The following is a 72,089-nucleotide window of genomic DNA, read 5'->3' on the forward strand; positions in this document are numbered from 1 at the left end:
ATCTATGCCTGGGATATGAAAATCCTTAGTTTTTCGAAAGCAAGACCATTCGACGTCATAATCGAATTTTAACCAATAAAGAACTGAGATCAAGCGAACCACACTTTGATCATGTTGATAAAATCTTTTTCTTTATGAATGGTGCAGAAAGAAATAAATGACGAGAATGGGAGAAACACTTATAAACAACACCACCAAATGAGCACCAACAGGCTTCTGACGTACAACACGTACATGCGTGTAAACATGCAGCGGGTTTGAACGTATGAAATATTAGTTCATTGTATAAAATTGATAAACAAACACGCAAAACGGTAAATATACAAATTCTTATTAAATGCTTGATTTCCATTAAAAAAGGGTTGAACTTCAGCTTCTGACATTTATATTTTTTTATGGTAGCATGAATTCCAAACAGCAATATTAAATCAACCATTTGCGACCTTTTTTTCTATACCTCATGCAAAGTTGATGAATTGCATTTGTAAATGTTACCTTATGATGTACAAGAAAATGTCTGCACAAAAGGAAATGTAAAGTGATTTACTTGTATTGGGGAAGCAAAACGGTGCTATTGTTTTAATTTTTGTTACAATGGAATTGATGAAAGATGCAGTGTTAAAGCTAAGCTGACAAAAGGATGTCAAAATAAAAGAATGATAATAGTCGACTTCATTTGAGACAAGAATGTTGATTAACTTATCCATCTGTAAAACGTTAGTTCTCAATTTACAAATTTTGTATTTGTACTTAATCTTGAATTGTATCGCTCTCATTTGAAACTTAATATAGAGATTAATTGTTCCTTATTGTATTCTAATTCTTTTAGTTACGAACTTTTAATGGCGTTTCATTTTACTGCTTGGTACTCCAGTCTGGTAAAACATGTTGACTTGTTCGTTTTTCCTTGTATTTTTTTGTGTTTTTTTCCACGGCTTTGTTAGTTTTACATCTACATTTGACTATTGAATGTCAACTTATTATCCTCCATTCCTTTATTCCTTTTTATATGACTTTCAGCATGCAATATTTTCACGAATTCATGATAATGCATGCATTTACATTACAAAGTTCTCTCTTGCAGGAATCTGTCTTGAATGTTACTTTCACTGCAAAGGTTAATGCAGTCGATATTGTTGCATTTGGTCATAAATTGTATTTACTTATACTGATTGTGTGTAGAATTTACAGAAAACATTTACATTGTACTTTGTCAATAAACCCGTTTTACTTTTGTAACCACGCACATCGTTTCTATTAAGCTCGATCGGCGTTCTAATTTTCTAACAGAACAGATGTTTGCTTCTGTTACAAATGTATTGGTCATCAAGGAATATTTATTGTGTGTTTCATTGACTTCATTCTATCGTGAGTCAATGTTAATGTGCCGTATTTTGCAAATAAAAAAGACATACAATATCATTTGTTTTTTCGTCTTTGAGATGTTTGATTTATGAAAAGTCTATGCACATCCATGAAATCTTTAATTATTGTTAATTAACCTTTAGGTAGGTATATTATGGTAAAATATAAAAAAGAAGATGGGGTATGATTGCCAATGAGACAAATATCCACAAACAGGGATGGGGTAATCGTAATCTGTAATCGTAATCGATTGGTATTGATTACATTTTTTCAAGTAATCGACAGTAATCTGTAATTGACCATATTTTCGATTACATGTAATCCTAATTTAATCGATTACATATAATCATAATTTAATCGATTACATGTAATCATAATTTAATCGATTACATGTAATCATAATTTAATCGATTACATGTAATCATAATTTAATCGATTACAGCAAAATTATGATGTAATCATCGATTACGTTCGATTACATTTCGATTACTTAAGTAAATAAGTTTGATAAAATAAAACCTATAATTGAAACGAAAAAAAGACAACTGAATGTATTCATCAGTTTATAGTACTGATAAAATAGAGTTTATTAATATAATTTGAGAGTTTATAAGATTAACCAGATCTTCTTACAAAATTTACTATATTTCCTGCATTTGAAATAAAAAACTTTATATGTTTGTCAATACTTCTAGACCTTCTACATAATAAACAAAAAAAGTTAAAAATAAGAAAAATAAATTCAATATAGGAAAATACATGTAGTCGTAAGTTAAGTTATGTACTGCATTGAAGTAGTAAGTGTAATTGTTATAAAATTCCTTAAAGATTAATTTTCAATTAGAGTTACAATTTATCTTATTGCCACGATATAGCCTTTTTTTGCTAATGCCGCGAAAAGCAACCAACAATTAATCAATCAATTTATGTTAGAATAGATAACCATTGATTCGTCAAAATGGTATGACATTTTGAAAATAAATTAGTGTTTATACTTGAATTCGTATGAAGCTTCGGGATATTTGTAAGCTTTTATAGTATAGACAAATTTAAATAAACAGTCGATTGTTGTACAAATCAGTGTAGATCTTAAAGAAAGAATACAAAATCATTTTGATAACCAACCAATGCATTGCAATTTTTATTCAGTAATTAATAAATGTTTTCAAATTTTGCCACTAAAATCATATTGTTAATGATTTTGAAATCTTAAATTTTTTTTTGTTTTTACTAATCAGATGATCAAAGACTTCTAATCAAGGAGATACAGACTTTGTTTTGATATCAATTAAGTCTAATTAATTATAAGTGAGAGATTTATTCACTACATATGCCCCTAGATAATAAATTATTCTCCATTGACAGTTTTAGTAGGTGTAATTAGGGGGATTATCCAAACCAAGGGATGAATTCATTCATGTTATTATAAATTACCTTTTAACATGTTTAAATTTTTTTTTAAATTTCAAATATATTTTTTTTCAGAGGTAGGAAACCTCTCTCATTGCCAAGATTGAATTTTATTCAAATATATCTGATAATAATAAGTTATTATATCAAACTGAAGTCAGTGTAACAGAAAAACTTTGCAAACCATTGAGAAAATTAACTGCAATATTAAGAAGCAATTAATGCATGATCTCATGTTGATCCTCACTTACTTAAGATTTTTAAATAGTTTAAACCCTCTGAAAGAGCTTCCAGCTAGAAAAACAAACTGTCAAAATAAAATTTCATTAACCATGCTTTTTGTAATGTTCTAAATTTCCACTCTAAATAATTTGAGCAACATAGTTGTGTTTAAACTTTGTTCATTATTTTAAAGCGTGTAATCGACAGTAATCTTAAAGTAATGTAATTACTTTTGATAATCAATTACATACAAAAAAAAGTGTAATCAATTATTAATCAATTGCACAAAAATCCTTCATGTAATCGAAAATTAATCGATTTCATTTGTCAGTAATCGTGCCCATCCCTGTCCACAAAAGACCAAAATGACACGAACATTAACAACTATATGTTACCGTACGGCCTTCAACAATGAGCAAAGAAAGCCCATACCTCATAGTCAGCTATATAAGGCCCCGATAAGACAATGTAAAACAATATAAACGAGAAATCTAACGGCCTTATTTATGTAAAACAATGAACGAAAAACAAATATGTAACACATAAACAAACGACAACCACTGGATTACAGGCTCCTGACTTAGGACAGGCACATACATAAATAATGTGGCGGGGTTAAACATGTTAGCGGGATCCCAATCCTCCCCTAACCTGGGACAGTGGTATAACAGTACAGCATAAGAACGAACTATAAAAATCAGTTGAAAACGCTTGCAATTGTTACAGAGTTAACTGTCGAGAAAGTACTATATTTTTGTTATTGTTTGTAGGATTCGATTTAAATATGTACCAATGCTTTTAACCGACAATTGTTGGATTAATTAAAACTGGTACTTATATTTTCAACTGACAAACGGTGGCGTTGGCATTCTTTAAAACTTAAGACACTTTATGTATATAATTTGAATTGAAGTTAATTATTCTTATAAAGAAAAAAACAACATCAGCAGGTCACCAACAGGTCTTCAATGTAGCGAGAAATACCCGGAGGCGTCCTTCAGCTGGCCCTTAAACAAATATATACTAGATCAGTGATAACGAACGCCATACTAATTTCCAAATTGTACACAAGAAACCAAAATTTAAAATAATTATAGGCTAACAAAGGCCAGAGGCTCCTGAATTGGGACAGGCGCAAAAATGCGGCGGGGTTAAACATGTTTGTGAGATCTCAACCTTTCCCCTATACCTCTAGCCAATTTAGAAAAGTAAATGCATAACAATACGCACATTAAAATTCAGTTCAAGAGAAGTCTGAGTTTGATGTCGGAAGATGTAACCAAAGAAAATAAACAAAATGACAATAATACACAAATAACAACAGACTACTAGCAGTTAACTGACATACTAGCTCCAGACTTCAATAAAACTGACTGCATGAAAGATTATGATTTCATCATATGAACATCAGGCACAATTCTTCCCGTTAGTGGTTTAGTAGCATACCATCATAACATATATGAGAAGAACATAATTCGTGACATGCCAACAACTGTTTTTTTTTCAAAAATGTGTTTAGTTCCGGTGCAAAGACCCTATAAGTGAATCAATATTAACGCCAACATATGCAATCTTTAATGACCTGACAACAGTATCGTAATTATATCCTTTCCTAATAAGTCTATTCAACGGTTTTGTTAGTTTCTGAGGTGAATACTGACACCTTTGTGTTTAATAAGAATATTTCCATAAAAATTGCATTTTTTTATATTTAACACTCAATTACATGACAAATAAACTGTCTAGTAATTTTAAAGATTTAAAATTCCCACACGATTTATATAAATGCACTTTTATATAATGTAATTGTTGTTATTTTTAAATTTATAAAATTTGGAATGGGAGTAAGTCAAGCTTTTAGTACTATTTGAATACGGTAGAAGGTTAGCTTGGTTACGAATATGTCAACTTCAGGTGCAAAATGAATTTTTAAATATACAAATGACTTTTTTATACAAATTAAATCTGTTGTATGTTTGGAGACAATTGTATTTAAATTTTCACTTTTAGATTGATATTATATAACTTAGACGAATAACAATAGATAAACAACAACACTACTGACAACTGAATGCCTTCAATGGGTCTTCAATGCAGCGAGAAACTCGCTAAATATATATTTAATATTGTCAACTATATTTCAGGTAACATTCAGTGTAGTATATTCAAAAGTAAATAATGATATTTGCATAAAAAAACTCGCAATTATGTAATCAAGTAGTATGTTTATCAATGTAAACAACACGTTATAAATAACATTTATAGAAGTAATAAATTATTAGATCATTTTACATATTAATAACTCTTCATTATAAAATAATTCGTCACAAATATATTCTAACTGCTATCAAATTACACCGCTTTTATCATGAACACGTTTTATGATGTAAGTGAATTTAGTGCATATAATGAAACAATTGGTGAACGTCAAAACACCCTCTCAAGAGAAATAAAATTCTTAAATATAGACACAATATTCTTTGAATTCTGAAGGATGCAAAATAGCGTTAATAACTTATTGTTCTGTACTACTTGATACGTAGGTTTGATTAATATGATTTATATTTCATTAAAGCATTTTATTAGGCAGTCAAATCAAGCAAGAGATGAAAAAAATCATTTTAAACTTTGAAATAATTTTCCTCTGGAATTTATTATCAGACTTTGACCACAATTTAGTAATAGTTTTCGTTAATGATCTTTCACTAGAAAAAACATATTTAGAATGAAAAAAAACTAGATTTCTTTAATGTTATTATTCAAAACTGATGATTGTTTAATATAGCATATGCCAGTCAAGTGCCAGTCTGTAAAAGGGGCAACTAAATTCAATGACATGAATTTCATGAAAAAATACAGATTAAAGTAAAAATCTCGAAAACGCTCTAAGGGTTAAGCAATCACTAAATATACAGTTTCATTGACAAACGATACTTTTATTTTTCATTTGTTTCTAAAAGTTATTGAAAATTGATAACATTTTCCATGTATGATGGCTGTTTTAGATTTCCAAACAATCGTTCTATTATCTAGACGAAATACTGTTCTTTGGATTGCCATTGACGACAATACAGAAAAAATATTGCTTGTTTATTACGCGTTGTTTTATAATTCAGCTTTAAACAAAATTCTAATTTAAAGTGATCAAATCGGATTCGAAAAAAGAAAAGTGAAATAGATCGCATTTGACACAATTTTCACTGATGTTTGTTTTATTTTTTTCATTTTGAATGTCGTTATGCTATGAATAATTATAGATATCAAATTTATAAATGTTACTGTCTCCAATATGATATTTTTAGTATTTAATGAATCGCAATATATCAAAATATAATGCTGTCATTGTAGGAGAACAGATAAAAACTATAAATATTACGAATTTATGAAATGACAGTGGAACTATTGAATAATAAACGTATCTTTAAACCAATATCTTAGTGGTTGCATTAAATAAAACCTTAGTACAGTTATAGTAAGGATATAATTTCATATTTTTCTTTTATTAAAACCATCTTTAATGTAGATCCCGTATAACATAATTGAACACAAAGAAAAGGACATACCAGTTCATGTACAATATCACATCACTAGAAATGAATTAACCAACTCTTAAATGTAAGAACTGAATAGGTTAGAAAAGTTTGTATAAATAAGATGTGGAATGAGTGTCAATGAGACAAATCTCCATCCAAGTCACACTGTAGAACAACTTAACAATTGTGGGTCAATGTACGACTTTTAACACGGCGACTTGGGTCACACTGAAAAGGAAACCATAATGGGTTTTATTATGGCAAGTGTAAAAAAAATAATCGATCGAACCGTTATAATTTTTGATGGTAAGATGAATTTCAAACTGTATTATCAAATCAACCATTTGCGAAACTTTTCATATATACCCCATGAAAAGTCGATGGGTTGCATTTTTAAAAGGAGAGTTGATAAATTTTGCCTAACGATGTACAAAAAACGTAAAATCATTTAATTTTTTTGGAGAAGCCAAATGGTGCTACTGTTTCAGTTGTTGCTACAAAAGATTGGATGAAAATTCAAAAAGTTAAAAATGACACAAGTAGGTCAAAATAAGTCGAATGCTTAGAATCGACTTTATTTTAGACAAGAATGTTGGTAAACCTTTTTATTTCTGAAATGTAAGTTTTTAATCTACCAATCTTGTATTGAATATTTAATCGATCCCTCTCAGTCAAAAATTAATATAGAGAGTAATTGCTCCTAATTGTTTACAAATCCTTACAGTTTCGAAGCTTCAATGCCGTCTCATTAAATTGAATGGTTCTCCAGTCTGGGTAAGCATGTAGCTTTGTTCGACATTTTTTTGTTTTTTATCACGGCTTTGTCAGTTTTACTTCTATTGACTATTAAATGTCACTTAAGTATCCCCCATCCCCTTTAAATCACTTTTCGCTAGCAATATTTTTCATGAAGTCATGATAGTGCATTTAGATTAAAATGTGATGTCTTACAGGAATCTGTCTTGAATGGGTTTTTTTACTGCAAATGGTAATGCGCTCGATGTTGCTTCCAATTGGTCATACATTCTTTTTACTTATACTTAAACTCGGTGTAATTTCTAAGGATATCATTTACATTGTATTTTGTTAATAAACCCGTTTTACTTTTTTAAACAACGCACGCCATTGTTATACAGATTGTTAGGGTTGAATGTTTATGAAGTCGTTCCATTTTTGTAAAAGTACTGACGTATGTTTCTGTTATTCGTCATTAAGGGATATTAATTGTGTGTTTTATTGACTGCATTCTGTCGTGATTCAGTATTTATGTCTCCAATGTTGCAAATAAAACAGACATGCAATATTATTACTAATTTCGTCTTTGAGATGTTTTATTTCTGAAAGGTCTGTGCACATCCATGAAGGCGTTTATTATTGTATATTAATCTTTCTGTAGGTATACCATGCAAAATGTTTGAAATCGTTCAAGAAAGCACTATTTAGTTTTAAACGTTTATAAGATTCAATTTAAATCGGAAAATATGCATTCAACTGACAATTGTTGGATCTAATAAAAATCGAAAACAATCCTTTCGACTGACAAACGATGGTATTGGCATACTTTAAAACTACTTAACCTTTATTTATCTAAGTTAAATATCACTAAGGTTTTGTTTTCACTAAATGTTTCAAAATTGGGGACGATGATGAATATTTCCATCCTATTGAATCTAAGATAACGGGTATAATAGATGTAATAAAATCTGCCTCATATCTTGACTTTCATATAGAAATTTCATTGACCATTAAGGTTGATTGAATTAAAAACTGTACGACAAAAGTAATGATTTAAGCTTCCAATTGGTGAACTGTCAATTGCCATGTATCAACATTTCAGTGGTTTCTGCATACGTAGTATAAACCCCACATTGACAGAATTAGCCAACTCTTAAATGTAAGAACTGAATAAGTAAGAAAATAGTATAAATAAGACGTTGTAGAATGAATGTCAATGAGACAAATCTATATCCAAGTCATACAGTATAACAACTTAACAATTGTGGGTTAAAGTATGACTTTTAATAAGGCGCATTGGTCACACTGAAAAGCAAACCATGAAGGGTTTTATTATGGCAAGTGTAAAAACATAATCGAACAGTTATAATTTTTGATGGTAGCATACATTCCAAACAGTATTATCAAATCAAACGTTTTCAAAACTTTTCATATAAACCCCGAGAAAAGTCGATGGGTTGCATTTTTAAAAGGAGAGCTGGCAAATTTGGCTTAACGATGTACAAAAAAATGCAGTCATTTTTTTTTGGAGAAGCCAAACGGTGAACTGTTTCAGTTTTTGCTACAAAATATTGGATGAAAAATATGTACGAACATAATCAACACTATGCTTGCCACATGTGGAGCAGGATAATTTTTACCCTTTCAGAGCACCTGAGATAGCCCCCTGTTTTTAATGGAGTTAATGGTGCTCATTTGTTAGTCTTCTATGTTGTGTCATGTGTACTATGGTTTGTCTGTTGGTCGTTTCCTTTGAAGCTATTGCGTTGTCAGTTAATTTCGACTTAAGAGTTTAAATGTGCCACTGGTAACTTTTGCATCGTTTTACATCAAAAGAAGTGAAATAATTTACTTATAAAAAATAAATGCGTTTTCCATGCAGTCACTGAACCATGTATATTGGCATATGACAGGTGGAAAACTTGTATAACATTGTATAACATTATACAAAGTATTAAGTAGAAAGGTCTTTCGTAACATTAAAAACTATTTACCTGTAGTACGAAATTGACGACTGCATTTTATATGTTGTTGTTGGCCATTTTTTTACTTTTAAATTCCAATGTTGAGACTGTTTTGGTTCACTGTTTTATATCGAAGTATGGTCGGAAAATATGTAATAAATAATGTGGAATTTCAAATACTAATTGATCGAGTTTATTTGACACAACCTTATTCAACTTTTGATCTTCAGTGCTGTACAACTTTGTACTTTTTTTCACTTTCGATATTTTATATCTGGGCGTCACTGGTGAGTTTTGTGTGGACAAGGCGCGTTTTTGGCGTATTAAATTTTTAAACCTGATGCTTTTTGTTATCTTTTAATAATGTTTTTTTGTTTACTACGTTCTCCTATTTATTTGTATTGCAGTCCTGTAATATTATGTTGTCATTTAAATGTTACGTTCTCCTATTTATTTTTATTGTAGTCCTGTAATATTATATTGTCATTTCCATGTTTTATTTATTATTGCCATTAAAGTGCGAGGTTTGGCATGCCACAAAACCAGGTTCAACCCACCATTTTTATCCTTTTGAAAATGTCCTGTACCAAGTAAGGCATATGGCCATTGTTAAATTATTATTAGTTTCTGTGTGTGTTATATTTTAACGTTGCGTCGTTTTTATTTTCTCTTATTTTTGAGTGTAAATTCACATTGCAATAAGACATGTCACGGTACTTGTCTATCCCAAATTCATGTATTTGGTTTTGATGTTATATTTGATATTCTTGTGGGATTTTGTCTGATGTTGGTCCGTTTCTGTGTATGTTACATTTTAGTTTTGTGTCGTTGTTCTCCTCTTATATTTAATGCGTTTTCCTCGGTTTTAGTTTGTTACCCCGATTTTGATTTTTGTCCATGGATTTATGAGTTTGAACAGCGGTATACTACTATTGCCTTTATTTATCAACTTCGAACTGTCTTTGACCTTTTTAACCTGTTTTGATACGAGCGTCACTGGTAGATGAAAAAATGAAATACTTGTATCTATGATAAGCTTATTTACACATGCACATATGAACGGCAATAAAATAATTTATTCTTACACATTTTATTTAACAGTATTGATATAGTTGACAATTTTTAGACATACTGCATAGAGTTTTTTTGCAGTATTACTAAACATAAAATTAGGATTACATGAAATTTGTAAATACATACCTAAAGCTATACATAAAATATCAAAAGCTGTTAGACTAGTACGAGAATTTTAAAGTAGAAGACACATCAGTGAAAAATGGGGTGAAGGTTTTGTCTGTCATTTACAACTGTTCTGGATATCGAAAGCAATTCTGCACAACATTGTCTTATTTAATGTGAACGGTAACACATCTTATAGCGTAATTTTGATTTGATTTCATTTTCCTACGTCTAAAAATACACATTAAATTGGAGAAGCCATAAGTTATCAAAATTGAATTGTAAACTATTAATTCTTATAAAGAAATAACTGGCATTCAATTAATCACCATACCTCCAGTTTACAAAATTCTTGTTTACAATTATTCATCTAAGTTGTATGAAATTCTCAGGAAAAAATTAAATCAACTATTAATATCGTGATATCAAACAGATTAACAAAACGACAATACAAAAAAAAACCTCATTCTTGAAAAATGTTATGATTATGGTTTTATTAGGAATGTAGTGGCAGGTCATGACAAAACAAATCGCTTTAAAGCAGGAAATTATCAAAGGAATATTTTCACTTAACGAAACAAAATTTGTTTCAATGCAAAATTTAAAATATAATCCGTCGACAAACTTTACATCAAATAAACTTTTATACAGATCCCTGTTTCGCATTCAGGCATGCGCACAACAATTGCCTATTTTTTAACACCAAAAGGTCCACTTCGGCTATTGACAGAAACGAGTCCAAAACTTGGTCTCATCCTAGACATTCCGTATAAACGACTTCCCCAGAGACGGGTTGAGGCTGGACCCGGGCGACCACCATAATTAATACCGTCTCTATGCAAGTAGTATGGAATTACACCTTTATGCTTGGACAAATATCTGTTGAATCCTCTTCGATCGACAATAATCTGGTCTTCTTCTGGATTTATCAAATTACCGTTAACTTCTTCGGGTTCGGATTTTTCCAACCAGCTTGGATTATCAGCCAAACCAAAGCTTTCGTCGTCTAGATAATCTGCCATTACTGATATAACCAGAACTGAAAGACGAAATAAAAGTCTAAAGACAAACACGACTGTCCGAATTGCATGAACTCAAAAATGCTCCTTATCAGCGCATTGTCTTGTAACAATATTTTACTGATATGAAACAGATTTCAAATTGCACCGAATAATCAACGCATTTCAAAATTTGTAGATTTTGTCTTGCTTAGTAGCATATAATTGCATGTTTGTTATTTAAAGTATCTTATATTTTTTTCATAGTTTCCAAGATAATATCTACCTTAATTAACAAAGGACTACTAGCAGTTATTCACATGCTAGCTCCAGACCTCGAGCTCGGCATATTATCTCTGCATGAGATGAAAATCAGCCACAATACCTCTCCATATGGAATTAGTATGTTGCATATGATTATTCAAATATCGCTTTATTGAAGCATGCTTTTAGAAGTCGAAATTTTCTTCATTATATTTATGACTTTTAAAGTTTCTCGTGTCTCTTAAAGGCATGATCCTGGCCTTTTTTTGTTTAAAATCATTGCTGAAAATGATTACATAATTAACGAAATCAGTAGCATTTTGCAAGACATTTAGTAACTGATCAAACTGGTACATCGGTACACCAAATTGTACATTATATAGATAATAAGAAGCAATGAAATCAAAGCTTAAGACCCTTTACATTAATCATACATTTGTTTTTCATTGGATAAGGCAATTGTATGTTTGACTGTCTTTGCCTATTTTGTAATATTTTATATACTTACTGGAAAAAATAATAGTCCATATAATACTGCAGTAACAAATATTCACCATTTTGCTCTGAAGATTCTACAAAATACAAAGTACAAAATAACTTTTAAAACCATCATATTTCTTTTTTTTTTTTGGACTAAAACCAGGAACTATTCACTTCATAATTCTTTGTCTTCTCGTCATATGGCTATTGTTAAAAAAGATCTAAACAAGAAAACATAATTGTTTAGTAATGAGTTGTCCCGCTTTGTACACTGGAGATATTTTTAAAACTTAAGTCGCATCCTCTTACTTCTATAAAGTTTCACCTGACGAGTGATGATGTCAATAATGCAAACAGCCAAGGCTCCCTGTTGAAGGTCGTACCTTGACCTATAATGGTTTACTTTTGTAAATTGTGACTTGGGTAGAGAGTTGTCTCATTGACACTCATACCACATCTTCCTATATCTATAGCATACTACAATTCCAAACAACAACATCAAGCACACTGATATTGGTATGTACAAATTAAGTGTATATCATATGTGCGAGGGATGACAGGCCCAATATCTACGATTCTGAAAGCAGAAGCAATGTTTAGGTAATGGCGTGGGGTATAAATAAAAGCTACATTACATAAAAACTACCAAAACACAATTAACAAATCCCGTTTCCCTATATAAACATAATTAGCTATTTCGAAGGTAATTTTAGAAAAATGCATAGTTTTATGTTCATAAGTACCTGTTAGATAGGATTTTGTAAAATGCAAAAAAAATAAATGTTACAGACAATCAGTTATACTGATGAGACTGTTCATCGCTAGAACAACTTCCCCTGAAAACACTTTTTATTTCATCTCATGATAAGGTAATCAGTACGTATGAAAAAACTCAGTTTATTGGTACCAAACAAACACGTAAAATAACCCAATTAAAACGAATACAGTGAACACAAGGCACCAATGGATAGTACTCACAGTCACTAGTTAAAATTCGAATATGACTAAAATTATATTCTTCAAAGTATAAATCAGTTAAAATTCAACGGATATAGTTTAAAAATGCCATGAACAGTAAAGGAACCTTGTCCCATGCCAACATATAAGCTTTACACGTAAAAAAATAAATATTTATCAAGTTAAGAGTTTATGTTTTTAAAATCAAACAATGGTAGCACTTATTTATAACTGTCTTCATATAGACCAACATGAATAAAAATTCTATTTACCAAGCATTTTAAGTCTTAAATGCATAAAATTCCCTTTGGAGCCTTAAACTAACAATTCTTATAAATACCAGTTGATTAATGCGTAATTATCCATAACTAACTTTATGTTTAGTTATTTTTTTTTTATCGAAAACTGTTCTATAAATCAATAGTATATAAAGAAATAATGAACACGCTAAACAAATATGTAATGAGTAATGTTTACCTTGTTATGTTATTGATAATTAGGCTTCATGATCATGATTGGTGGCAGATATTATAATAATAATTGTAAACCTTAGTAAGATCTTTTTTTTAAATTTCCCATCTGTATAAATTTATACTATTCACATGTTGTTCGCCAAGTTATAATGCATAAGTTTTTAGATATCCATTTGCGTCCTTTAAACATTTAAATTGAATATTTGGCTAACTCTTCAGGGAATTTTCTGTCCTCATTGTTTGTCGAATGGTGGTGGGAAAATAACATACGATGACTGACAAACGCCAAGAACTGTGTGTGAGTATCTGCTGCAGGTAATAAAGCTTACAGTTTAATGAAACATGTCTGTTTATTTGCGGCTAATAGATATGGAGTGGTCATCACTGATAAAAAAAATAATGATCGAAGCTTTAGAAAAGAGCAAGAAATAAAATGCAGTCATTTCTGTGGATGCCCATGTTTTAGCTATTTTAATAAGCCTGTACATTGACATAATGACACTCAGTTGCTTGGATTCAAAACTACTTTCTCTTTTAACCTTTTCCGTTGCTGCATTCAATTATGAAGTCTTACACATGATTAAAACTAACAACGCAAGTAAAATGGAAGGCGAACATTGTTTAATCAACAAAATCTAATTTACCAGACGGCACATAATCACAACAAATTTAGTTAAGCCTTTAAAACTTAAAATTAATTGAAAGATTTATGATATGGAGGATCTTTCTAGAAAGTTTTATTTGCCAATAATACTTGAAGATCATCAACAGTCATGAATGAAGGTTTTAAATGTAATTAGAAACTTACAATGTAAATAACGTTTTTTTTTTTTAATATATTTTTTTGGAAATCCCACGCTAAAAAGAATGATAGCATTCTTCTGACAAGTATGCAAACGCTAAATTTTAACACCATCATCAATTATGTTAAAAATAGCAATTTATTTGACATAAAATGTGCTGAGTAATAAAATTTTACGTGTTCTACGTTATCACAGCACACACTTGGTCATTATACATGATTATTTTTATTGAAAATCCTGGAAAAATATTGTTTTTTAAATGAATTTTATTTTAAAACAGCTTACACGTGTCTATGGCTTATTGGATTGCACAAATGCAGATGTTACCACAGTAAACAGATTAAACCACCTACGCTAGATGGAAAAAGAAACACAAACTACTGAGATTGGTTCCCAAATGATTTAAGTTTAAGAGATAATCCGGACAAAGGCATAATAAAGACTCAAAAAGATTTGAACTTTGATAAATTAGATAAAGCCAAATCAAAACCTATTACCGATCTACAAACTCCTTCATACAGGTTATATATATATATATATATATACAACTCGTCTAAACATCAACCCAACAATGTTAGATCTGTAAATTTGCTTTCGCAAATTTTTGGTTCTTCCCTCGCCGGGATTCGAACCCATGCTACTGTGATATCGTGACACCAAATCGCCTACTGTTTGCTAAAGTATGAATTATTCGAAAAACTAAGGATACTCTTAACCCAGGCATGGATTACCTTAACTGAATTTGGCACAACGTTTTAGAATTTTGGAATCCGAATGCTTTTCAACTTTGTACCTGTTTGGCTTTCTTAACTATTTTGATCTGAGCGTCACTTGATCTTATATATACGAAATGCTCGTCTGGTGTATTAAATGATAAGCCTAGTAGATTTGGTAACTATTCACGCCACTAGGTCGATGCCACTGCTGTTGAACGTCTCGTTCTAGGGGGTATCACAAACCAAGTAGTCAGGACTTCAGTTTTGACTTGAATATCAATTAAAGGTTTATTTATTCTTTATAAATTTGCTGTTTGCTTGAGTCTGAATTATTTGAAAAACTTAGGATATTCTTATCTCAAACATAGATTACTATCTCCGCATTTGGCACATTTTTTTTTAATTTTAGGTCCTATGCTCTTCAACTTGTTTGAATATCTGTCTATTTTAACTAACCATCACTGATGGGTCTCATGTGGATGAAACACACGTCTAGAGCATTAACATAAGCTTGATACCTTTGATAAGTATAATGTCTTGAATTTAATTATCCCTAGACGTTAAAGGTGTGGTTAATGTTGTTTTTGTAATAATGTTAATAAATCTTTATTTGATTTATGATGGTTCGAAGGCAGGTTTACGTTATAACAAAACGCCTTCTCAATGCAATGCATTTTAAACAAAGGATGTTTGATTATCCAAGCTTAAGATAATGACAAGCGCAATATAAACAATATCAACAATCCCTGAAAAACAACCAATATTGGAACGTCAAAATAGCGGCCTTTAAACCGGGGGTTACATAACCAAAATAGATTATCGCCTTTAAATAACCAAGGAATTATTGATTGTGTGAAAAGGAATCAAAAGTTAAAACAAATGCTTGCATTTTTTTGGGGAGAAGTGATTCGATTTTGAACTTCAATTAATGAAATAATAATAGAAAATTGTTGACCAGAAATTGATTATACCATCATGCAGATTGGGTTTGTCGAGGCACAGTAAATATTGCCCGTTTGTTTTGCTAAATTATTTATATTCATGGATGCGATAAATTTCCTCTTTTTTTGGCTTAGTGGTGTGTATGTTCCCTTTTTTAAATAAGTCTCTTTTGTCGATCGCTTCACTGTATTAAATGCAGCAAATGACATCATTATTTAACCTTTGAAGGAATATCATTTATATCTGTAAATCTTGCAATACTGTTAACGTTATTTGGTCTAACTCTAGATTGATTACATGTAATAGCTTAACATATTATTTTCTAAATCTGTTGATATTGGAAACTGGCATATCGTTTCCGTATTTAAGACACTTGATCTTACTTAATCTTTTACTAATACATTAAGGAAATAATAGAAGAGCCTTTATAATTCATTCTGATTATTTTAATTTCTTCCTTGAAACATAGTATATCAGTGGAGGATTAAGTTTAGCATTTGGAGAAGACTCCCTTTGTCATCTCCAAAAGGATATAATTAGATACAGTCGATGTTTAACTGTAGGCATTACAATTTTAAAGCAAAACGTGTTTAATTGAAAGACTTCTTTTCCTTCCAAATATACTGCCGGTCAATTTTGTAAATCGACAGGACTGAAATTCAAGATGGCCTCCTGTGTCCCACTTGAATCAGACATCGTACAGTACCACGGGTTCTTGGTATAATTATTCTAAATATACAACATTTGTCAAAGGTGACAGGACGTATGGTAAGGTCAATTGATACTTTAGTAATACTTTCCGGGTCAGGCTATATCTAGCCTGAATTATTATTCAGTAATGAGCGTCTTCATAATTATATATGTAAAATTCCGTTGTGTATCATTTTCTTTTCAAGTTGTATCCTTTAAACAAATATACCTTATTAAATAATCATTATTAATTATCAAGATTACTTTTAACCATATAGTTCTTTTCATGTTCGTCTGACATGAAAACAGAACGGAGATACGAGTAAAACCGATGTCTAAGATTAGGAGGTTGAACGCTTCTTCGCGTAACAAAAGTTCCCTAACTGATTATGTATTGAAAAAGTGTGTTCTTACCCAGGAATAGATAACATCAGCTGTATTTTAAAAAAACTAAAATGCTCGTCAACTTCTTACTTTATATACTTAGTAGCTGTACATACAGATAAATTGTATGTGTAATACAATCATTGGTAAGCCTGCTGTTTAAGCCATCCGCGATGATATCGATACAAGCACGGTTACAAAGGCTTTATTACACCTTTAATATATATGACGTCACGCCATCGACTGCAGTCACAATTGCAAAGGCTTTGTTAACTCCCCAATCGTTATGACGTCATGTCAAACCTATAATATGATGAGTCTTTCTATTATCAAACAAGCGTCTGTTGGACAAATTATATATGATAACTTTTTAACAATGAGTCTAGCATGGCATACCATATTGATACATTGTTTGTGTTGATTATTTTTACGCTGTTGGCAACCCAAAATGCAAGCATATTGTCTTCAATAAATTTCTACAGTCATTAAAGAATTAAAAAAAAGTAATCAATTATTTCATTTTTATGTTTGTATAATGTAGGTTGTTGTTTAACTGCTTTTTGACAGCATTGTTATTGCAAATGCTTTTAGTTCTAGATCACCAATTATTCCCTCCAATGTAAAACGTTTGTGAAAGAAGCCCTATTCTGACTCAAAAAAGTGCTTTTTGAGTAAAAATTTATTTGTCTACGAGTTTCCATTGAAAAATTGAGGATTAATGCGCTTCATAGTATACTAATTTATGATTTCCAGAAACCAGTTTTTTTTTGGGGGGGTACCACTTTATGAAGGTCAGTTGTAAACTACAAAGGTTTTAACGGTTAGTTGAAAATTGGCATGCAGAAAGTTGATACATAGATATAGGAAGATGTGGTGTGAGTGCCAATGAGACAACTCTCCATCCAAATAACAATTTAAAAAAGTAAACCATTATAGGTTAAAGTACGGCCTTGTACATTTCAGGATATATCTGGTTTCTATCAAGTTGAAGGTAACATATTTAGAAAGCTGTGAAAATCGCAAAATTTGGTTGAACAGAGAGGGATACATTTGTATTTAGTTGGCGGTCTGACACCTTTACGGGCGCGAAATACCACAAAAAAAGATAATTGTCACAAAGTCGACAAGGCAGAAAAAATCATTTCAAAAAGTGTGTATATCACAAAGTGTACCATTATAGAAACATTCAACAGATTGATGTTGGTAGCATTGTATATAAAAGGAACAGTGAAAATGTTGTTTAAAAAAGTTCTTCGTTAACGCAGTACTTTAATCTCATATTGAAATGAGATATATAATTTTATGATACTATAAAATGTTATGCATGCTCAATCAGAATATTGTTCAAACCTTACCTTTTTTTTTACTACAGCTTACATTAACAGATCGTCAAATGTACAAATGGGTATCGTTACATTTTTGTTATAAAACTGAATAAATTTATATTTCCTATTCTAATTGTTTGTATAACCCTTAAAACCGGATTGTTTTATGTTTCTCGTTTTTCAAACAGAAAATTAATTGTAAAAATGGAACTACTTTTTATTGTTAATCAATATTATCGTACTATTGTTGCATATAATATTATATTCTTATTCATTACGAAGTAATATACAAATGTTAAAATAGCAAAGATACAAAATAGAACATAAAAAACCCAATTAATTGAAAAAGGCATACATCACCACGACCAAGAGAAATAAAGCTCGAAAAAATAAATGACAGTTTAAAATTCATTTTACAGAAGTCTTGTTGTATTCTGAAACTACAAATTTCGATGTCAACATCCTTATTACTCATTTAGTGTATTCAGATTTCCCTTAAATGATGTCTATGTGTCCTTGATCACAACTTATGCGATACACTTTATCAAATTTGATATTTGATTTACATTCAAAGATATGTACAATGATCTTTTGGTATCATTAATTAATAAATAAACAGTTTGTTCTATTTTTTGGATGTAATTACGTTACATGAATGTGTTGTGTATATAATATCATAAACTGTTTCTTGATATAATGTTCAATACAAAACACGGTATATTTTGTAAATCAACAACAAATGTGCTGAATCTAGCATTATTCTTTACTTACAACTACTTTTGTAACAGTACTGTAACTACAGCATTGTGAAAATGGGCACCAAAACAAAAAGACAGCAGAATTTCACACTAAACAAAGTTCTCATAAACTCGTACAATTTGTAACATTTAATTAGTACTTTCACTTACGTTACTTATAACTCGAGTGTTCTATATCATCATTTAATCTTTGCATCAATTCTATATACTAGACGAAAAAGGATGAATAGCAAAATAACCGAACTTCGAAGAAAATGGAAAATGGAAAGTCGCTAATCAAATTGCAAAATAAAAAAGATTAAACACATCAAACGCATTGATAACAAATAGTATGTTTATTTCTTGGTACAGGCATTTTTAAAGCAGAAAATGGTTGATAAAAACCAGGATTTGCATCTAGCTAAACCTCTCACTTGTATGACAGTCGCATGTAATTCCATTATATTGGTAAATTATATGCTTCATTTTGCCATAACAAAGAGGAATTGATGGGTTTGACTTATGACAATATTTACGTGTTATTCACATTTACAATTGTGGATTAGTAACAACAGATTAGGTTTAACTTTAATTTCATATTGTAATAATATTATATAATTTTATGATACTATAACCTGTTTTGAAAGTTGAATTATAAATCTCATCCTTTGTCTTTAGCTTGCATAAACAGATCGTGAAATATTTAAGTGGGAAGCGTTTAATTTTTGTAATGAAACTAAATACGTTTCTTTTTTTTTTATCTTATTGTTCGAAGAACTTGTAAAGTCGAAATGTTTAATGCATAGAAAAAGAAAATATCGAATATCAAGTAATTTAATTTTTCATTTTTTAACACATTTAATTCACAACTTCAAACATGGAGAACTCGAATATCGCGAAGCAAGATAACCATCCTTTGTTTCATGTTGTCTTTCTAATTATGTTATAATTTCCCGTGGTTATTTGGTAATAATAAATTTTTGAAAAAAAAGCGTTGGTAAATTAAAAGTATACACAACAAAAGAGAAGATGTCATATTGAAATAGCTATCAAATTTCTCAATTATGATCCTTTTAATTTTCATCAGATATTACCATTTTATTTTAAAAGAAATATAGTAACTATACGTGTACTGTAGCATGCTTAAAGTGAACTCTTATAACCAAAAGTGTATAAATAGAATTGATATTAAGATGTGATCATGAGATCTCTCTTTAGTGAGATTGATTTTTTTTTCAATTAAAACTAAATATTAATCATATTTTTTTCTGTTTGCTTACAACTGTACGTGTGTAAGGTCTAATAGCGTCGTGAGTTTGTTTTTGATGTATGAGTTTGAATGTCCCTCTGGTATCGTATGCCCCTCCTTTAATGATATCATATAAAAGTTACATAAAAGAAAATAAATGAAACAATATTGAATCTCTTTCTTCATATATCACTTCAATTTACATAGTTTGGTAAACAGATATAGTACAAAAAATGTTCTCATCACATGTTTACTTAGTGTTTTCCAAATTTTGTATTTATACGTTTTTACTGATGATGATTTTGAATGTCTTGTGTTGCATGTAACTATATCAGGAGACTGGTATTTTGTTGTACTGGATTCTGATGGAGTGCGTGCGATTTCCCCTGCTTTTGTTGGTATCGGTTTGATACATTGAAACACAATTCCATTTTAATATTCTTGACATGGTTAGAATATACATAACATAACATCATAACATACTCAATCTAATTTCTAAATTGTATTTGAAGAAATGTACCTGTAACGTATTAAACGTCCTATCAAATGTTCACTTTTTGTAGTGTAAATACAATCGTGTAACGCACAGTTTATTAATGTTATGTCCTGGTGTACTGTCGTGAATACATTGGAGATGTCCGCTGCAATGCTGTTGTTCACATGTTGTAATGTACTTTTAAATTATTTATTATGGGTTTTTTTGGCCTGAGTATTCATGCGGTTATGTTTACGGTATTTCTGTAACGTAATGATTTCATTTAAGCGGTATGTTTCAACATTCCCATATAAATGGGAGGTTGACCATCTAAGAGACCAGAATTTACCCACCATTATTTTATTAAACTGACCTGTTCCAAATCAGGTATATGGCAGTTGTTATTAATAGTTTATATATATTTATATTGGCGTTGGTTTTTGTTTCAGTTAAGTCTTTCTGTTTTCGTTTGTTTTCTTATTACAGTAAATTTGATATCCTATAAGTTGGTTTTTAACCCGAATTGATGTTTGCCTAATCGACTATTGAACAGCTATGTATGTGTTTACAAATTGACTTGTTATGAATATTAAGTAAGGTTATTGTTCCCGAGGAGTAAGTATTGCCCTGAGGCGTAGTTGAGGACAATATTTGTATCCCAGGTGATAATAAACTAACTGTTTCACGAATATACAGTCAGAAAGTGTTTTATTATATAAAAAATACACTATCGCTATATAAAAAGCATTAACCAAACCATATTGTTTAACGTTTACTTGACACGATTAGTCTTATGTAGACGAAACGCGCGTCTGGCGTTTAAAATTATAATCCTGGTACTTTTGATAATTATTTACTTCAAAAGTATTCGTTAATGATAAGATCACGTCCTGTACTGACGTCGAACCTAGATGAAATCGGTAAAACTCCTGCGGTATTTTAAAAATCATCCAATCCGTAGCTGCATTTGAATTTCCGCGACACTCAATTACGCTTGCGATCAAATAGTTTCCTCGATGTCAAACTATTGACGAGTCAAATCGTTCAATGCATGCAATTTGAAAAATATTTAGTACTTTTTTATACATAAAATGATGACTGATGTATAATAATTGTCTTTATTTTATCAATTTAAGAGATTCGAACATGGTAGCATGAAATTAGCAGTCAATGTCCAGTACATATTTAAGGGGATTGCACCTAGTTTAGACTCCTCACCTGTGAGCTAATCAATGTGCAAATTCAAAATGAAAGAAGATTTGTGAAATACAGCTTCTTTTGCATTTGAATTAAAGAAAATGCTCTGTTTTGAAATAAGCGTTTCACAATTAAAATTTATTTGATATTTAACAATAAGAAAAGGGCAAAGTTATTTATTTATGGGCTGCAACCAGTAAATAACCAAAATGATATAAAACTATGACTCTTTTGTTAGTTTGCGTTTACTGCATAGAAGTGTGGTTTTTATACCAGTAAGTTAAATATAATATCTTTTCAAATAACCATTATAGGTGTGTTTTAATAGATCATTTATTCTTATTATATTTCTATGATAAACAATTCACAATTACATCTATGGAAAAGAAAATAGGGCATACATCAATAATACAACGGTGTCTGTTTCCGCATCACGATACTTAATTATATTTAAGTATCTCACTTCCATAAACACTTATATCCTCTATGCCTAGTGTCGATCAAATCAATCAAATACCTAACTAACAGTTCAAGGCTAAAAAGACGCACAATGTTTCTAAATAAGTCTGCAATACCACCGCAAAGAATATCCGGTTAATCATATTGTCATATCTCTCTTTTAGCTATGCAGCTGACTTTTTTTTTTAATTTTTGCCTGAACAGACATTACAAAATGCTTTGTGCAAGCTCGAATGTATTCAAATTGTATAATTTAAGATGTACCCCAATAGAATGAGTGAAGTATTACAAAGGCGAACATACATCATTCACTAACCCACGCAAACACCTTTTACTGAACTACGACAATTGTTTTTAATTGTCTAGAATCATTTCTTTCTTTTAAATTTTATTTTGAAAGATTGAGTGTCGGCATTAATGTACTATTCTCTTTGTAAAATCTATCTGAGAGCTTTTCTTTTAATCAAACTGGAACTTCTTAAACTTCGTACATTATTTGGCCTTTTTAACCTTTTTGTTTATTTGAGCGTCACTGAAGAGTTTTTGTTGACAAAACGGGCATCTGTCTCAAATACAAAATTATAATCCTGGTCTCAATGATGAGTTTATTGATAAGGGGATAAAAGCCAAAGGTCTGTTTCATATTTTTCTTAACCTTTTTCTATAAATTAAATCTATATTCCAAGACAAATATGAAGATTTCATTAGACACAGTCAATTTCAAAATTTTCATCAGTAAAATGCTCCATAAACAATTGTATAGCAATTACATTTCTAAATTGATGTATTACGCGCATTCAATTAACTTTTTGGTTTTAATTTCTAATTAAAAAAAAAAAACCTACTAATTCACGTGGATCCCTGAAATGATTAACCAATATAAACATATCTGCACGTTAGTCCTTGTTTTTTGCAATGGAAATAACTCATAGCTGAGTGTGTGTCCGCTTAACAATTGAAATCCGAACTTCGACAAACTTGAAAATATAACTGTTGAGCATACATTGTAAATCCTCATTATTTAAGATATCAGGTGATACATTGATTTAAAACTTGAATATCAGTTTATATTTTCAATATTGATAAATTATATTGATCCTCAAGTATATCAGGATGAGTAGAAATGTCTTCTTCCGCGAAACAATTAAGGGTTTCAATTAAACTTTGTATTTCATGTGATTTTACTGGATCAAACTTTATTGTATTGTACCATTAATACATGCAACAGTAAATAGAAAAGGATGTTGATTCTCCTAGGGATTAACTTTATAGCATTCTTTGAATTTTGATGCAAATGTGTGGAATTTTGTAATTTTGTCTATCCTGTATAACTATAAAATCATACCACAATTCCGGAAAAAGTGCTAACTTTTGATTATCAATACAGTTATCGTCGCTTTCATGTAAACTCGACACTGTTCTAAAAACAGAAAGTACATGCGATTATTATGATTAGCTCGAATGTCTCGATTCTTCTGCATAATTAAAAATATATTTTGATGGTCTTTTTATATAAGTCTGTGCTTATGTGAAATGTTAATGACATTTGATTCAACGATCACTTAACAGAAGGTAGATAATTAAAAGATGTACAAAGATGGCGTTTCCTTGATTAATGTACTTCTTATGGCCGTTTTACGTTTTTGCTCACACACTTTTATCAACGAAGTTAATTTTATGCGACTGTCATACAATTGAGAGATTTAGCTAGCTATCAATTATGTTTCATTCACCGCGTTTAACGTAAAAATTAGTAAAATAACAAAAATACCAACCTCTGAGGAAGATTATAAAAGAAACGTTCCTAATCAAATGGAAAAAAAACACCCCAACATATCAAATGCATCAATCACAGCTATCATTTTCCTGACTTGTTACAGGCATGTTCTCATTTAGAAAATGGTCAACTGCACCTCGTATTATAGCTAGACAAACCTCCCGCATATATTGCAATGTTAAAATACCTTAAAAAGTAAGGAATGTAACAGTTGTTTTACTTTTTTTCAATTTCATATAATTAATAAATGAAACAATCTTAACTAGATGTACACATTTATCGGTGTAGTTGTTTTACTGATTTAGGCGGTACGGTTAAAGGAACAAGTATTATCGATAATTTTCATCCCTATATAACACAGGTGTTAAAATAAGTATTCTTAGTTATGATTTTAATGATAATAAATTAATAACACACACAGGAAATTTTAAAGTGAACATGATATAAAAAAAAGAAAATTTGGTATGATTGCCAATGACACAATTCTCTACAAGAGACCAAATGATACAGATATAAGCATCTATAGGTCACCGTGTGGCCTTCAGCAATGAGTAAAATCCATACCACATAGTCGGCTATTATAAGACCCGAAATGACAAATGTAAAACAATTCAAACGAGAAAACTATAGTCCTTTTGTATGTACAAAAAATAAACGAAAAACAAATGTGTTACACATTAACAAACGACAACTACTGAATTACAAGCTCCTGATTTTGGACAGTAACATACATACAGAATGTGGCGAGGTTATACATGTTAGTGGGATCCCAACCCTTTACCCAACAATGGACAGTGGTGAAACAGCACAACATAAGAACAAACTATAAAATCAGTTGAAAAAGGCTTCACTCATCAGATGGATACAGATAGAAATATATCAAACAAAAAAAAACGATTGTGAACGTGATCAGGTTCTTATAAAAAAGAAGACGTGGTATGATTGCCAATGAGACAACTATCCACAAAAGACCAAAATGACACAAACTTATACAACTATAGGTCACCGTATGGCCTTCAACAATGAATAAAATCCATACCGCATAGTCAGCTATAAAAGGCCCCGATAAGTCAATGTAAAACAATTCAAACAAGATAACTAACGGCATTATTTATGTAAATAAATTAACGAAAAACAAACATGTAACACATACACAAACGACACCCACTGAATAACAGGCTCCTGACTTAGGACAGGCACATACATCAATAATGTGGCGGGGTTAAACATGTTAGCGGAATCCCAACCCTCCCCCTAACCTGTGACAGTGGTATAACAGTACAACGAACTATAAAAATCAGTTGAAAAAGGCTTAACTCATCAGATAAACAAAAAATAAAAGTGGACGTTGCCGGGTACTTATACATCCCGCCACAAAAAGACACAATGAACAGATCTGAGAGTACACGCAGTTGTATGACAGCTAGTTCAAAGCCACTTACAACTAATTAAAAAATCATGCCTCTAAGACTAAACACTCAATCCGTACACCTCCAACATACAATGGATTTAGTGTACAGACGTCATAAACAGCCAGAGAAAAAACATGACCTTGTGCAATGACAAGTTACAGGTATCGACAGATTGTAGATCCATGAAAATGTATATGTATATAACAAAAACAACAAAAAGACTCTAAGTACTGAACTGAGAGTACTCGCAGTCATTAACAGCTAGTTCAAAGCTTATAACAACTAATGATATAAATCATTCATCTAAGATTAAATTATCAATAATTACACGTTATGAGTTTGAGGAAGTCCTCTTTCATTTTTCTAGGTCTTCTGATATATTTTCATGCTTCAGCATCAAAACCATATGTTGTAACTAAACACGAAGGATTGTTAACCTTTGTCCTGTTTGTAGAGGTTTTAAACATCAGCTATTAATTATCTCTCACTCAGTTCCTTTTAAATAGCATTGGTGTATTTGTTAGAAACCAATGTAAATTTAAAATACATTTGTATGCAGCGGTTTAGAGTAAAAAAAACGCTTCATATAACACAATCAGATAGCAATTATTAGCATGCATCATTGATAATAACAAAATGAAAATTGAAAGGTACCGCAGATTTAAAACATTGATTGAATTAATAATATCTACGTTACCGTTGTAGTATCAAGTGTAAAATAAATATTAGCGTTAGACAAATATTGATGGATATTGAATTCATTAATAAGAGAACAGTAATAAAAGAAAAATATTTACCATGTTTCATCAAGTGCTCTATTTTAATGGACGTTCATTAAATAATTGATTGCTTTTAACATGTTTAAAGGATAACCCTATCTTGTCATGACAATTGAAAATATGGCAATTTTCTGATAACCAAAACTACGTTTTAATAAAAATGAGAATATTGGAAATTGCAATCAACTTTCCTATCGACATCGAACTTTTATATCTACAGACAAGAAATATAATTTGGCCTTTTCAGATATGTTTCAGTCTTTATAAAACTAAAATGTTATTACAAAGACCTTATTTGTCACAGGGGAATAGTTAAGATTTTTTTTTTCTTTTTGCGTTTTGATAAAAATGAAGATAGGTATGTATTTTACCCAAGTGGAATGGACTACCCCACTATACTACCATAATACGATATTTCTACACTCTAGTATGTTTTGTCAGAAATACGTTGTTCTATCTCCACACTGTATTGGTTATAATAGTTTATTTGTCTAGATAGTTTAGAGTTAAAAATGTTATAAAAGAGTTGTGTCTTTACGATATTTCAGGTTTGTTTGCTGTAAAATATTTGTAATCTTTTATTTAGTAGTCTTATTAAGTAATTTGCTTTTTTTTTGCATGGTTACCTTAGCCGTATTTGGCACCAAATTTTGGAATTTTGGGTCTTAAATGCTCTTAAACTTTGTACTTGTTCGGCTTTATAACTTTTTTGATCTGAGCGTCACTGACGAGTCATACGTAGACGAAACTCGCGTCTGACGTTTTAAATTATAAACCTGGCACCTTTGATAACTATTTGACCTCAATCTATGAGCAATTTTAAACAAATCAAACGGTTCAGAATCTATTTCCGACGGACGAAAATATAGGTAAAAAGTTCTAAAACAACATTGGTTAACTCTCTCTCTCTCTCTCTCTCTCTCTCTCTCTCTCTCTCTCTCTCTCTCTCTCTCTCTCTCTCTCTAGAAAGGGGATGTTTAATTTATCTAAATCGATTGTCTAGTAAATACAAACAATCAAGCGAATTTAAGAGTTACCCTAGATCTTCATGTTCACAAACCCGATTTCTATATGACTTTTTACGTCTCAAATGTTTAAGATTTTACATTGTACACTTGATCAACAATTATTGCCATTATTATCAAATTGAAAATGTTTCATTATAAGATTTACACGACGATTTGTCTATGTTGTGTATTCGGCTAATTCTATGTCGGAAAATCAGTTTTATATGTTTTTTAAATATTTCCATAGACAAATTTCATAACTTAGGTGTTAATCAGTTTTTTGATGTTTTATTTAACAAAATTAAAGTTTGTGAAAATGAATATTAATAGTGATGACACGCAAAAAAGGAATACATCATTGGGAATAAATGGAGATTAAGGACAAATGTCAAAGAGACACAATCGAAAGGTTTATATAGAATAAATGAGACGTGGTATGCTTGTTAACGAGACAATCATTCAACAGATTACGCATACCGTTACAATTAAAGATTACCGTAAAGTCTTCAACAATGACCGACACCCCTACCATTAAGTAAGCTGTGGAAGGCCTCGAAATGACAAAATGTGAAACAATTAAAACAAATAAAACCAACAAGCAATTTGGTGACAACGAATATAAACGAAAAACAAATATAAGAGACAACCATTGTCATATAAAGAAAGTATCAGAGTTAAATATTTATGAACGCTCAAACCTTAGCTAACCTAGAAGAGAGGTCAAGTATGTGCAAAAATATCAGTTGCAATTTTATTTCATTTTTTTAGTTGTATAAGACAACAATAAAATCCTACATAACACTCAAAATAGAATACACAAAAATGTGTTAAAAGCTTTTTTGTATTGCATATACTGGCGTTACAAAAAGGCTGTATGACTTTAATATGTCTTATGGGCGTACAAGAAACAACAAAAAAAATTCTTCATAATGTTTGATGATAATGCAAGCTTTTTATGGCTCTTTCTCCAAGCAATATATGATATCAAAAGCTGTGTAGCTCTCCTTCAGTTTAAATGTTTTATGTTTGAAATAAAACATGTGACATTATGTTTTTTTTTTCAATGTGATTACATCTTACAACATGTAAAAGTAGAACGACCTGAAATCTTAATTACCCCTTTTAAAATACATTGCATGTTTAATGGACTTATAAACGTAAAAAGACTCCCCAAAGGTTCAATGTTTGAAATTTAAAAGTCATTTTATATTGTAATTACCCAGCGGACTAAAAAAAAATGTAAAAAGACGACTAACTCGATTAATTGTCAGCAGGGTAAAGAAACGGATATTTTTTTTTTTATTTTCCTTGGTTTTATTTGCAACATCTGCAAACTCGTTAAATGGAAGCACAGTAGAATATAACTTTAATATGAGTGATATGTTTTTATGGCAAGTGAAGAGACAAGCATATGTCTTTCAAACGAGAATGTCAATTTCGAACAAAAGATAACATAATAAATATTCGAAAAATGATGATTTTTTAGGTAATGTTCGTATTTATCTGTTCTTTTGTAACTAAACAAAATATGTTTCTCATCAGGTGTGATAGAATTTCTCAGACAGCTCGGAAGTTCATTTTTGAATTAAAATCAATGGCACTTTATCGTTTTAAAGTACATGTCCTTTATCATTATACATTTAATATACACTTGCGGTTGCAGGTATGTATGGAAATGGACTGAATAAATCATAAATTAAAAGGATTGTAATTTAATACTTACTCCAACAAAAATCTAATAAAGGAATTCCAAAAGAGAAACTTAAACGCTATAGAAATTATCAAACAAAGGAATAAATAGAAACCAACTGTCAACTTGATCTCATACCGCTCTTTCCCGCCGAACATTGTTGGTTAAGCCTGATTTGATAGCTAGCGATATAGCTAAACCTCAGCCTAGCATCCCATCTGTATGACTGTTGTTTATTGCAGTTCCATTGTGTTGTCAATAATGGATGGGCAAATCAAATTGATAAAATAGGTCAATGTGATAACAAAAGAGTGTTAATGAGTACCGTGTTTTTACAATAATGATAATGTGAAAATTCACTTCAATTGTATTTCATTGTCCAATCATGTTTGAGTTCCTCAACATTATCAATAAGTGAAACAATAAGACTACTTCAGATTTCATTACTAAGCCTTAATGTTGATGCCATAGAACAGTGTATACTGCACAAATTAAAACAAAATATACCAAAATCCATTTAGAATTCAAAACGGAGAATCCCTTATAAAAAGAAAAATCAAATGTCCAACTAAAACAAACGATTAGAAAAACAACTGTCATATCCCTGACTTAGTATAGGGATTTCTTTGTCTAGAAAACGATAGATTTAACATTTTTTTTACTTATTTTAACCTCCTATTTGCAGCTAGTCGATTAATATTGTCTAGAAAATACAAAAACAGTTTTGAAATATGATCACCTAATCTTTATTAATAGACTCATGACCCATTTTCTATTTTAATATATTTAAATTATTAAGGTTTGTGATAACTAATGAGTAAAGAATCTCTTGAGTTCAATTTTATACGATGGCCGTCACTTTGCAGTGAAAATGATGATTTTAGACTGAATTTATTGGTTGAAAGACATTATTTTGCATTCAGAAAATAGTAAATGTCATAAAATGCGATCTTAATTGCCCCTTGCCACAGTTCGAAATGCCATTAATGACATTACCAGAAAGGTTAGAAATGACCATTGGTGTTGTCCGTCAAATCCAATTACGACTTAGTCGTGTCCTGATGCCTCAATCAAACTAAACAGTACTGAAAGTCATGATGTATCATTCAAATAAATAATTATTATCAGACATCAAAGCATATGAAGATATGGTTTGATTGCCAATGAGACAACTCTCCATATCGGGAGTGAGGTTGGGGAGGGAAGTCGGAACATCTATGTCGATTTTTGCTACTAAAATATGGTTAAAACTTAATCGTAAAAACTATCGATAGATATTTGAAAAAAAAAAATTTTTCATATATTAATGTTTGTGGGAAAAAAATATATTTGGTTTTATCAAATTATATGAATAGGATTAGATTTTCAGTTTTTCAGCTGCTTAACTCTGGTCGAAGGCACCCGGTCTATCTGAAAATATATTAAAAAAAATAACTGCTTACAAATCGTCATAAAACAAATAAAAGTAAAATTGAGGTTATCTTATGTATGTAGTTAACACATTCTACATTTGATGTCGCTATAATACCATATAAACAATCTTAAGGTACATGTCTTGATAAAATCAAACTATCCGAGTAAGTTCTCTTATTGTCTCATTAGCTTAAAAATGAAAAAAATCAATGCCAACTATTGTTTTTATATAAGATAATACAGATAAATTAAATGTTTTTCTTTTCATCCAAATGTTTAAGACCACAAGAAAATTGCACTTCTATTTCGAAATACGCTTATTACATTAAAACTTGGTCAATCCCTTTCAGCTACATATAAAAAAACAAGATATGGTATGATTGCCAATGAGACAACTACCAACACAAGACCAAAATGACACAGACATTAACAACTGTAGGTAACAGAACGGCCTTCAACAATGAGCAAAACCCATACCGCATAGTCAGCTATAAAAGGCCCCGATAAGAAATGCAAAACAATTCAAACGAGAAAAATAACGGCCTTATTTATGTAAAAAAAATTAACGAAAAACAAATATGTAACACATAAACAAACGACAACCACTGAATGACAGGCACCTGACTTGGGACAGGCACATACATAAATAATGTATATTCAAATTCAAGATGGCAAAAGATCCCCAAATTACCTCAATAACTTTTTGGTGTGAACATTTTTAACTATTTTAAACAGAAACACAAAACGGTATTTAACACAATGATCAAAGTTTCAATTAAAACTCAACGACATGTCTGCTATTTCTGTTTTGATAAATCAGGCAAACATTTAGTCAGGTTTTCAAGTGTACAATGAACACGTGCAACACGAAACTCATCATAAACCTAAGTAATAAAAGTGTCTCCAGAAAGTCACTTTAATAGTGATTGCTAATTCCGTAAAATGCAGCAAAATTTAGTTTTTTTGCATCAAAACCTGCTTATTATGAAATTCGGTATAAATAATACACGTATAATATCAATTTCTATATGAAAAATAGGTATTTCTGGTTTATATTTCACCACATATACAGGAGACCCAAAAACGTTGAGGCCAAATCAATAGAAATGTTTTAGTATCAAAATCAAATGTATCACCAGGCCAAAACTGTCTAACTAACTGAGTATTAACTGAAAAAAAGTTTCAACCTTTCTTTATCTGATTGAGTATAAAAAAAAGCAAAATTTACACAAAAAACATTAAATTATATCTTTTTTTAATTAATCTCCAGACTACAATTTACTGTTGAAAATAGCACATTTTTCAAACGAATTAGAATGAGGTATCTCAATATGGAATATCTATAATTCATAAGCAAAGATTATAAGGTTGATGTACAAAATTCTAGTCTTCAATACGTTCGTTCAAGCATGTCTTATTCGAAAATGTATATGTACAAAATGTACTTATATTATACTATATTCTTCCATACGATACGTAGTTGTTTATCATTTTATCTGAAACATGTACGATGAAAGTCATGTGAAGTGACAAAACAAGAGATCTTTGATGATTTAATCAAGGATTGGATAATAAATAGAGATCTTTGATCTACATTAATGTGCTAAGTCGAATTTAGATTCTTATAATGAGATACCAGACAAAACTACAGGGGACAAAATATCTGTCATTTCAAGAAAAGAGACTTCAAATAAAAGTTGTCCAATCATGAAAATAAGTCATTGACATTCTAAATTTACTGACATTGAAAACCCCATACCAAATAACAAAAAAAAATTTTTTTTTAATATAACTGGTTACATATTGTATTAAAAGATTTAAAAGAATGTTTATGAAGCTGCAACACAGAACTTTTAATTTTCAAACAAAAAGTCATGTTTGTCTAGAAGCGGCTACAGCAACAGTTTATGGGCATCGCTAAGACAGATGTTCTTTATATAAAAAAGTTTCTATATGTTTCTTTGTAGTTATGTTTTGATACGTAGACGGGTTTGATAACTTCTTCAATAAAGTTTTTTTTTGGGGGGGGGGGTTTGGGGGGGGGGGGGATAATTTGTGATCCGTGTGAACGTATCGGCCATATTAACGATACAACATGAAAGGACAATTTACATACAAATATGATGATTTTCTGGAAAAAAAAGTTTTTTTGATAAAGAAAGTCTTACGCATAACTTTATTGTTCCTTTAAACTACTCCTTTCCTATTAGCTTAGGCAAATAGCTCATATTTAAATGTCAAATATGGTTACAAGCTGTGTAACGGGTTTTATTAAATCAACGTTTATATTTCTCTAAAAATAATTTACATGTCTATGTTATCCTAGTCTCCAAATCATTGCATACTAAGCCAATTTGAATTTCAAAGCTGAAACATATGCAATATGCATCAAAATAGCTAAAACCTATATAATTTTCCATCATATATAATTTCTAAAAACAAAAGCCTGTAAAATTTCATAATATACATTTAAAAAGCTGAAACTTATACAAATTATACAATATACAAATCAAAAGCTATACAATTATAACACATACATTTAAAAAGCCGAAAACTATATATTAAGGTATAATTACTCACAAAATAGTTTGATCGCTCAATCCAGGTCCAATAATGAGTGTGAAATAAAATCTCTTTGTTATAGAGTGACTTGAAATATGCTATTGATAATCCAATCATTCACCCTATAAAATCAATCCATGTAATGTTTAACTTATACAGAGCTTTTGTATAGTTGAATATTAATTGTTCTATCAGATTTGTTCTCACCCATCGGAAACTTTCAATTCTGCGTGCGTGAAGAGAATTTATGGAGCATGATTGATTCAAGTATAGTTAAATGAAAGTTGAAAATAATTGTAAACTGTGACATGTGGAACTGTTATTGAAATAACAAGTCATAAGGTTCAACGCATCGAAAAAATCTCGCATCCAAATACAGGCACTAGCCGACCAATTAACTATAGTATTACTAATATGTGAATAGTTCAGCGAAATGGTCACCACACTAATTTTCAAATCATAAAAATACAGAAACACTAATAAACACTTAAGATTCTGGACTTGGTACAAGCACAAAACGTTGGAGATTAAGTGCCAGTCTTTGTAAGAATCAGGCAATTTAGATAAAAATTAAAACATGATAAGAAAAAAACCCACCGAGCTGATCATGTTATCCAATACTTACCATCATCCTGAGTTAAAAAGTATTAGTCTTTTGTTTGTGTGTGTCTGGTAATATCAAATAACTTGGTTAGAAAATTGGTTAGAATGATAGCAAATTACAGAGTTATCTTCCCTTACTGGTAAATTTCTAGTGCATTTCAACCAAATTGTTTCTTTTATTACCAGAACAGAAAATGGAAATGAATTTTATTTTTGTGCATAACTATGTATTATGAACTGAAATCAATGTCCAACTGGGTGGGTTTTTTTGGTCATGTTTTCACCACTGCCTGATTCTTAGGCAGACTGGCACTTAAACATGATTTTTGATATATCAAACATCTCGATATAGAACTAGAAAATGTGGAATAAGCGGACAATATGCACAGTAAAACTCAGTTTGATGGAAGTCCCGGTTCAATGTTAGGACAGAGTGTAATTGTGAACAAACCAATAGGAAGACGTATTATGAAAATACAAGAGAAACAAAATCTTTACAAAATACGCTGTAAATATCTGACTTTCAAATGTTTATGATGAAGGTAAATCTAGATAGGCGTACCGTCGCACCAAATTTATTATGTGTTGTAATCTTTAAAAAGTCAAATCACCAAAATACTGAACACCGAGGAAAATTAAAAAATAAAATTCCCTTGTAAAAAGTCAAACACAGCCTACAAATGCAACTGTCATATTCCTGACTTGGTTAATACAATATTTTAGGTAGAAAATGGATTGAACAAAACAAACAGACATAATAGTTAAAAATGTCAACAATTGGAGTACAGCAGTCAACATTGTGTGATTATCTGAATCACTTTAAAAGAAATGGTCGATAAAGCTGCTTGTGAACTGATATTCCCAAATTGCAAGGGTGGTCCGTCCATTAGTCAGCTTCACCACTGATATGATAAATAAAACAAACAGTTGTAAAATATCCTGTAAACAATTGTAAATTAGCAAATTGATATAAACTCATGTTCATATTCCTCATGCAAATATGACCTTTGTTTTTTTTTCCTATTCTTAAAGTTTATATCCCTTTTGGTCATGAAGCTTGATAGACTTCTGACTTTCGAGTTTATGGATTTGACATATCCTTTATGAAAGGAAAATTTTAAAGGTATTTTGACGCAACAATATTTAATGAGCTATTTTCATTTACAGATAATTTGCTTCTTCTGTAAAATATAGACAATATCATCTTTATGCATTTGATAGTATGCTTCTATCTAATAATTTTTGAAAATAAGAACTACAATTATGTAAATATGAACTATGTTACGACTAGCATAAGTGAAAACTAAAGTAGCACTTTTACGTTGAGAATCTTTTTTTGTTGCCTAAATGAATACGTTAGCTCTTAGTCAACTACTCTTTGAAGTTCAATCAGTTAACTTTTTTATCTTAAAAACAGAATACCTCAAGATTGGTTCTTTGAGAAAGAGCTTTCTACATAATAGTGGATACAACCTTTAGTATGATTCAATATATGCAAGTACGATGAGGTATGATATAAAAGCCTTTGCGAAGAACTGCACAATTTGCGAAAAATATTTAGCTAATATCATCAGAACTGGAATATATAGATATTAGAAAATGCGGTATGTGTGCCAATAAAACAATTCTCAACACAAATCACAATTTGTAAAAGAAAACCATTATAGGACAAAGTACGGTCTGCAACAAGCAGCATTGGCTTACACTAGACAGCAATATGTAAAGGCTAAAAAATGACCAGACTAGTGTAAAACCATTCAAAAGGGGAAATCAACGGTCAAATATATTACAGAAAAGAGAAACACGCATGTCTATATTTCAAAAAATTATTGCGTATATATAAAAGAATATGTAAAAGAATATGTGATATAAGTGCAAATAAGACAACACTCCATCCAAGATAGTAAATGCAAGCACGGGAATATTGTATTAATTGTGAGATATATACACCAGATGTAAGTGCTGCTGGAATGTTGCTACTTAGAAATGGAAAGTTCATATTTGGAAAGCTGAAATCATCTCTTTTGTCGTAAAGTTTTGTATTCAACCGACCATCATTGTCAATTCCTAGATGTAAGTCAAGATATGAGGCCGATTTAAATGTATCTGTTGTACCCTTTATCTCTAGTTCGATGTGATATAAAGGGGCAATATTCTTATTAGCTATGATAGCCACTGTCATGACAAAAGCCGTGTCGTGTAGAAAGTTATACAAGGCACTGTCATGACATACATGTAATGGTTAAACGGTTCAAGAGACAACCACTGGTCTGAATTATGCTTAAACAATAAACAAAAAGCAAATGGAAGATATCTTCACAACTAGAAAACAAAGTTACCAATCTCACTGTTAATGATTTGGCCATGTCATTATGGACTTCCCGAATTGATTTTCCTCTAAGTTCAGTATTTTTGTAATTTTACTTTCAACTGATTCTAAACATTCTAAATTATGGGACTGAAGTTAACGTTGATTGTTCTTTTATATACATAATTTCTAATTGGTCTAACGGATGTCAAGATCATTTGTATTGTATACATAGTTCTTTTGTATGGACAATAATCGTTATAGATAAAAAGATATGATATGAGTGTCAATAAAACAACTCTCCATCTAAGTCACAACGTATAAAAGGTGAAAATCTATAGGTCAAAGTATAACCTCCAACACAGAACATTTGCTCACAATGAACAGCAAGCTATAAAGGGTCCAAAAATGACTATTGTAAAACAATACAAACACTTGTTTTTTTACAGGTACAATTTCGTTTAAATGTTTGGAATTAAGCTGAGGAGATATTGCATACTTACTACACGATAAGATATACCCAATGATAGTAAAGTGGCACACACAATCCTATATAACATGTCTAATAGCATATAAAGGTTGAATGACTTGGAATACAATTTAAATGAAATTATTTTCTTTTAATTGATTGCATTCATTTCCAAATACAATTCTCCCTCTGTTAGTGTCATCATGAATACTTTGTTTACATTGGTGTTTGACTTAACAAGTGAGTGATGTTTGCAAACATAATTACATTTGTATGTTTGTGAGTCGTGTATTAAATAAATATTGTGCACAGAACATGTCAATACATTTTACCTTGATACCCAAATCTCAGAGGTGAAGAATCTTGCTTAAAAGTTTTATCTTTGCCAAACCACGAATAAAAGGTCAACTCTCAAACAAAAAGGTTGAACGGTTGTTTGCGTGCCACCGGTTGCTGCAGCTTAATGTATCTTTATAGTTTTTGATGAATTAATTATAACGAACATTTTAATAATACTGATGTAAAATTAATTAATAAATAAACAATATTTTTGTAGTTAGAAAAACTTTCAGTTTTAGTCGGCATAGTACCAAAGTTACCAAGTTGGTCGTCTGTGATATTGCAAAGGCATTCATTGTCACCTTACATGATAAAATAATGCAGACATTGTCACTGCATGGAGTAATTTAGACACATTAGTAAAATATCAACACATTATCACAGTAAATTGAAAACAAACTCCAGATTAATCAATTACAGCTTCGAGCGGTGGGTGCTGTAAACAATGTTATAACGATAACATTGACAATTCTGAAATTACAAGTAGAGTGATTTAAAATGAAAATAAATGAACAAGTCATTATCAGCTTTTGTTGCCACGGTGGAATTCTCGATGTCAATACTTTTAATTTTCATTTTTGTAGCATTTTTCTCATTACAATGACAAAACTAATTAAAATTTATACGGAGTCCTGGTTTTCAGACCTTTAAATATTGGATTGGTATTATCTAAACCATTTAGTTTTAGATGTTGATATATCTGCGGGAAATATTTTCGTTTTACATTTGAAAACATTGCTATTAACACACTGATCGTCATCACGAAGCAATAATATAGTGAAAACATGTAATTACATGTACAATCATTAAACTTCGAGGTCATCATCCTGCACTACTAATCCAAATGCATAATAAGTTATTATCGAATACTCTTGCGTGGTATGGCGTATTTCGTAGCATACATGATCGTAGTACAAATGCACATGTTAATATCAATCTGTTAAAACATAGATCCTGTGTTCAAGTTTTACTTACAAGGATCTGACAACATATAAAAAAGAAGATGTGATATGATTGCCAATGAGACAACTATCCACAAAAGACCAAAATGACACAAACATTAACATCTATAGGTCACCGTATGGCCTTCAACTATGAGCAAAGCCCATACCGCATATAGTCAGCTATAAAAGGCCCCGATAAGACAATGTAAAACAATTCAAGAGAGAAAACTAACGACCTTATTAATGTAAAACAAAATGAACAAATATGTAACACATTCACAAACGACAACCACTAAATGACTTGGGACAGGCACATACATAAATAATGTGGCGGGGTTAAACATGTAAGCGGGATCCCAACACTCCCCCTAACCTGGGACAGTGGTATAACAGTACAACATAAGAACGAACTATAAAAATCAGTTTAAAAAGGCTTAGCTCATCAGATAGACAAAAAACACTCCGTTTAAATTTCGTTTTGGTAAGTATTACAGCAGGCGTTGAAAATCAAGCATTCAAATTGTTGAAATTGTTTTAAATAATTGTATAAAACCAGAGGATTTCGAAAGATCTAATAAAATAGAAAGCCGAAATGCCTGTTTTCAGATCTTTGTAAGCAACAATAGTTACAGCATCTATATTTGATTCAGAGTGTGATTACCTGAGTTGTTTGTACTTAGTCTATTTCACAGGAAAGATAGGATATATGGTGTATCGGTTCGCGAAGCAAAATCAATACGCGTACATGAAAACTTTGAAAAAGTGCAACAGTGTATTTCCCGCTGTTATTCGATTTAAAGTCACAATGAGACTTTCAGAACGAAACAAAAATGATCACTTCACTGCCACGTGAATATGGTGAAAGACGACCATTGGCACCTGTTTGAACGGATTTATTTTGTTTGCAGCAATGAGACTTTATAAAAACTGTGTGTCTTTGTTGCATGGAATATGTTTTTGCATTTATACACCAAAGACTGTCAATGTAAACAAATAGACGGTCATTTTGTTATTAACATTAACTAAAACGTTTGAACAATAAATTATACAATGATGTTTAGTCTTTCAAAGATATAGAAAAATGTGGTATAAATGCCAATGAGACAACGCTCCATCCAAGTAACAATTTATAAATAGTAAACCATTATAGATCAAGGGAAGGCATTCAGTCCATATTAAGACTTACTATCTGCTGTTTATTCAATACTGTTCAGATAATTTGCCTGCAGTCAATTCAGAAAGGGTAGACACATAAGACAGTTAGACCTATAAGGATCCTTTATTGTATTGTATGTGCATTATTCTGCTAAATTAAACGACATTCACCCTTTTTACTAAGGTGCAGAACTGTCAAAAATATGAATTTGACGTTAAATGTGCCGATGTGATTCTCTTTCTATTTTATGTGTAAACACAGGCATCAGGAAACCGGATACCTCCCCAATGCATCAGTGCATAAAACAATTTGAGAAACACGAACCCAAGATGTGTATCACCATTAGTATTTGAAAAGAGTTTATGTTTTTTTTCTTTTGCGATACAACTTAAACGAGAAAACAAATGTCTTGGTTTATTACAGAACAATTAAGTAAACGCTAAACTTTCGTGCAAGACATAAACAACGACATGTTTTTTTCAAAATGCTTCGAGTCCAATCCTTGAAAGTTCCTCTAACTTGTGACATTAGTTATACTAGCACAATGGTAAGCAAACAGTTTTGGAGAAATCAAGACCTTAATCAAGTTTAGCTGATCATGATGTTTCTGGTTTTCTTAATTCTATTCCGTACGCGTGTTTTCACAGAAAACGATGGCTTTGAATTTCATAAAAAGAACTTACTATAGTTACTTATTTTTTATTTGGTACATCTTTTATTTATAGATATACCGCATATTTCAGAGACGCCCAGGTATATTTACGCGATTTGTGAACTTTAATGTATTTCAACTCATTCCATGCTTACACAAAAGTGTGCTAACATGTACAACGTAGCTGAAACAATTAGGGGGAAATCTTTAGCATATTCGTTTTAATTACAATCATTGCTTAGATACAAGTTCGTTTGTAAAGATTTAAAACTATCTTCTGACTATCAACATCTCGTCTTACGCTTAACATTAAAGAGTTTCTCAACACTCTTTTACAAAATGCATGTACAAAGTCAGGAATATGACAGATATTGTCCATTCCTTTGGTGTGTTTTATCATTTGATTTTGACATTTGATTACGGACTTTCCAATCTGAATTTTCCTCGGAGTTTATTTTTTTTTTTTAATTTTACTTTTAACATATTTCTTTTTTTTATAAAAATAAATCATTCGCCTTTATTTTGTGGAAATGTTTCCGACGTGAATAATTTGATTTACTTGCTTCCACAAAAACAATACACATGATTACGGTTAAATATGACATGAAAATATATAGATCAATCGTCATGAAGTAGTTAATTAAACAAAAATTAGTAGAGGAGATATGTAAAACATTACGTCTTTATATCATTTTATAAATTAAAGATGTCGTAAATGAAAATTAAAATATGTCTACTCACTTACTCTTGATTCATACAACACGTAAACGATCAAAAGCTAAAAGTCACAACATATATATACTAGTATACAGAATGAGATGTTTTTGATAATCCTTATACATGTACTATATACCAAATAAATTAAAAAAAACAATAAACCTAAAACCAATAAATATCAATCTGTATGCTAGTTATGATCAATTAATAAGACAAACTTCCATCCTCCTTCGCAGTTTGCCATAATTTTAACCCAAATCTACGGAAGCCAGTTAGTGTCAGTGTGTACTTTATTTTCGACCTAGTTAAAACATTGTCACAAATTATAAACTCGTTATCATGACAAGTAACTCGTTGTAACGATATGACTTCCGTCAATTCGAATAATCTAAGTCGTTATCAAGACTAAGCTAACTGCCGCGATGATCACTAAGTAAATAAAAAGTAAAATCACAAAAAAAATACTGAACTTAAAGGAAAGTCAATTCGGAAAGTCCATAATCACATGGCAAAATCAAATAACAAAACGCATCAAAAGCGAATGGACAAGAACTGTCATATGTTATGATATTGTAATGATTATGTTTATTTATGTTGGCCTAATTTGTGTTGAATGGCCTGATAGTTGTTTACCAAATTATTATATAACTGTGCAGTTTAGAAATCACTGGAACAATCACAGATACTTATGGAATGATTGGAACTTTCTATTTGACGATTCTAGAATGATCCTTATAAAAGATGCGTAATTTAAACTTCTACGTTATTCCAGAAACTTCCGTTGTAACTTTCCAGGATTTTCCACAATGTTCCGTTCTAGCGTGTTCTAGAATAATCCGTCACAATTATATATATACAGACACTAAAGTTAAACTCTCATAATTAAACTTGGACATAGACATTGATAGACATTAGTATTCACAGCATTTTGGATTGACACTTTTATTCTACAAACAACATCATACTGGATTGTGACATTAGTAGTGAACGTAATATTCAAATTGGATTCCGAAAGATTTCCGGATACAGATAAAGATAACAGATTGGACTCATATTTTGACAGTTAAGTTAACAGTAATATTTGTGTAATACCTTTTGTAAACTTTTGTATATTAAATATTGTTAAATTTTACTATTGATTTGTGTCTTTTGTTGGCTACAATTTAAAGGCGATTTCTGGCCGTAACAGAAATTGGGGGCTCGTCCGGGAGACTGAACATATTTTATTCAAAATTTGTTTAATATTTTTATTAAAACTAGCCAACAAAATTCTACAAAATGGCATTTGATGCTGGTAAATTTTTGAATACGCCAGACCTGGAGAGTTTTGATAATTTAAAGAAAGAGGAACTAGTGTTGCTTGCTAAACAACTGAAATTAGTTTTTAAAGTATCTATGAGAAAACGAATTATAAAAAATTTGGTTATAGACAAATTAGTTGACGAAGAAATTTTAGGTGAAGAGGCTCTTGATCTTAAGGTTGAAAATGTTGACGCCTTTAAGTTAAAACAGCTTGAATAGAACATGAACTTAAATTAAAAGAAATGGAAATGAAGGAGATGGAGAAAAGAAAAGAAGATGAATTTAAATTAAAACAGGCAGAACTGGAAATGAAGGAAAGGTTAGAAATGGAGAAAAAAGAAAAAGAAGATGAATTTAAATTAAAAGAACTTGAAATGAGGGAAAGGCTAGAGATGGAGAAACTGAAAATTGAAATGGTCAAAGAAGAAAGCAACACTAAAGTTCACTCCAAAACAGATTATTTTGATGCAGCAAAAAACATACGTTTGGTTCCAAAATTTTGTGAAAAAACAGTTGTTAAATATTTTCCACAGTTTGAGAAAATTGCTAACAATTTGAAATGGCCTATGCCGTATTGGACTACGATGCTGCAAAGTGTTTTTGAGGGTAAGGCAGCTGAAATATACTCCGCACTTCCATCAGAAAAAAGTTCTGATTATGACACTGTGAAACAGGAAGTTTTGAAAGCCTATGAGCTAGTACCAGAAGCATATAGACAGAAATTTAGATCTTATAAAAAGTTTGATTCGCAAACCTATGTGGAATTTGCTCGTGAAAAAGAAGATCTATTTGATAAATGGCTTACTTCAAAGAAAACAAATAACAATTTTGATCACCTAAGACAATTGATGTTATTAGAAGAGTTCAAACAATGTGTTCATTCAGAATTAAAAACACATTTAGACGACAAAACTGTTGAGTCAATACATGATGCAGCTGTTATATCAGATAATTATACTCTTTCACATAAAAGAAGTTTCAAGGGTCAAAATTATAATACTTCCAGTGGAAATTACAAAAATCAAAGCACTGAGCATACTATTAGTAAGCCTGTTCCACAGAATAAGAGTCAGTCCAGTTATAATATGTCTAGTTCAAAATTTGATACTTTTGAGAAGAAGTCACTGACTTGTGCTTATTGTAAGAAGATTGGTCACCTGATGGCTGATTGTTTTAGACTCCAGAAGAAGAATGAACGAGATATTAAGCCAAAGACCAGTGCTTGTACGACACCTTATATTACCAGTACATTGGAATGTCCTGCGCGTCAGGCTTTTAAGTCCAGTTTTTGTGATTACATGGAGGAATATAAACCCTTTATGTCTGATGGGTTTGTTTCTATTGTTGATGATACCACTCTTCAGCCTATTAAGATTTTACGGGACACTGGAGCTTCTCAGTCTTTATTGTTAGAAGGTGTGTTGCCTTTGTCCGAGAAGACTTCTGTTGGTGCCTCCATTTTGTTACAAGGTGTAGAGTTGGGTTGTATAGATGTTCCTCTCCATCGTATTTATCTGAAGTCAGATTTGATAACTGGACCAGTTGTTGTAGGTGTTCGTCCTAATCTCCCTGTTGAGGGTGTTACATTATTGCTAGGAAATGATCTAGCTAGGAACAAAGTGGTTGCTGAACCAATTGTTACCAGTGAACCGGTGGTGGATGTTAAATCACCTGAAGATGATGCTGAATTGTATCCAGCTTGTGTTGTTACTAGGGCGATGGCTAGAAAACAACTTATGAGATATTTAGGCATGATTGGATTTTACAGGAAATTTTGTTCAAATTTTGCTACTGTTGTTCAACCATTGACTCATCTTTTACGAAAAGACTCTAAATTTATCTGGAGTGAAAATTGTCAAAACGCTTTTGAAAATAGCAAATCACTTTTAATTAATAGTCCAGTTCTGATTACTCCAGACTTTGAAAAACAATTTAAACTTGCCGTTGATGCAAGCGATGTAGGAATAGGAGCTGTTTTATATCAAGAGACAGATGATAATGTTGAAAAACCTATATCATATTTTTCTAAGAAATTAGATAAACATCAGAAAAATTATTCAACTATTGAAAAAGAGTGTTTTGCAATATTGTCAGCACTTCAACATTTTGATGTATATTTGAATCCCACTGTATATCCTATTCTTGTTTATACTGATCATAATCCTCTCACCTTCATGCATAAAATGAGAAACAAGAATCAGAGGTTGACTAGGTGGAGTTTATTGTTACAGGAATATGATGTAATTGTAAAACATATTAAGGGTAAAGATAATGTAATAGCTGATGCTTTATCTAGAGCTTATTAAATCACTTTGTATATATTATGTATTTTTGTTCATATTATTCATGATAAGTTTTTGTTACACTAAAACTTCTTTTAAGGGGGGAGGTGTTATGATATTGTAATGATTATGTTTATTTATGTTGGCCTAATTTGTGTTGAATGGCCTGATAGTTGTTTACCAAATTATTATATAACTGTGCAGTTTAGAAATCACTGGAACAATCACAGATACTTATGGAATGATTGGAACTTTCTATTTGACGATTCTAGAATGATCCTTATAAAAGATGCGTAATTTAAACTTCTACGTTATTCCAGAAACTTCCGTTGTAACTTTCCAGGATTTTCCACAATGTTCCGTTCTAGCGTGTTCTAGAATAATCCGTCACAATTATATATATACAGACACTAAAGTTAAACTCTCATAATTAAACTTGGACATAGACATTGATAGACATTAGTATTCACAGCATTTGGATTGACACTTTTATTCTACAAACAACATCATACTGGATTGTGACATTAGTAGTGAACGTAATATTCAAATTGGATTCCGAAAGATTTCCGGATACAGATGAAGATAACAGATTGGACTCATATTTTGACAGTTAAGTTAACAGTAATATTTGTGTAATACCTTTTGTAAACTTTTGTATATTAAATATTGTTAAATTTTACTATTGATTTGTGTCTTTTGTTGGCTACAATTTAAAGGCGATTTCTGGCCGTAACACATATTCCTGACTTGGTACAGGCATTTTCAAATGTAGAAAATGGTGGACAAATGCGTCCAGTGCGCAAAATAGTACACACGTACCATTCATATTGAAATTTAGCAAAAATAAATTGGGATATTTCGACGGCATTTAATAATATGCAAATTAAATAACTGAAAAAAAAGTATGCTTAAGGATACCCTCTTATGTTTAAATCATACAGTTTGTCACAAGTTATGTTCACCAATTCCAGCCACCAACCATGGAGTGTATTTAAAGGGGTCAGGGGCTCGACTCTCCCTTTTATGGGAACAAGTGCTTGATTATTTACGAAATTACTGACGCATGACTGGAGCCTCGAGCTCCATATAGGCAGTCACTCCCCCTTCCCCCAAAAAAATTGATCCGCAACTGCAACCATCATGTAAACGTCCTAGCCTCACTGTAATAATACATTTAAAATTTTGCAAATATAATATGTTTACAGTAAACTTCTTCATGCAATTTCATATTCAATCCCCAAAACATACCATTAAGGTTCCTCTAAAGCCAAAATATAAGACCCTACAGAAACATATAAACTTTGCCTGTATTCTTCAACCTAAAATGAATTAAGTCCTCAACTATGGGAACATATCTTCATTTAAACATACTTAACATATACACACTGTGAAAATAGTAAATAAACTTGAAATTTTTATGTTGTGGCAAAATCGTTTTTTTAAGTAAACATTAAATTTTTCAAAACATCTGGAGTTAGGAAGTTTATTATAAATTAAGGAATGTATCTCCCTCATACAAAGCTCTGATTCCTTTCACGGATTTGGCTATACTTTTTTGACCTTTTGGATTATAGCTCTTCATCTTTTATATAAGATTTGGATTTCAAATATTTTGGTCACGAGCATCACTGAAGAGACATGTATTGTCGAAATGCGCATCTGGTGCAAGAAAATTGGTACCGTTAACTTTATTACTACCACTGGGTCGATGCCTCTGCTGGTGGACTATATAAGTCCCCGAGGGTATCACCAGCCCAGTAGCCAGTACTTCGGTACTGGCATGAAAATACGGATTTTTTGTGTTCTTAAAATTTGCTGAGTTACAAAATATTAGAAATTATTATAAATTTAGGAATGTATCTCCCTCATGCAAAGCTCTGATTCCTTTCACGGATTTGGCTATACTTTTTGGACATTTTGGATTATAGTTCTTCATCTTTTATATAAGATTTGGATTTCAAATATTTTGGCCACGAGCATCACTGAAGAGACATGTATTGTCAAAATGCGCATCTGGTGCAGGAAAATTGGTACCGTTAATTTTATTACTACCACTGGGTCGATGGCTCTGCTGGTGGACTATAAGTCCCCGAGGGTATCACCAGCCCAGTAGCCAGTACTTCGGTACTGGCGTGAAAATACGGATTTTTTTGGTGTTCTTAAAATTTGCTGTTACAAAATATTAGAAATTATTATAAATTAAGGAATGTATCTCCCTCATGCAAAGCTCTGATTACTTTCACGGATTTTGCTATACTTTTTGAAGAAAATTGGTACCGTTAATTTTATTAAGACTCTATACATATTAGGTTGAAAAATACAGGCAAAGTTTAGATGTTTCTGTAGTGTCCAGTATTTTAACTTTAGTGGAATCTTAGGACAAAGTGTCGATAGAAAGAAAAAAATGGAGACGGGTTTATCGTGTTTCTGAATCCAAGCATTTCTATTGTATAATTGTATTTTGTGCACTTTTAAAAAATGAAATATTGTGTAAATTAAAGAGAAAAATGGCACTGTTTATTTTTTTACTGACTTTCTCAACTCGAATATCACTTGATATTCTTGCTAAGAAACTCAGTCTCATAAATGTATTTTTTTCTAAATATACGACGTCACAGAGGATATGATATATTCCATATCAAAAACAATAAGCCTTGTATTCTTTCATTCTACATGTACATATTTACAGAATGACGCTCATCAGAAATCGGTGAATCAAAATAATCTAGTATTTATTTCCATAGCTTGATTTATGATCCCTTGTTTCATTTGTAAATACATATCTTAATAATATATGATCTTCATATAAATACATTTTCCATGAAACGTTTGACGCATTATCTAGGGAATATTCTCTTGTCACAATGTCAAATGACGCTCCCCCTAAAAAAAATGACCCCACTTCGTCCCCGTATTCACAAAACTATCGTAACTCTACGATTGTCGTAAGGTAAGGTTTACGATATCGTAAGTTGTAACTTGTATTCATGAAAGATACTTACGATGCGAGATGTTGTAAATATTGTTATAGACTTACGACTGCTCGAGGCCTGTCGTAAGTTGCAATTGTGATCGTAAACAATGGAAGCAGCGCTGATATGAGAGAAAAAGAACAATTCTTCAGACGAACAAGGGTACTTTTGGATAGATTCTACCCCTATGAAAGGCCGATGATTTGCTATTAATTTTCCAGATTTTCGAGGCAATAAATAAAAATTAGTGGAAATACAAAGAACAACTTGATATAAGCAAATATGGGTATGAAACAGTATTAAACATCCTAGTAAATTTAATTGGGGGGGGAGGGGGGGGGTATTAGCAATATAGAGGGTGTGCAATGGCAGTATATGATATTCCGAGAGTTTAGAATGGGTTATAATTATCCGTCTAAATATTAAGTGACGTAGTGGGAAAATAACTAATTTTCATGAAATAATTACGTGTGCACCAAATGCAAATAAAAAAAGTATAAGTAGCAGGATAAAATCATATCTTGTTTTTGTTTATCTAATTTATATACCATCACCACAGAATCTTAGTATGGGTATGACTGTTTAATTTGTTTCTCATATATGATAAATGCATTTAGATTTAAGTGGGAAATGGGAAAGGCGAAATAATTATATATAATTCCTATGACCAATTAATCTATGAATATTTATTTGGTAGTCCAAGGTACATACGCGACTGTCCCAAGTCAGAAATTTAATGTGCGTAAATGCTGTGTTTTTTTCTTATTTATTCTACATTGGCTAGAGGTATAATGGGAGGGTTGAGATATCAGAAAACATGTATAACCCCACTCCAGTTTTGCGCCTGTACCAATTAAGGACCCTCTGGTCTATGCTAGTCTTGTGTGTTTTATTTTTTATTTTAGTACTTTTATATGCTTCGGAGTTAGCGTGACGTCAATATCCACTGAACATCTTTTTGTTTAGGGGTCAGTTGGGTGCGTGATTTTTCGTTGTGTAGAAGACCCATTTGTGGCCTTGGACTGTTTTTTGCTCTTTCGGTCGGTTGTTGTCTCTTTGAAATATTCCCCATTTCTATTTATCTTAAGAAATACCCAAAGAATGATGTAATTAAAAATCAAAAGTCATAAGCCACTTAATGTCTTTAGTCAATATGCAGTGCTATATCTCATACATAATATGTAAAACTCGGATCGGCGTCCACCGGGAACCGATGATCGAGGTCCGTTCCTGAATTCATATTGTGCCATGAGAACTTTACACCAAAAATAACGATAAGTCTCCTCTTTTCAATGTCTTATATGATTAGATTATTTGTTTCAACTTTTTTTCATATTCTGCGAAGTGATCGTTTTGTTTTCGTTTAATGCTGTCCAAATAAACAAATATTTTTTTGAATTATTTTACACATATGACAGTGGCTTATGCATGGGAACAAACAAAAAAATCATCCCGGCGTAAAGAATGAACTAAAACAAATTTAAAAAAACGAATATAAATGACAGGGACGGTCAACCACCGACTGCAGATTGCTCTTGTACAGACATATAAAGCATACAAGAAACACGTAGATCCACATGCACTCAAAAGATACGTACAACTTCCGATAATTCCTTACAAATTCATAAGAGGCAAATTTTGGGGGAGGGCCCAGGGGGACTGCCTCCTCCCCTCCTATTGTGGAAAAAACCTGGTTGATTATATAGGGATTCACTGAAGCATGACTGGAGCAGGCCTCCTTTTAGGCAGTCAACGGGCCCCCACTTATAAAAATTTCTGGATCCGCCACTGTTCTATGACAAAAATAGATATGGACATGCGTCAACGAGACAGCAAATCAACACAAAGATTATTGTGTCTTACTGGCGTCTTACAGTTGGCAACAATAGACAGCTATAAAATACAATATGTATATGTAGTGCATAATGGAATTGTACATAATCATAATGCATTTACAGATTTGCACATTGCTGCATCACTTGTTTGTGATGGATGCTTTGTGTGGTTTCACCAAAATGTGTCGGACTAGAACATGCTCCCAAAACAACATACGGGATTTGTAAAAACTTTCATAGTAAATTAAAAAAAAAAATTGTATGCATTATTGTAAACTAAAATAAAAGTTTTAATATTATTATTCCTAGCGTACTTTGAATTGCATAAATATAACTAACAATAACGCAATAAATTATATTGTTACAATTATCGTAATTAATCGGTTCCTTACCCAGCCTTGTATTCGAGCAATTAGTATCCGATGTAACAATATTTGCATTAAAGTGCATTTCCATGTAACCGTAGCCAGTGCCTTTTATAAAAGTTTGCTGTTCTTAGTTAGAAGACAAACTGTTTTACGTGTTTAAAAGCTTATAAAAAAGTTTGATATATAATTGATGTAAAGTTATGTTAAACACTTACAATGAAACGCTTTGGATTACATTTTTTTTTATATCTGTTAGATACTAAATCATGAAAAATACAAAGCCATTCAAGTAATATGGGATTAAGGTCTCATAGAAAGCTGACTATTTGATTCAAAATGCATTTAAGTTTTCCCGAATCTGAATCACCACTGCATATAATGTTGTGACGAGTACTAAAGAACAAATACAGTTATAAAATGGGAGTAAAATATCCAACCGAGAATGAAGTTTGTCCGTCATGACCAATAAAATCAAAATTCGCGGTTATCTTATTTTGATTAGTTGTGAAAAACAAATAGTTCTTAATAGATTATTTGAAACACTTAGCTGTTGTTAGAGATCTTTAACTGTAAGAATAATAATATGTTTAATATAACTTTAGTGAGGTTAAGAAATTGTTTTGTTTTTTTTAATGTAAAAAATCTTACTGATACCTTATTAGTGGAGCGGCGGAGAGGACAATCTTAGAAATTTAAATTACCTAAATACCTCATTGAATTTCAATAGCTCATTGGAAAGCTGAAATCGTGTACTGTTTGAAAATATGTGTCGTGAATATAAAATCTTGTACAATTATTCCAGGTATATTCAACAAAAACTAATAAACAACGAAACCAAACAACAAAGTTAATCACAAGGCTTCGAAAAATACAAAATGAACAATAAATATGCTTGAAAACGACTTCAATCTCGAAAAATTGCTGGAAAAAAAGTTAGAATACTTATATTTGAATACTTGATAAAAAAAAATCCTGGTAAAAACACTTTTTATTTTGAATTTTTAGTGTAACACGGATCGTTCGAATGCATTTAATATGACATCATATATTGAAAGTGTTTAAATTCAAATTATAATTTGATTTCAAATCGGGCACTTGCTGACCAAAATCCTCCTCTGTTACGTAAAATGATTGTTCTGTTGATTTACGACATTAGCAACTGCGAGAAACTTACAACAGTACTACGACAACGTTGAAGAATACAAATTACGACATATCGTATGCATGTCGTATATTTACGATAAATATTTACGATACGACATGTTTATATAATTGAAATTGGAAAAATGCGTTTATGAAACAATTCCACTATCATATAGATTTATTTATGAATTTGATATAAAAAAAAAATAGAATGCATTTTCTTCAATGAATAATTTTCTGTTTTAACTACATCGTCTTAGTGTGCAAGTTTACATTTTACCATAAAAATTAAAGCAGTTTTTTACTGCACATGATATAATGTCATGAACTGGATGTTTTTGTACTGGCCTCGATGAGTCAATGATGTATTTTTTCAATTTCACAAAATTTACTTCAGATATAAGTAAGACGTACTCTAAAGATATTGAGATTATTCTATAAACTTTTATGGAATCCACTTTAACAGAACGAATATTTCCATGTGAAACCGGGAGTTTGTATACTAGTACTTGTATACTCTGTTGCCAAGCGTTCGTTTTGGTCATTTAAATACATTATTAACCTGAAAATATTCAATGGAAATAAATGTCACGATTTCCTTACCCGCCGCAGAATAAGGCGTAGAAATTAACGCATTGTACTTATCAATTTCACACTCCAATCCAATTTGAAACGAAAATTAGTGTATGCAAAAACAGACCACAATCGTAAAGAATCAGAGACATCAACTTACTTAAATAGCAATAAACTTATTTCTGAGGCCCTTTGATGCTTATAATAAAAGAAGAGACTTAAATGACACAGAAATTAACAACTATAGGTCACCGTACGGCCTTCAACAATTAGCAAAGCCCATAATGCAAAGTCAGCTATAAATGGCCCCGAAATGACAATGTAAAACAATTCAAACGAGACAACTAACGGCCTTATTTATGTACAAAAATTGAACGAAAACAAATATGTAACACATAAGCAAACGACAACGACTGAATAACAGGCTCCTGACTTGGGACAGGCACAAATTACTTAAATAATGTGGCGGGGTTAAACATGTTAGCGGGATCCCAACCCTTCCCTTAACCTAGGATAGTGTTATAACAGTACAACATAAGAACGAATCAGTTGAAAAAGGCTTAACTCATCAGATGGACAAAAATACAAGTGGGCGTGGCCGGGCACTTGTACATCTCTCATTCTGAGCCAAGGGTTCTTGTTGAAGACTGTACTACCTACATGTATATTTTACAAATTGTGACGTGGATTGCGAGTTGTCTCATTGACTCATACCACATCTTCTTATATCTATGATTTTTTTTATCTAAATGCCAAAAACTTTATCCAACACTTGCGTGACACAACTACAACATCTAGATTTTTGAGAAAATTGAATTAGATTTTACTATCCATTTTCCTCCTAGACATGTACGGCATGAAATCTAATAGTAATAAAATTCATGCTTAGACGTTTTATCATATGGTGTAATTGCTGCGATTATTAAAAAAAATGTTTTTTGAAATGATAACCGAATTTCGGGGATTAAAGAAAATGCGACGATTTTTAAATAAAAGCCTCTTGCCGTTTTCCATACACATTTGACTTTTATGAACGATAGGTCATGAGTCAGTCAGATAAAGAAAAAAATATGAAAACTACTTGGTTTTTTTTCAGATTCAGCTGCACGGTTATAAATCTTTACTATCTTCATGCAACCCGCAAAATAAGTCTTGCAATAATAACAGCAGGATTAATACATAAATAGTTTAGAAGAACACAATTATATAAAAAGATTTATTATTTATGGTTTGTTGGTATAATAAATATATATTAAACAACTGAAGTAAAATATTTTCTTCGTAATAACTCCTTGAAAAATACTGCTTTTGTTTAAATATTTAAATATATAAAAATTTCAGGAACTCAATTTTCGGCTCTCCCTTGACACCATTCGCGAGTATGGTCTTGAGGAAACGATGATAGTCCGTCGGAAGGGGACGATAAATGGCTGACCCGTGTTAAGAGAGAGTCATATCTCTTGCACGTTAAAGACACCCTTGTAGATTTCGAAAAAGAGTAGGCTAATGCCGCTACAAGGCTGCACTCGCACCCGCAAAGTGGAAAGGGATTTATATAAGTTGCAAAAACTTGTTTCCCAATCCACTATAAATAAATATGTTTAAACTAAACTAAATATATAAAAAAAGATGTGGTATGATTGCCAATGAGACAACTGCCCACAAGAGACCAAAATGACTCAGACATTAACAACTATAGGTTACTGTACGGTCTTCAACAATGAGCAACGCCCATACTGCATAGTCAGCTATAAAAGGCCCCGATAAGACAATGTAAAACAATTCAAACGAGAAAACTAACGGCCGTATTTATAAAAACAAAAATGAACGAAAAAAATATGTAACACATAAACAAACGACAATCACTGAATTACAGGCTCCTGACTTGGAACAGGCACATACATAATAAGTCATAAATAATGTGGCGGGATTAAACATGTAAGCGGGGTCCCAACCCTCTCCTTAACCGGGGACAGTGGTATAACAGTACAACATAACAACATAACAACGAAATATAAAAAGCAGTTGAAAAAGGCTTAACTCATCAGATGGAAAAGATACAAGTGGACGTGGCCGGGTATAATAGCCAGCTGATGAAGCCTGTCTCCCGGTGTGGGATTTTGTACAAGGCCCATTGGTGTTCTCTGACTATTCTTTGGTGGGGTTGTTGTCTATTTGACACATTCCAATTTACATTCATAAAATTATAAAATAACAGTTATCATGAGATTAATCAGTTTAAAGATCCTCATATAACCGCTTTCTCTGTTTATTATGAACATACATGCACATATACTATAATAAATAAAGTTTATTTGATATGAAAATTTACTGACACCACTTCTGTTTAGAACGGTTTAAATTACATATAATTTCCGTAGGTACTTTAGGAAAGAACAATTATTCGCTTTTTCTGTATACTATATGAACATACATATACTATAAATAAAGTGTGTTTGCTATTTAGTATATAAATTCCAAGTTGTCTATCAACGGCAGTCATATATTAGATAGAGATTATAGTAATATATGCATGTTCATAATACAGTAAAAATGATAATAATAGAAAACAAAAAATAACGGTTTTTGAATTCAAATAGGGAGGACTAAATAAACTGTCCTGTCCTTTATGAAATACCTATATAGCAATGACGTTTGATACATTTCCAAAAATTCTCCAGTCATATAAACTTTTACTTAAACTAATCCTACACCAGTTTTCCTACTTTCAACCACGCTTAAATGATTTCGATGGTGCGTTCTAGTATGAATAAAAGGAGATGCTCTTTAAATGAAGCAGCAACCAAACAACGAAGTAGACATAGGGCACCACACAAAAATGACAGATGTCTACCCAAAATGGCAAGCTTTAAATCGTCTTTAGACTATTATGCCATCGACACCATTTAAAAACATTTTAAAAAAAGTACATACGGCGACCCCTTCCGAAGTTCTAGACTTGGGACAAGCACATGAGTATGTTTACCGCCAGTTCAACATTAGATGAGAACCGTGTCGAATCACCAATTCGCTAAGGTTTTTAAACTTAACCTCTTGTAGTCAAAACAGAGTTCTTTTTAAATAAGCCTAACATAATCTCAATAAGTTTATAAAAGAACCCATCACTATCATTCATTCTACATGTTTAATGTTTTTAAGTTTTACATAGATCTCTTTGAGATAACTTGAGAGGTTTGGCAGTATCAAATATTATATATCATAACCAAAAACAACATATAAATTTTAGTCATCTTCAATATATAAATAACACTGAACACATATATAATTAAAACAAAACCAATTAAACATGGTTTATATATAAAACAATAAAACATAGCTTATATAAGGCACAGCCCATATGTTACTTAATGTATCACAGATTACTATCATAGCACTTAAAAAACTATAAATTTGGAATAGAGTTCTTAAATCTCATAGCTTTCCTGGCATATTTTCGTTTTCTCCAGCTGTCCATGACTTTGACTTGACTCGGAAATGGCGCAAATCGTTTGAGTGGTTGGAATGAAGCATTGTTCGATAGCTAACTGGTTCACATATACCAGGTTGTTCATAGAAGGATGCCTTGTAACCACCCTCTACCAAATAAACTTCTGGAAAGTTCAGAGATGCGTAGTTTTCTTTATTGAGTACTCTTTGCTTGTGAGGAATCTTAACATTTTAGGACCTCTTTCGGAAGAAAACTCACAGTGGAAAAACAAAACGTGTTTATCTTTAGTCGGTTGATGAAGCAAAGATAAAACGGTTTCATGCAAATATTTGTTTTCCGCTCCTTTGATATGTCCGCCTTCAAATTCATATGGGTATCGGCAGTCGATGATCTTAGTCACAGATGACGTCATTGTAGTGTCCATTAACAACATCAGCGAGTGTCTGTTGCGTGATGCTTTTAAAATCAGAATGTTTTCCAGTGACAGTCGGTAAAGTATATATTCTGCTACCATCGGCAATGAAGTCGTTGTTCTCTTCAAGTTTTGTTATCACAGCCTTTATATCGGTACAAATTTTATAACGTTTTGAGCATGATGAGTTGTCTTCTTCTGTGCGCTGTCTTAAATTGTCAGATTTCGTAAAGCTAAGTGTACATGTTAAATGCTCATCCTTACCGAGACCGGAACCCTCGTCATCATCAGAAACAGAGTTCGTTTTGATGTTTGGAGTCAACACAGACATAATGTCATTAGCCTTTACTGGTGTAGAATCAAAACTCAGTGAAGATAAAGATGCTGGAATGAGTTCATCACATGTGTCGAATAATCTTCTTGAAAGCATTCTAAATTTGAACTGTCAATTATTGCAAATTTAATATTAAATGTTTATGTTTGAAATATTACGATTTTTTTATATTTATATTTTTGAATTGACAATAAGTGATATCGGTCTCTAATTGGGACTCGTGCTCATCTCAATACTCAAGCAGTGTTCAGACCTTCCAAAGCTTTTATTAATTAATAATTAATTAATCGTCAATCAATGTCTATGATTGAATTCGTTAGATCAAAAAGAACAAACATGATTACAATCATGACACGAAGTATAAAGTGCACAGAGGTAAGATATGTTCACGTAATAATTTTACTTCAAAACGATACAAGTTAAATCAAACGTAGAAAGAAAATAAGATAAAAAAAAATCAAAATTTAAGTAATTAAACACGAAAACAAAAACAAAATTTGGTTTATATCATTATATTCAATTTTATTCTTATGAAGGGTTTTAGTATTTCACGTCTCAATAATGTATGATAAAAAAATTATTAAATGCATATAATTACATTAGATGTATGTTTCATTATAATACGTTATTCTGATTGGCTAACTGTGTAGTCGAGTGGTTTTCATTGGATTTAGTAACAAATAAACACTCCTCAGGTTTTGGATTCTCTTTTATTATGATACGAAAAATAAGGTTGTAGTCAAAAGACCCTGTAATTTAATATAAAATTATAACCAATAGTTCAAGAATAATAACATGAGTACAATATGAACTCAATGAATTTCCAATTAAAATAAATAATACAAGTTCTTAATCTTTCTCTTATTTTGTTATTCTAACAAAATATTAATATACTCTAATTGAATTAAGTAGCTTATTGCATTTACAAGCTATTCAATTATTATAATGTCTTTAAAATATAATTACATGCAAAACTAGATTCTACACGAAACAAACTAAATAGCTAATGTTAAGCAAAAGCAAAGCAATTAAAAATAAGCATAAGCAAGCAAAATAATAAGCATTGATAACAAAACATATAAAACCCAACTCAATGCTTACCTCACACTTAGATGCAAGGGTCAAAAACAATATCCCCTCATGGGATGGAAATCAGCAGTACATAGTAACTCCTAAATGAATAATATGATGATAAAGTAACACAGTGGCTGAATATAAAGACTCAAATGGACATCAGAATAGAAATAAATGTATATGATTCAAAATGTCTGCTTCATGCTGAGTAATACCAAAAGAATACTTTTAAAGAACAAAGAGATTTCCCTCCACACATAACATGTGATCTAACTGACCAATGAGAATAGACAAAGTGACCAATACTGACCATCAAAACAATGAATAGGCATTTAAAGGGTTCACATACCAGAACTCAGGTCATCAACTTAATTAGCATATAAAGATAAACAAAACAGCATGCTTTATTCTTTTATTATTGACACAAGACTCTTTTCTGTAAGTAAGTAACCAATCCAATAAATACGTTCCAATGGATATTTTATTATACAGAAAAACATAATATCATATATATCAAAATACAATTCCGAAATTTAAAACTATATACATACAAACCATTTAAATTTCACCCTTCCACAACTGTACATCACGTGTTATTTCTTAAGCAATTGCATTAAACAATAAAACTTATCATTCATGATAACACGAGGTCCGACAATAAATTGCACAGGTGGATTAAATAAAATAAAAATGATAAAATTCGTGTTTTCATGATCTTAGCTAAAAAATGAAATTATAGGTATTGAATGCTTCTTTTTGAAACTTCATAGGGTTGTAAAAGCGTTGACCGTGCGCACATTTTTAGAATAAGCGCGTTTCATACAAAATGTACTTCGGTCAACGCTTTTACACCCCAATGAAGTTACAAAAAGAAGCATTCAATTCTTAAATAATATACAAATATATTAAAATAGTCATTATATTACAATTATAAAAATCGTCTATTAAAAAACATTATGTATCCGTTCATTACAGTCCTACATTATAAAACATATGCATTTTTGCATTATTTACAGTGTTAAATATTTTATTATATTCATATTAAATAAATAGGATAAAATGGTTTTTTTTATTCAATATATATGCAAGACATTGGATGTCGCTGCCACTCAATATAATCAAAAAAAGGATTGAACTGGTCCAGAGGCAAGATGTCACAATGTTTATATTGTTGACTTTTACACAAGCTGGTCCTTGGAAATGCTATGAGCAGTTAATTGAATTGGTAAATTACGTTGTTTTACATGTATAATAGATGACTGTTTGACCGATAGATAGGTGGTTGTCCAATGAATAACTGGTTGACCTATGAATAGCTGGTTGGCTGATGCATAGGTGGTTGTCCAATGGATAACCGGTTGGCGGATGGATAACTGGTTGGCCGATGGATATGTGGTTGTCCAATGGATAACTGGTGGGCTGATGGATAGGTGGTTGCAATTGGCCAATGGATAGGTGGTTGACCGATTTATAACTGGTTGACCGAGGGATAAATGGTTGACCGATGGATAGGTGATTGACCGATTAATAACTGGTTGACCGATGTATATGTGGTTAATCGATGCATGACTTGTTGACCGATTGATAACTGGTTTACCGATTGATAGATGGTTGACCGTTTGCTAACTTGTTTGCTGATGGATAGGTGGTTAACCATCTGAGTAATGGTTGGCCGATGAATAGGTGGTTGACCGATGGATAACGTGTTGGCCGATGAATAGGTGGTTGGCCGATGGATAGGTTGTTGACAAATAGAAAACTGGTTGACCGATGAATAACTGAATGGCCGTTGGATAGATGGTTGACCAATGGATAACGGGTTAACCGATGGATAACTGGTTGGCCGATGGATAACTGGTTGACCGATGGTTAGGATGTTAACTGATGGATAACTGGTTGGATGATGGATAGGTGGTTGACTGATGGATAACTGGTTGGCTGATGGATAGATGGTTAACCGATGGATAAACGATTGACCGATGGATGGATGGTTGACCGATGGATAGATGGTTGACCGATGGATAACTGGTTGATCAATGGATATAGGAAGTACCTACGTATTAATTTAGCCTACATTTTTACTATTTGTATTGTCATCTGATAATTTCATGCTAATAATCAGGTGCACAGTTTTCTCTGCTTTCAAAATATCTCTGTTTGAAATTATGTGGAAAACAATAAGGCCTGAAATATTGTGTTTTTTTTTAGCAACAAGATTGTCCTGTATTAGTTACACATAAAGTTGAATTATTTGAGTTGTCGTATTTACGTCATGCCGGCTAACCAATTAGACCTTGTTATTTTAGTAGTATAGATATCCATTATTACACTCATATATTTATATTCAGGTTTATTCATCAGAAATTGTATCTGTTTTTTTTAATTATTAATATATATAATTGACTACAGAACCGGAAATACTGAACACGAAGTAGTATAGTGTAGACAGAGACTTTCTTTTTATATTTGCAGGTAAATTGCATTCTTAAATTACGATAAAAAGATAATAAAAACAACAAATGTTAACTATTAATGAAACCGTTATTCAATGTATAAACGTCATAAAAAATATTGCTTAGCCCTGGGGTTGAAGTCATAAAACTTTGATCAGTGCTTGGAGCACCAAAATCATGTACGAAACATGAAATCAAGCCTTTTGGTTGGTTGATTTTAGAGTACGAGTACAAAAATTGTGCTCAAAAGTTTTATGAATGCAAGGCCGGGGATTGAAGTCATAAATCTTTGCTCAGTGTCTGGAGCACAAAAACATGCTCGAAACATGAAATCCAGCAATTTAATTGGTTGATTTTCGAGTCTGAGTACAAAAATCATGCTCGAATGTTTTATGACTTCACCTGCTGGTGTTTACTCGATCTACTCCCTTCATCTACTAGTATATACTATGATTTCTTTATTGTCTTTTGAGTTAATGATGTTCAAAACATACGAATGATTTCTTTTCACAAAATGCTCAAACTTGGGTATCTGAAGGGCAAGAATGCGTAAATACCTTGCAACAGGCCAACTGGACAAGGTGTAGTTGTTCGCCTCTTTTTCCTTTGTTGGCTTTGTCGATATGTTGGTTTTTATTGGGTTAATTGAACTGTCCAATACGTTTGATATATAGTGTTATACAAATATTAAAGAAAATGGGATAGTGTCAATGAAACGTCACTGCAACAGAGATCAAATGTTATAGTAATTACCAACTGTTTGTCACTGTATGGCCTCAAAACAATTACTCTAGACTTAAGACAGTCACATATATAATTTGGCAGTTTTAAAAATGTTTTGGGCGCCCAACCCTCCATACATGGCATAGTGTGTAATGGTTGATAATATGTATGAATAATAAAACGCAGTTGAAGAAGGTCTTACTTATCAAAACGATACAAAACACAAAAACACAAGTAATAAGACAAAGGCTGGTAACAAAAGAAATATCATAATTACAGATCTTAGAGTCCTACCAGTTAATGACAGCTAGTTCAAAGCAAATAACAACTTATATATAATTATGTATCCAAGACTAAAGTATCAATGATAACACATCTAACATCAAATGGATTTAGTGTAAAGACGTCATTAACAATCAGAGATTAATTCAGATTGTTTATTTATTGATGTCATATATGTGAGTTTATTTTTTTATTTCAACTATCAGAGTCTCTTTCCGTATACTTCCCTATATATGAAGGCATTGTTAGTCTTGTGTTATTTTAATTTTAGTTTCTTGTGTACAATTTGGAAATTAGTATGGCGTTCATTATCACTGAACTAGTATATATTTGTTTAGGGGCCAGCTGTAGGACGCCTCCGGGTGCTGGAATTTCTCGCTACATTGAAGACATGTTGGTGACCTTCTGCTGTTGTGTTTTTTTATTTGGTCGGGTTGTTGTCTCTTTGACACATTCCCCATTTCCATTCTCAATTTTATTAAGACTTTCCGAAAAACGGGTTGGTATTATATTCGGAATACAACTTTTTTAGCATTTATTATACAATCTTTGCCTGTAACAAGTCATGAATATGACAGTTGTTATCCATTCGTTTGATGTGTTTAAGCTTTTGATTTTTCCATTTGATTAGGGACTTTCTCTATTGAATTTTCCCCAGAGGTCCGTATTGTGATGATCTTACTTTTTCATGCCCAACTGCCCCTGGTCTCGAGGAATCAAGGTCGCCTCAAATGTTGAATGTCTTGGGTTCGAACCTCGACCGGGTCAACACAAAGTCTTTTGGATTGATGTATGCTGCTTTTCCGTGAAGCATGCGACATTAAGCATAAGGAGCAAAGGGTGGTAGACTTGGGGTCAGAATAATGTGTCAGGGTATGGTGTAATGTCTCTTTGGTGACGGTTACCCTGTAAGCTATCACGTTAAAATCCGTTTCAGCTTGTCGACCAAAGTACAAAGTAATGTCAATATCCATATAAATTTCAGATGTTATCGCCCTGAATATGCATTTAATTTGCTGCTGGACAATAAATGTAGAACAATCCATCATCATCTTCTGCATTTTTGCCCATTATTTTCTGAAAATATCGAGATAATATCAAAATTTTCTCACGTTTTATTCCCAAACCTGTATGAATGTTTGCATCAAAGCATAATCTTCCTCATAACGCACGACAAACACATCAAATCAAGGTTTTGAGGACATTCCAAGTAATATTATTTGTCTACCGCAGCACAAGTTCGTTGCAATTATATTTAAGCCAGGAGAGTCGTTATGCTGAGAATTATCAAATATTATTTATAAATTGATTGTCAATTATTGGTGAACAAAATTGGACAGTACATGATGTATATTTCATGCGTCCAAAGAACTTTCTGGATTTACTTTCACAAGGAACGCGCAAAGCGGAATATTTGTTAGCCAATAATTTATAAGAATCCGAACCGAGTTGAAAGTTAGGTTCTACATTTCAATTTTAAAATGATTTTCTATAAATTATGTTATTACTGAAAATTTTGCTGATGATACCAAAGACCGCCCACCAGCATCGGTATTCACCCAGTGCTGTTAAAAATAATAAAAAAAAAAATCCGATGCTTTTTTCTCGATTTACCTTGATAAGGATTGCCCCCAATTTTAAACAGTTGGGCTGGGGCATAACAAATGAGAAAAAATCAAAAAGAGTAAAACAGCATTCTTAAATTAGTTACTTGTTAATAAGTAGACGCAGACGAAGATCAATGGAACTAATGCCGGTGGATTTTGAGAGGCACGTAAGAAATATATCTTGTAGACAGTCGGCAATACTCGGGTGAATTCTATACTCTTCTTCTATTCGTTATGGAATCAGTAGAGTAGTGACGAATGATAATGTAGGTAAAATAATCTGAAGTTTAATGAAAGGTGAGCTGTACACAGTGATTGGACATTCCGATCATATTGATTTTTAAATGCGCTAGGTGTGCTTGTAATACAAGTTGTACTTTACAAAACATTTAACCAAACTACAAATTGAATGTATAATGAAAAGGACAAAATTCTATGATGAAACTTATAATATCGATGTTATGTTTTTTATTTGAATATTTGAAAAATTAAAAATGTAAAATTGACCTTAATTTTTACAGCGGATGACCGTGCGAGCATTCCGATGTATTACTATCGCCTAGATTTCCATTACGTAATTTTCGTGTTGGGTTTTTAACTGATCTATAAACATGATAAATACGCCGGAATCATCAAGTGCAAAGAAACGTTCCTTATCGGTTACTATAAATTCATTCCTTCAATGAATATGGATTAAAAAAAAATTTGAACATAAATTCAAAATATTAAAATGTTTTATAAATATATATACGATATAAGTAAAGAATCATTAATATATATGCACACGTACCAAAAAAATGTTTTTACACATATTCGGAAGAATATCTTAAGAACGATTGCAATCTACCATAATGAGTCATCGGTTATTGCTCTCGTTTTGCGGGAAAATATAAATGCCCACTCAAATCCATTCTATGAGAAAAATCGAACTATTTCAGAAGAGTGTCTATGCACTTGCACTGCACTATTATTAATTAATAGAATAGAATGATATACACATTGATGAACATTATATACGTAACTGAAATATAAAAATATTAATATAATTAAGAACCAATTGTTCAGAGAACAATTGAAGGTCTTTCCACCACTATCAATATATTTTGATATGAAAACATTTATATTCAGTTCAAATGTCAATTCCTGTTGCTTTATGATGTATTATGATGAATTTAGGGCAAAGGTCAAAATCTACAATGTCGAATTTGCTTATGACCTTGACCTCAATTTCAAGGTCATAAACCTATGATCTTGAATTAAAAGATCTTAGGTCTGCAATATGTATGGATAATGATTTACATCATTTTACGTATTATTCCAAATATAAAAGAGGGGGAAAACTCCAATTTACGGTCAACGTACCCTCGCAATCAAAATGTTAGTGTAACGACATGTCGCAACTAACGATTTAATAAAAATAATTTGTCGATATCTTTAAGATTTTTGAACATAAGTGAAAATAAGCTGAAATCAAAATTTAGAATATGACCTTGATCTTTGACCTTGACCTTATTTTCAGTTTTTTGGACCAAGGATCACAAATCAAACGATCCTAGGTCTCTATCACTTATGGTTTACCAGTCAGAAACGCAAATCACCTATATCAAATACATAAGGGGGAATAACTCTCGTATGGAGTCTCTGGATAGCTTCGATCCAATTAAAATTCTCATCCTGAAGATGTAACGAGCAATTTGGTAAAATAATTGTGTCGTAATCTTTTACGGTTGCGAAGAAGTAGTGGCCACAAAAAAAAAAATTGTTTGGTGAGATAACTCTCACAAAGTGAAGTATTTGGTTACAATAATTATCAATTTTAGAAGCGTATAAACTACGTATACGATATCATAATATTCCAAATATATAAGCGGTTTCTTTTTAAACATCAATAATACGCAAGAAAAAAATTAGGTGGAAGAAAAAAATAAAATAATTAAAAACCAATTGTTCAGAGAACAATTGAAGGTCTTTCAACCAATAAGGATCTATTTTGATATGAAAATATTAAAATTCAGTTGAAAATGTCAGTTTAAATGGCTTAATGATGTATAAATATGAATTTCGAGCAAAAGTCAAAATCTAGAGCGTCCAATTAACCTATGACCTTGACCTCAATTTCAAGGTCATAAACCAAGGACCCCAAATCAAAAGACCCTAGGTCTGTAATATGTATGGTTCATGAGTAATATCACTTTACGCATAATTCTACATATAAGAGGGGCGAAAACTCCAATTTATTGTCTACGCACCCTTTCAACCAAATTTCATTAGTTCCCACATGTCGTAACTAACAATTTGGTAAAAATAATTTGTCGATATCTAATAAGGTTAATGAAAATAAGTAAAAATAGGCAAAAATCAAAATTTAGAATTTGACCTTGACCTCTGACCTTGACCTAATTTTCATTTTTGGGACAAAGGACCTTAAATCAATAGACCCTAGGTCTCTATCACTTATGGTTTACCATTTTGAAATGCATATCACTTATATCATATATAAAAGGGGGGATAACTCTGATATGGAGTCTCCGGATAGCTTCGGTTAAAATTAAAATCCTAATCCTGGAGATGTAACGAGCAATTTGGTAAAATAAATTTGTCGTAATCTTTTACGGTTGCGAAGGAGTAGTGGACACAAGAAAAACAGTGTTTGGGGAGATAACTCTTATAACGTAAAGTATTGTGTTACGCGGTTGTCGAAATTGAAAGCTTATAAACTATACGATATCATATTCCAAATATCTAAGCGACAGCTTTTGAAACAACAAAACTACGCAAGAAAAAAATTTAGGCGGAAGAAGAAAAATAATAATAATCAGAACAAAACCTATAGGTCTTTCAACCGAAAAGGTTGAAAGACCTAATAATAATCAGAACAAAATCAAAAGGTCTTTCCACGGAAAGATGGAAATACCTTATTATATAAACCAGAATATACCAATTTGTATCGCTACACTATAATAGTTAATACGGTGAGGTTGAATTCCCTGTCGTTTATTTATCATCCAAACACGAACTTGTCTCAGAAAAAAAAAATTGATATCTGTACTTTAACCTCACTTCAGGTATAGAGATGGGATTTTTTTTCTGAGACAAGTACTTGTGACCATCCACTAGAACTTGCGGTCATCCGATATTCAGTACTATGTCTTAATTTAAGTACTTTGAGTAAAGATTGATTTTTTTTCCAAAACAAATTTATACAAGATATATCGTGAAAGAGGATGCGTTTTGATTGCTTTTGGGAAAACTTTACAAAGATCAAACTTTAAGAACAAAAAAGTACTTCCCTAAACAATGAGCTTATCCCATTATACCGGTACATTAAACTGTGATAGGTTCCGTACTGACAAAATTTTAAGTGTTTCAAAATAATTAGCAGCTTTACAAAAAAGAACAAAATACAAATACTAATAGTACTAGAACGAAACTAACGACACACACTAGCATATTATACATCAGAAGAACATCAAAAGAAAAAAGAACATTTCAACTGAATAAGAAGGCTATCAAACCCGAATCCCTTTGTGTTGGTATTCAAATAAATTTCACGATTTAGATATTCTTATATCAGTGTTATTGCTTTAGTTCTACGCAGTCCAATAAAAGGCAGAATGAGAAATAATATTAATAGTGTAAGTGAACAGTATATTATTAATAGACTAGGTAAGGTGATGTATCAGTTTCTGTATCTTATGCAAATCATTCGACAATGTAACAAACACAAAACTAAAATACTTGGTTGTAAAAAGAGGAATATCAGTTTGAATAAAAATAGGTATTGATAACTGGAATGGTAGCTATAGTGTATGCTACATCACATGCAACACAGAACGGACAGCTCTGAAGTCAATGAAAGTTATATTGTGTAATATGAGTCAATAACCCAGAAACAAGTTTGTGAGAACAGAACGTATTAAGAATAATATATCTTGTTTTCTTTCAGACACAACGTTTTTCTAATTTGACAAAGCATTGATTTGGTGATGTTACTAACCAAAAACAACTCCGCCTAAATGATTTGAGTAACAATGCACACTCTCTGTCAAGGAAAATTCAATCATTGTATTTGACAAATATACCTTAGCGGGAAATTAAGATTGTTCGCTGGTAACGTTTAACCTTTTCTTTCCAAGCCTCTCAGAATCATATTTAGTATTGTATAGTAAATTATATTACAGTGACCATGTACCGGTATTTCATACTTAGATTTGTTTTAACATCTACATGTTTTACTGCCGAAATCGTAGCTTATACAGCTTAAAAGGCTTGGGCCCACGAACAGTATGGTGTACAATTCATCATGTCTAAATGATAAATTATCACAAATACACACATTTTAACTATCTTATATAATTATCAAGATAATCACTTCAAACAAATAGTATGTTGACAAAAATATTTTGTACTACGTTATATATAAACAAGTGTTAAACGGTAAGTTGTATTTTAATATGATGTAGTAACTATGATAATAAGAAGTTGTGGTATCATTGCCAATGAGTCAAATTTCTAACATAGCCCTAACAACTATAATATATCGCCGTATGGCTTTAAAAAATGAACAAAGCCATTTACAGCATAGTCAGTAATATGAGGCACGAAACGGCAAATGTAAAACATTCAAATGAAGAAATTGATGGCCTGATTTATAAACAAAATATTGATCGCAAACCAAATTAGATTTAAAGCAAAAAACGACAACTTGAATTTTGTTTATTTGTATGAACATATTGCAGTATTTGCGAATATGTGACCATGCATTTCCCCAATTTTCCTATTGGAATTAATTCGCTGCATAAATAAATAATCACAATTACGTAGGAATAGTCCAGAAATCAAAACTACGGAGGGTAATACCAAGACATTATATCATGTGTTATAATGAATATACCTTCATGGTCAAAATGAAAAGAAACAAATTGGATTAATTATCAAAATCTAGTAAAAAAGAAATGTGATGTCAAAAGTAAAGGACAACTCCTCAAAGGTTTTTTTGTCTGTTTTTGTTTTTCCACAATTTGTATTTACTCAGGACAACTTATAGAATAAACATATAAGTATTAACAACAAAACATTGAAGATACATATGTTGTTTTCAATAAAAATAGAGGTAGGTTTATATCCCAATGAAACAGAAACCCGGAAACAGTGAAAACCAAAATAGACAGCTGGAGTGATCCATACAGTATTCAACAATAGAGATTGTATATATCATATACACTTCTACTTTTCCTATCAAGTAAATACATGCATATGACATATAATCAGAAACAACACGACTTGATAACACCAAAGAATACACGAAAAATCAGTTTCTTTGAATAATTTGCACCAGTAATGAGTACAGATCCGGTACACCATTTCTTAGGTATTTCGTTCAAATGTACGGTTTCTTAATCATTGTTAGTTCTAGCATCTTTGAGTTGAAATTAAAACGGCTCATTTCATGTTGAACTACAGACAGACAAAGATGAAATAAGCCAGTATTTTGTATGATAGTTAAAGAAAATTCATTATCTTGCTATCATATAAAAACATATTTCAGAAAAGAAATGTCTGGAGAAAAGGAAGATGAAGCAAAACTGGAAGAAGAACCAGTCCCGAAACTAAGAATTCGCCATTTGCTAATGCCAGTTATCATAATACTAATGACCTTTGGGAATGTTGTTGTCAGTACGGCTGAAACACAATTTGCTTATTATGCAGTTCAAAAGGAATACAATATAAGCAGTGTTGTATCAGCGTCGCGGCAGTCATTATGTGAGGCAAATACATCGACACCCTTGTTCAAACAGCAACAGAAAATACAATCCATAACTGCAAATTGGAATGCCTACTGTCATCTAGCGCAAAGTGTTCCGGTTCTTTTGATGTCTTTGATGGTTGGATCATGGAGTGATGTGATTGGACGCAGAGCGGCATTATATATTCCTACTTTTGGTTTAATTTTCAAATCTGCGTTTTTTGCAATAGGTATACAACTGGAGTGGAACATATATACCTTTGTGATCGCTTTTTTCGTTGATGGTGTGTGTGGAATGTGGATAAGCCTTTTAGCATCAGCGTACTCTTTTACTGCAGATTTAACAAACTATGGGAAAAGTAGGATGTTTGGTGTAGTTTTTGTTGACATGACTCTTGGCGTTGGTATTGCATTAGGAGTAGTCACATCTGGGTATATTATCAAGTTTTTAGGATTTCTGTACGGATCTGTACTTATGGTTGGAGTAGGAGTTTTACTCTGTGTTCTGATTAGTTTACTACCAGAGAGCAAAAGGTCAACAAATAAAATAACATCTACGACACAATTCGAATATCTAAAAAGTGCAGTTTCATTCTATTTCAAAAAGAGTCCAACGAGATACAAGTACATCCTCCTTGCAATTGTATTTTCATGTCAAGCGCTGCCTAATATTGGCAGGATAAATGTGCAGTCACTTTATGTAATGAATTCTCCCTTCTGTTGGAGTTCTGTACTAATTGGATTGTTTGGAGGAGTTAGAAGTGTCGCTCAAACAATTGTGGGAGTATCATTGACATGGCCTCTTTACAAATGCATGTCAACAGACGCCATGGTTATTGTTGGTTCTCTCTCTGCGATTGGCTATTATATCCTGACAGCACTTTCTACAAACGATATAATGTTATTTATGAGTAAGTATTGGTGGATAATTTTCTCATTTACTAACGTCAAAACGTGTACTTACAATTACTAGTAATCAACATAATTACACATGAAAAACTGTGTTCAAAAACAGGGGCGAAATATACCAGAGGGACAGACAAACTCATTGATTGGAAATAAAATGAAAAATAAGAGCAAAACATAGAAAACTAAAGAATAAGCAACACACATGCAAACCCTACCAAAAAGTGGGGGTCATCTCAAGTATAGTTTGGTTGAATCTAAAAAAAAAAATATCTGTACACCAACGACACAGATCATTTAAATAAAAAGATTAGAAACAAACTTTTACAATTCAAATTCTTTTGACCAATAATAAAATCATACATAGACATATACACATATACACATCAGTTTCAAAATACAATAATAAAGCTTGCCCAATTTAAAAAAAAAAACATAAACATTTGTAATGCAACACGATTTTGAGATTATTGGTCGTTGTTTTACAGTTGATGTTTTTTGTATATGTGTTTAATTCATGTAAGTTAGCATCAAACTTCAAAAACATTATTGTTATGTACATGTAGTTATATTTATTCAAATGGGTTCACAAATAGTATATGTTTCGTCCATCAACTGAAACTCAAGATATCATTTATGATAACATAAGCTAATAAAAGGGAAGAAAACTGTCAATTGCAATAAATGAATTGTATGCGACTGTCATCCAAGTGAGAAGGTATATAAAACCAGGCGTAAACAACCATTTTCTACAAAGGAAAATGTTTGTACAAAAACAGGAATATGACAGCTGTCATCTATTCGTTTGACGTGTTTGAGCTTTTGATTTTGCCATTTTATTACGCTACGGACATTCAGTTTTGAATTTTTCTCGAAGTTCAGACTTTTTGTCATTCTCCTTTTTACAATTTCTTTTACTTATGACTTACTAGCGCAAAACAAATACAACATATAACCAGTTATGATGGTAAACTTTTAATACTGTCACATTAATACTTATTTGTTTTAACATATATAATATTGCTTTACTATTGCATTTTCAGCGCCCGTCGTAGGTCTTTTTCTGAACTTTCCAGTTATTGTAATACGATCTGAAATGTCGCAAATAACACCAAAAGATAGACAAGGTAATATGTATCCTCCTGTATTGACAGTTAATTTCCTTTTTTAAATTATCAAATAAAAAACATTTTATTAATATATCTGTTTTCATAGTGAATAAGATTTAGATTATTTAACAAGGTTGACTCCCGTGTCTCTTTATTTGGCAATATTACCTTTTATTTCTGTTTGTTTTGTTCACGCATCGTTGTCAATATAATGACGTTGCATGCGACAAGTAAGTTTATCTAACTACAAAACGAGGCTCTATTTACCATTTTCGTTATAAGACATACTGTATCATGTCAGGAATATTACAGTTGTTATCCAGTCGTTTGGTGTGTTTTCAACTTTTAATATTGCCATTTGATTATGGAAAAAGTCGGCAATGTAACTATGGGTAGGGAAAGAAAACAAATATCTTCAATAATGTAAACCAAGGTTTAATGCATTACAATGATATGTAGAGGTGGAGGTGTTATTGGGGTAAATTTCAATCTACAAAAGTTAAGAATTACAAAATGTATAACACAATTTGATTTTTTCTCAATTTGTCATATTTTGAATTACTAATAATGATTGTTGAGGCTTTCAGTCGAAAGATAAAAAAAAAGATATTTTTTGTTAATCGGAAATATTGAGCAAAATGAAAATCTTGAATGAAGGGGTTTTGTCATGATTAAAACAATGTGATAAATTGTCTGATCGATATACATATTTGACGTTCTTATATTTCCTACCGGTACCAGTAGTTTGAAATTTGAACTTTTACTTCTACTACTTAAAATTTAGGCTTATTATTCATTTTTGAAGGTATGTTCCAAAGTATGAATAAGTAAATAAATGTTATTTATAAATTAATTACACAATGATTTTATAAGTAATGTGAAAGTCATTCTCTTTATTGAAAACTGTATATATTAACCCAAAACATATAGAATTGAAAGCTAATTTTCACACTTGCTATCTTTATAACCATCATAATCTTAAATTCTGCGTGTGAAATGCCAGTTTTATCATATTATTGCATGTGAAAGCCTAGTTTCACGCAAAGCCCTTGTAGGTTGACATGAATTCAATACTAGTAAATGTTTTAACACATTCATAGTTTAAGTGTTATGTATGTATTACTTATGATTGTGGGACCATAGACGTAACTGCAAACCATATTATATAAAAAAAAATAATGTTTAATAGACAAACTCAAAGATAAGTCAACGCAAAATTATCACAAGCCTTAGGGAAATTAAAAACTGACTCATTTAAAATTTGTTTTGGTAAAAGGATAATTGAAAAATGTATATCATTGTCTTTAAAATACAAAATGGTTACCTTTCAACAATAAAATAGAAGATTTCAGATGATGAATATAATTGAATTGTTTTATTGCTTCGATTACGAAGACAGTAATGTTGTGGTAATCATTTGATACTCTTTCTTGACCATTAGATTCATTGAGATCATTTCCTATATCAATAAGGTAAAACTTAATTTAGTTTTTAATTTATTAAATGTTCAACCAAAATAATTGAATTTTAGGGGCACTTTATGGAAGTATAGCTGCAATCGATTCTGGGTGCTCTCTTATTGGTTCTGTGCTTTCAAATCTCCTATATAGCGGAACTGTGTCGGTTTATAAAGGATTCGCTTGGCTAGCTTTTGGATGTTGCCATATAGTTGGGTTATTATTCTTCGGGTAATGTATCAATTTTAGATATTCAATATATTGTATAAATATATGCTCAGACATGTTACATTTACACGTGACTGCTATATGGTGTAAATGTTACCCCTTATATCACCATGTGAAACCTATCAAGTATGTTCTAATAGTATACTTTTTTAATGGTTTTCTGTATAATTTTACGAAAATTACGTAGTTTGGAGGTCATTTATTTCACCTATCTTCGTTTACATTAGCCAAAGCAATAGTAGGTAACATAAAAAGAAAGAGAAACACCACTTACCAAAGAAGTATTCAAACGTATAAATTGAGACTAACTGATACAAATTAGAATGTACTATGTCAAAATATGCTGCACTGAATTTCAATGAAAGAGACTTAAGCGCTATAACTCTAAAAACAAATTACATAAAAAGCAACCGATGCAAATAAAAGAATCAGTTACAATGTGCATTGTACATCATATACATCCCAACATTCAAAGATTTTAAAACAGAACGGAGTTATGTTTCCTTTACCTTGTGTTTAGTATTTACATTCTATGTATTTATATATATATATATATATATAAACGCCTAAAAAGTGTACATAACAACACCAATAACACAAAAAGGAACTATAAATGTAATTATTTATAAATATTTCGGATAACAGATATCCTTCGTCAGTCAGATTCTGATGTTAAATGAATCATCTTTAAGTCTTCTTAGATTAAACTTTTACTAAATCTTGAAATTTATACAATCAAAAAAGGCAAACCGAACATCAGTTAAGACGCTTGCACCATTCCAAAAATATGTTGAATATGAAATAGGTTATATGACTAATTACATCAGAGAGTTCACATAAATGTTTTAAATAAAAATAATAATGTGCGATATGAACTAGCACAATTCTAAAGCTTTAACAGTGTCGATAATTATGATGTTACAAGAAAGATTGCGTCAATAAGAATTCCAAATAAACAGCATTGAACGGTCTTATTTCTAAATAAACAGCACTGAACGGTCTAAATTTCTAAATATTTCAGATTTGACAACTGTAGTGAAGTTACATTAGAGTCTGCGATGTTTAAAACAAACGACCGTTTAAAAATAATAAAAAATTTTGACTAAAGTAAAAAAGTTGGACGTGGCTTGGTACTTATACATCCCTCAAAAAACTAAGCAATTTATATTGTTATATATATATTATGTGACTGTATCTTACATTAATTTGTAGGATCCTTTACTATAGATAATTAAGCTAATCTGTAACAATAACATCTCCATGCCTTATTTATCATGTACTGTACGCCGCTAGATTAAAACTGACGAGGAAAGGTAACACACGTCCACCGGAATATATATACAACTCGTCTAAACATCAAACCAACAATGTTAGATCTGTAAATTTGTTTTCACAAATTTTGTGTTCTTCCCTCACCGGGATTCGAACCCATGCTAATTAGATATCGTGA

At 31.4% G+C, this 72,089-nt stretch overlaps 3 protein-coding genes and 1 pseudogene across 3 annotated transcripts in view; 2 read left to right on the plus strand and 2 right to left on the minus strand.

Moving 5' to 3' along the window:
• Window positions 1-10,522: 10,522 nt before the first annotated feature.
• LOC134700208 (uncharacterized) lies at window positions 10,523-33,412 on the minus strand. The gene is made up of 3 exons (XM_063561566.1): window positions 33,216-33,412; window positions 12,179-12,242; window positions 10,523-11,447 (listed from the first exon to the last, which is right to left on the minus strand). The coding sequence occupies exons 1-3, from the start codon at window positions 33,312-33,314 to the stop codon at window positions 11,098-11,100; spliced, it is 513 nt and encodes a 170-aa protein (XP_063417636.1). The 5' UTR covers window positions 33,315-33,412; the 3' UTR covers window positions 10,523-11,097.
• Window positions 33,413-41,929: 8,517 nt separating this feature from the next.
• LOC134700267 (uncharacterized) lies at window positions 41,930-43,931 on the plus strand. Its single transcript, XM_063561626.1, has 3 exons — window positions 41,930-42,458; window positions 42,573-43,377; window positions 43,919-43,931. The coding sequence occupies exons 1-3, from the start codon at window positions 41,930-41,932 to the stop codon at window positions 43,929-43,931; spliced, it is 1,347 nt and encodes a 448-aa protein (XP_063417696.1).
• Window positions 43,932-54,292: 10,361 nt separating this feature from the next.
• LOC134700268 (M-phase inducer phosphatase-like) lies at window positions 54,293-55,150 on the minus strand (annotated as a pseudogene).
• An 11,475-nt stretch (window positions 55,151-66,625) lies between these two features.
• Window positions 66,626-72,089, plus strand: part of LOC134700269 (lysosomal proton-coupled steroid conjugate and bile acid symporter SLC46A3-like) — a 6,702-nt gene continuing 1,238 nt past the window's right edge. The window contains exons 1-3 of the mRNA XM_063561627.1: window positions 66,626-67,850; window positions 68,889-68,972; window positions 70,486-70,642. Coding sequence (XP_063417697.1) covers window positions 66,689-67,850; window positions 68,889-68,972; window positions 70,486-70,642 — 1,403 coding nt within the window. The 5' untranslated portion in view covers window positions 66,626-66,688. The remainder of the gene's footprint in view (window positions 67,851-68,888; window positions 68,973-70,485; window positions 70,643-72,089) is intronic.

This window comes from Mytilus trossulus, unplaced genomic scaffold, assembly GCF_036588685.1.
Source record: "Mytilus trossulus isolate FHL-02 unplaced genomic scaffold, PNRI_Mtr1.1.1.hap1 h1tg000128l__unscaffolded, whole genome shotgun sequence".
NCBI classification, from domain to species: Eukaryota; Metazoa; Mollusca; class Bivalvia; order Mytilida; family Mytilidae; genus Mytilus; species Mytilus trossulus.

What these genes read in the sequence shown, in the direction of transcription:
- LOC134700208 (XM_063561566.1), bottom strand. Translation starts at nt 33,314, where the DNA reads ATGATTGGATTATCAATAGCATATTTCAAGTCACTCTATAACAAAGAG. An exon ending in TTGAGCGATCAAACTATTTT is followed by an intron (nt 12,243 to 33,215) that starts GTGAGTAATTAT and finishes TGTATTTTGTAG; the next exon opens with AATCTTCAGAGCAAAATGGT. An exon ending in ATGGACTATTATTTTTTCCA is followed by an intron (nt 11,448 to 12,178) that starts GTAAGTATATAA and finishes TTCGTCTTTCAG; the next exon opens with TTCTGGTTATATCAGTAATG.
- LOC134700267 (XM_063561626.1), top strand. Translation starts at nt 41,930, where the DNA reads ATGGAAATGAAGGAGATGGAGAAAAGAAAAGAAGATGAATTTAAATTA. An exon ending in AACCTATGTGGAATTTGCTC is followed by an intron (nt 42,459 to 42,572) that starts GTGAAAAAGAAG and finishes GTGTTCATTCAG; the next exon opens with AATTAAAAACACATTTAGAC.